At 39.5% G+C, this 60,948-nt stretch overlaps 2 protein-coding genes across 6 annotated transcripts in view; both read left to right on the forward strand.

Moving 5' to 3' along the window:
- The window catches only part of HECW1 (HECT, C2 and WW domain containing E3 ubiquitin protein ligase 1), a 263,533-nt gene extending 237,689 nt beyond the window's left edge, over nucleotides 1-25,844 (forward strand). For all 5 annotated transcript variants that reach the window (XM_015618822.2, XM_015618819.3, XM_015618820.2 and 2 more), the window contains 6 exons: nucleotides 4,952-5,050; nucleotides 6,459-6,588; nucleotides 10,249-10,395; nucleotides 11,146-11,260; nucleotides 12,522-12,720; nucleotides 20,688-25,844. In XM_015618822.2, the coding sequence (XP_015474308.1) occupies nucleotides 4,952-5,050; nucleotides 6,459-6,588; nucleotides 10,249-10,395; nucleotides 11,146-11,260; nucleotides 12,522-12,720; nucleotides 20,688-20,799 (802 nt within the window). In that variant the 3' untranslated portion in view covers nucleotides 20,800-25,844. The remainder of the gene's footprint in view (nucleotides 1-4,951; nucleotides 5,051-6,458; nucleotides 6,589-10,248; nucleotides 10,396-11,145; nucleotides 11,261-12,521; nucleotides 12,721-20,687) is intronic.
- An 8,194-nt stretch (nucleotides 25,845-34,038) lies between these two features.
- On the forward strand, nucleotides 34,039-60,471 carry STK17A (serine/threonine kinase 17a). The gene is made up of 7 exons (XM_015618340.3): nucleotides 34,039-34,365; nucleotides 41,698-41,910; nucleotides 48,999-49,143; nucleotides 54,352-54,478; nucleotides 55,202-55,250; nucleotides 55,373-55,552; nucleotides 56,370-60,471. The coding sequence occupies exons 1-7, from the start codon at nucleotides 34,181-34,183 to the stop codon at nucleotides 56,701-56,703; spliced, it is 1,233 nt and encodes a 410-aa protein (XP_015473826.1). The 5' UTR covers nucleotides 34,039-34,180; the 3' UTR covers nucleotides 56,704-60,471.
- Nucleotides 60,472-60,948: the final 477 nt, after the last annotated feature.

Raw genomic sequence — 60,948 nt, forward strand, 5'->3', positions numbered from 1 at the left:
CATTTGCCATGAGGCCAAATGACACAAGGCTAAATGACACTGTGGCAAAGAGAAGTCTGCCGAGTTTGCAGATGCAAGTCAGATAAAGAGAACACATGAGCTGTCCCAGCCTGCATGGTTCAACCTTCCTGACAAAAGAATGCTTCATGTCATCCCATTAGTCCCTTCAAATGTTCTCTCATTTGAGTGAGTAGGGGTTAAATATGCACACCAAATTAAAGAAAGGCATTTGTTAATGAAGGCAGATAGATAGAGGTGTGGATTTGACCCACTGACAAGGTTTTGTAGAGGTGGCCTGATCTTCTGCTAGATCATTTCTCTGTAGGTGTAGCTCATGTAAGACATGTTGGTCATGTCCTGCACTGAGCCAGCACAAGGATGTGTACTGCCAGCATCTAGACACAAACCTCTGGAGCATATGCCTGATGCACTGCCAGTATTGCTTAAAATTCATAATGTATGAGTCCAGGCAGAGTTGTAACCATGTTTCTGGTCAACTCTTTTTGCAAAATACACATTCTTATAACTCTCTTGCATTAAAGAAAAAGAAGTTCTTTGTTTATAAAGTGTTAGTGCTGGTGATAACACCAAAATTCAGAAATCATAGACTCAGTACATTTTCCTTGCATGCTGTGTCCCCCCTCATATCAAAAGATTGTAAATCACAAAATTTGAGGCTATAAGAATTTATTTTTTCCCCTTTAATCAGCAGTTTCTGGCCTTCAGGTTGTTCATGAGTGTCTTCATAACAATGGCAGTTTTAACAGTGTTTTAAACAAGCTGTACCATAGCCTCTTGAATCCATGATGTCCAGTTTCATACAAATCTGTTTCATGACTGAATTCTCTGCTGTCTAATAAGATTCATGTTCAAGGTGAAGTATTTCCCAAGATTGTGCCTTTATAAATATTTTCCTCTTGTTAAATTCTCTGGTATCTAATAATCATCAAAATTAGATCCAGTCTCTCCCACTGTGAAAGGACTAATGGGGTCTCCAGCTGCATCCACCTGACAAATATCATTCATCCTCAGAAGAGCTGCCAAGGACAGAAACCCACAATGTAGCCTCATTTGTTCAGCTTGTCTTTCAGGTGGCCAAAAGTTCATTTGCACAATTAAACAGTCCAGAGTTTTAAAACTGGTGCAACAGAATGTGTAAGTTTCCCTTAGAGATGAAAGCTAGTCTTATGAAAGTGACATTTTCAAATTTTATGTGAACCATGCTATATTTATCTCTCTCGAGCCCTACTTTGAATATCTTTTCACAAGTTACCGCATCAAGAAGGACACACTTAAATGCAGCTGATGTGTTTGAGTGAGATAAGTTTTGCAGGGTTTTGAATCTTTTTAATCTCATCAGCTGCTGCCTCTTTTTAGGATTGGAAGTTTCTTATACCATACCTAATTTAGCCCACAAGGCATGGTTCCCAAAGCATTCCCAATAGAATGATAAAGACTGTTCTTCCCCTGTGCACACAGATTACAATATTTTCAAGGTACATCATTATCCATCTGAATCCAAGGAAAAACTGTCATTTAAAGTAGAGCTCCATTCATTGAATCAGTTAAGAGAGGGCCCTGTACCAAAGGGTCATTGTGGGTCCTGCCTTGCTCTGGTGCTGTATGATAAGGACCAGAGTACATTAAAACTCTTGTGACTCAGCTGCAGTCAGACTAAAATTTATTGCCTAGTTGCTGCTACAGCATATGGATTTGTCTTTCCCTGAGTCCAAGGATATGCAGTAAGTATGCACAGAGTCCTGTGTCGAGGGGAGTGAGCCTGTTGTTTTGCAACAGTCTGTTGTGGCTGCTTCAGGGGCACCTGAAGCTTCCAGAAGGAAAAGGAATTAGCTGGGTACAGTGGAAATTTCTGCAAATGGGTCAAAGAGTAGTGCTGTTAAAAGCCAGAAAGCAGGTGCACACAATGTCGTTTTTGAGTGGACGAACGGTGTCAATAGGCAGTCAAACCAGAGCAGCTCCACTGCTCATTAATTCTGTCTCTCGTTACACCATTTCCTGTTCATTAACTCCTTCCTGCATTTTCCCCCTCTCTGGAGCACATTACTCAGACTCAATCATTGTCTCCAGAAGGGAAGGGTGTTGAAAGAAAAGGCCAGAACAAGACCCTGCATTCCCCACCTCTCCCAAACTAGCTTTTCTGCTAGAAAGAAACCAAACAAGCATTTTACACTTCCTTGGAAAGATAAATGTAATTCAGGCTTAAGGAAGGTATGTGCCCTCCAGCCAGGATTTAACTTTGTGCTGCTTATTCTGTCAAGAAAGCTTGTTTTGTTCTGAAAGGACTGTCTTACCAACCTTCAAAACTCACCCATGCTTTAAATCTTTCAGGGAGAAATAAACACAAGAGTCTGGCTTTGTTTTAACTGGCTTTTGTAAGGAGGGCAATTTGTTTCTTCTTGCTTTTTTATAAGTTTTGGTATATTTTAAGTGGGACTACTATGCTTTTCTGAGTGTAGTGGCAGCTTGATGAACTGAATGGAGCCACACACAGATAAATTGCTCTCTGAGAAAGGCAGCAAATGCCTCCTGTTGATAGGTATCCATTGGTTTACCACTGTCTATGTTTCTCAGAGACCTGGAGACCACAGAAGTGTCATGTCTGGTCTCAGGCCCTGTCCAGCATGGACAAGGGTACACAGACCCTTCTCCTGTGCCATTCTTCGGAAGTGAGTCAAGTACAGCAAGTCTCTGTAGAGATACCAAAGCTCTGTGCATGGGCAGAAGGGTCTGTGGAGCTGGAGAGCTCACATGCCTTGGCCACACAGCACCTTGTTTTTCTGGGGTGTTTTTCTGGGAGCTGGCAGGGAATACAGTCAGCAACATAGTTTTTTTTATCCCTTGTATTGATAGGCACCTGCAGTGGCAACATTTAGTTAATGATTTTGCCTCACTTATCCCATGTGTTCTTAGGCTGTTGTGCCAGGCCTGGACCTTTCACACAGAAATGCTGCACATGGCTTTGGGATGGCTGGATACAGTTCTGCAACAAGGCACGGATTCAAATTAAACTCTCCATTAAGGGCCCCTGTAACATGTGCCCCTAGCTGTAAACACCTCGGTGTATGTGCACAACCCTTTCATGTCAGCTTTGCAGGAATGGCCTCAAAGCCATGCAGAAGTGAAACAAGCAGCAAGGAGAAATGGGATGCTGTTCACACATTCAAGCAGTTTCTTAGGAGAAGCCACGTTCTCAAATCTTTCCAGGTAGTTCACTTTCAGCTTTATTCCAGGTGGCTCCTGCCTGCCCAGTCCCACACAGCTGAGTAGCTGTGGGGTGAGCACTGTGGTGAGGAACACCCCCAGCATTTTCATTCAGTGCTCACTTTCAAAATGTACAGGGATGGATGGGGGTGAAGAACAAATCCAAAAAAGCTGACACGCATTATTTAGGACACACAGACTTGATTATGGATCCTGAAGGTGCTGTAAAACTGACGGATTACAGGTTCAGCATTTCTGGGATTTGAGCTGCCTGCCTTCCACTGTGCTTTCATTGTATCAGCTCCCCCTCATTTCCTTGCTTTTTGCTGGAAGCACTGCACTGGAGCACAAGTGAAGTGAAGCAGGCCCTGACTAGACCCAACAGCTGCCTTTTGTTGCTGCTGTGGAAACAGCTGAAAGGGGGTAATATAATCGTTCGTCTGTGGCAGGTCAGCTGCATATCATAAGCACCTTTCTCAGATTCAGGGACCCGGAGGCAGCTCCTGTGGTGATGTAAATGCTAATTGGGCCCACAACAGGCTATTTTGTGCCCCATTTGACATACTAAGCAATTGTTCTGTCCCATGTGCATAAAGTTGACTGAACAGATATTCTTTGCCATCTTTATTACAGTCAGACTCATGTTTCATTCAAGTGCAGGAGAGGTCTTTGTACTGGTTCCTGTAAGTGGAAGGAATGGTTTCAATACTTTCTGATATGTTTCTCATCTTCTGTGCAGCAAAACTTTTCTGTGTTATCAGTCAGCTCAGACTTGGAGTGTTCGCATTTGGGGTGCTGGATTTTTTTCCTTTCCTTTCTTACATACAAGCAAGTTTTTAATGGTTGTTGGGGGTTGTTTTTACAAAAATTAAATGCACCTGGACTCACACCAGTTTTGTGTTTTTCTGTCTGAGATGATTTATTTAAAAGCAGGTTTGATAGAAAAATACAGAATAAGTCACAGAAGAAATCATAGGAAGAAAAATTCAATGGTTTATCATCACAAATCTCAGATGATAATGGGCCGGGCACTATTTGAGTGTACTTAGAATGAGACTGGGGGTTGCTGTTCCTAGAAACGAACACAGGAGTGTGTAAATACTGAAACAAGCTGAGCAGCAAAATTAAAGAAGTGGTCTGGGAAAAGTGTGTCTGAACTTTAGATGCTGATTTTAATGTGTCCTTGGTAACAACAGTTAGCTTTTTTGAACTTCAGTTTTTCCCTATCAAGTCCACTCACTACCCTTTTAAAGTACTTTAAAGCCCCACCTCAGACAGGGTTGTAGCTAGAAACTGTTGTCAGAAACTGCAGATACTGAGTCTGCAAATAGAGCTCCTTTGCAGCTCTTTTGAGAGAGCATTTGTTCTGCTGAGGTGGAGTATTCCAGTATTTCCCTGGCCAAATACTGTGTTGCATGTAGTCAGTCTGTATCAGAACACTGAATGAGAGATCACAGGAAGTGAGCGTTCATTGGTTTGGCACAGGAGAGCACATAACATGCCAGCTGCAGGTATGGGTACAGTAGGAGGTGCATCAGGGAGATCTGTTATTGATCAGACATGGAAGGACTGGCATTAAGTGTCTGCTTGGAAAAAAAAAATCAGGGAATAAATGTGAAAAACTAATTCAGAAACAAACAAACCAGAAAACCCCAGTTGCTACCTGTGTAAGTCCCTGTACTGGAAATCTTGAGTTACACTTCATTTACTCTGCATTTTTATTTCACAGGTTCAGGTTCAGCGGTCGTATTCTTGGCCTTGCTCTCATTCATCAGTACCTTCTTGATGCTTTCTTCACAAGGCCATTCTACAAAGCACTGCTAAGGCTGTGAGTATAACCGTGCAAAAACAGCGATCCCACAGTGAATCCTACACAGACACAGACCCTCAGGGAGCTGCTTTGAGTTCACTGACCTTCAATTTCTTTCTGCTGTTGGTTTGTTGCTCTGCAATAGAAAATCAACACATTTTAATTTTTCTTTGCTTTCTCCAAGAATTTCCTGTTCATAAATACTATGTTGAAAAAATAAGTAAGTATGACATTTAGAAAAACATCAGAAAGTACTGACACATAATTCCAGAGTTTACTACTGATGGAAAGTTATGAAGATTTTGCTAGGTGGAAAACTGAAAAACATCTTTGATGGAATGAAACAAAATAATAATGAAATAAGGACAGAGGTTGTATTAAGCAAAAGTACATCATTTGCCATGCTCCACTGGTGGAGTAGCTTTTCATTGTAAAGCATAACTTGGGTTAATTAAGAATGTTAATGTAGATATAACCAGTGAATGGTTTTTTTGGTCTTCTGTCTTTTATTTTAGTAAGCATAAGCTACCAATAATACATTATTTTCAGTTTGAATTTTTAAGGTTAATTTGGATTGACAATCAGTCCCTCTTTAATCAATAGACTGAAATAAGACAAGGTACATAAAATTTTTGCAGCAATAAAAAAAGCCATAAATATTAACTCAAGACTGCAATTAAATGCTAAAGAGCAGAATAAAGCGTAGCTGAAACAGGTTGTCAATTAAGATTATTCCAAATCAGCAAAGATACCTGTCTTAACAATCCTTTAAGTCCTTTATCATGTTGGTCTTTGTTGGGCTTTTTTAACTACTGTTATTGCTGGGGTACAAACACTCATATCTATATACAGTATAGATATATAGATATATATATCTATATATCTATATTGTACCTGATCTAGTCTGAAAATAGGCTGAAACCTAGGGTTATCCCTGCATCCTTATTGCCCCTTTAGGGAATTGGAAACCAGGCTGCTCATAACATCCACCTGTTCTTTCAGCAGACAAGGATGGCTCCTTTTTAGCAAAAATTTAGGCTGCCTGGTCTTCCCTGTGTCAGACCTGTGTGCTTACCTGGCAGATGATAGGTAATGGAAGCAGCCAGGCACAGCATGGCAGGGCTGAAGGGACACGTGTGCTGTGAAGTGCAGGACATCTTGAAGATCCACGTAAAATCAAGCCCCAGGGGTGTCTTTTGACAGCAAATAATACAGGCAGCCAACAGATCTGGCCTTGAGCCCAGCTATGCAAAGCAAACAGTTGCAGAACTGCTTCAAGACGGTCTGTGAAATATGCTTTGATGTTAACAAAACTAAATGAACTTCAGTTTTATTTTGGATCTTCAGTAAATTTGTTCACATACTTAGTAGGAAATCATGCTGCCAGTAGTCACAGGGCCATATCTTTTTCTTGTCTTGCAATCAGGCCATGTGATTTAAGTGACTTAGAGTACCTGGATGAAGAGTTCCATCAGAGCTTGCAGTGGATGAAGGATAACAATATCACTGATATCCTGGACCTAACCTTCACAGTGAACGAGGAGGTATTTGGACAGGTGAGCATAGCTATGCAAAACATCTGAAAAGCAAATTTGAAGCTGACAAAGTTGAGCATGATGAACATCTTTCTGTCAGAACAGATCCTTTAGCCTTTCAATAACATTTTCTTCTCCTACCTTCTGTTTCTTTCAAGCCACCTGTTCCAAGGCAGATGTTTATTCTTAGGGTGTATAATATACAATACCAGCCCCTCTGCAGGCCTGTTGAGCCACACACTGATGAGCATGAGGAATTCTCTGGAGTGCAGCTTTTCTCTCCAGGGTGTAGTTCACACAGATGTGGCATTTGGTGAATGCAAGCAATGTAACTTAAAGCTGATGTGACTGAAAGGATGGGTTAGGAGGGAGAAAAAACATTTGACAGGTGGTGTAGGACCTGGCTACCCTCACCATCATTTTGTCTAATATCTCCCTGTTAGATTCTGTCTCTTACTTACCTTGCATCTACTTAACAAATTGGTCTGTACATCCATTTATTGTGCTTTCTACAGCTCAGTTCTCTGTAACCTGGCTGACCACTATAGCCTTAGGGGGAGTGCAACACTGGCTTAAGTGCAGTCTGGCAGTCATAGTAAGTGACTCCTGTGGGATTCTTTGGGTTGCACTGAAGCCCTCATGCTCTTTGCTGTTGCAAACCGTGCCAGATTATAACTGTTCCTGGGAAGCCTTGAATGGGAATCAAAACAGTATTCAGGCCGTGATTAAGGATCTCCAAGGAGATACTGAAAACTAGAGTGGCTGAAGAACCAAGCTCACCAAGCAGTGCAGAAGCTCAGGGAATGGGTAAGGAGCAGACACACAGTGTCAAAAGGAGCAGAGAAATCAGGTGGAATATACAGAGAATGGCTCTCACCACTTGACTGTAAAGTTGCCTGGAGGGGTTTGCACAAAGCTAGGGTAGTTCTGTGAGCAATTGAAGAGTTTGACAAGTCTCTGAGGGGAGGAATTCCAGCCCTGCTCAGCTATGAGCTTGAAAATAACAGAAGGCAAACAAGGCTTCAGACAGTATATTAAATACTGAATTTAGCCTGCATATAGCAAAAGGTCACAAAGGATGAGCAGAGTTACGGGTAGATAAAAAGGATGGGGCAGAAGAATTAAAGTAGGAAGCCTCTGTAGGAACAGTAACACTGTTTTTCCACAGTCTTAAATGCAGGATTTTTTCATGGAATTGGAACTGAGAGCTTGCATGACATTGAATTGACAGTGCAGTTATGGAAGATACGGCTACGTAAGACTAATGCACAAAGGCAGACATGTACAGACATATTCCCAAAGTCAGATGAGACAAGTTTGTATTTACAAGGGAAGACTACAAAGTTGAATAAGAACTGAGTTGCCCTGATGCATCTCAAGGTAACATTTGGCACACTAGTTGCTTGTCACACTCTCCTCAAAGGAAAGAGAGCAGTTGCATAGGAGTCTGTTGTGGAAGATAAGAGATGGCTCCAAAGAGAATAGAAAAAGATCAGTGTTGTAGATACTGTGGTATGAAAGCAAAAGAACACTAAAAGCCAGATTTTGATGCTGTTGTCTAGTCCTTTATTTCCTATGGACTGGACACTGACCTTGCTAGAACTAGTGATGGTGGGTAAGGTTGGTTCTCACTGTGCATTACAACCGTCAGAATCCAAGTGTCCTAAGTGAAAGTCAGATTTTCCTCTTCAAACTTGCCAAGTGCTGACAGCAAAATAACAAAGAAATTGCAGTCACATTTTATGCTCACAGACGGATCCTAGTTGGAAATTCTTCCAAGTCAAGAGTATCTGACCACTTAAATGCCATCTGAGTAAGTACTTTACTTAGTACACGTGCAAGTGTAGATCACAGTGGGAGCTCTGCTAATATAGGGAAACTGGATTTCAAGGGCTGGGTAAGGGAAAAAATAAATATACCGACTCCTTGAGAAGCTGTATAGTAGATGCTTAAAGCCCTTTTGTCCTGCTTCCACAATCACTTTATTATGGACTAGTCACTGCTGCTTTCATATTTTCTTTCTTGTCTCATCTCTGATGTTTATTGAACTTCTAAGGCTTTCAGGGTAAATCCTCTTTCGTGGTACTTTCTTAAGTAGAATTTACTCCAGGTCAATTCCAGTCTTCTTGCATACTGGAACACGGAGCACTCCTGTAGCAGCAGTGATACAACATCAAATCAAGCATTACACATTTTTACTGGTGGGGACTGAATAACAATTTGAGAATTTCACTTATAAGACGGAGACACGTCAGTTGGTCGTGACCTAAAGTGCTTTCTCATGCTTTTACCCAGTAGAAAGTGTTCAAGTGTTCTTCCAGGCCTTACTCTGAGCTCTCTTTGTGGATACAGCGTGTCTCTGAGCCCTGGCAGTTGTTCCTATCAGGTAAAAGGAATGAGCTAGATTGGTTGAAATGTCTCCTTGCTACTCTGAAACTTGATTCTGGATTGAAGCTCACAGTTGTGGTTAATGCCCCTAAGAACAAAAACCTCAAAAGAGAGATACGTTGCTATTAATTGCTAGTCTCCAGTCATAGATAACTAATAGTATTTGAATTTATATGGATAATGAGAAGTTGAAAAAATTAATGGTTTTCTAGGTGTTTGTGGGAAGTCTTGCAGGAGACTGTGAACATCTGGACTTCTGGTCGTGCTTAAAGCTAGATAACATTTAGTCTCTGGTTTGGCAGATTTATGTTAATGGCTCACAGCCTTGAAGAATACAGCATGGTAGCAGGGACAGAGCGTTGCTTTCTGGACAGTGCAGCATTGCTTGTATAATAGTGATGCAATGATTTATGTTTGGGAATTTAACCTGAACCAGCTAAGAATTCCTAACTCCTTCCATCCAGCTTTACTTGTTCTTGCTGTTTCTCAACAAAGCTACAGATTAGATGACTCAGTCAATGTTTCTTAATTAATAATATTGCAATAGGTCCCTCAAGTAAGGTGACCTAAATACTGCCTATGCTGTGTGCTGTCTGTTGGGCTAATAAATAGATAATAGTAATGAATATGTATTCATACAGTTCATTTACTGTGAACTGTATTCATTACTGTGAACCACTGCCTGTGGTGGACGTCATTGTTATAGCAGCAGAAAACTGAAGAGGAGAGCAACATATTCTTCCTTTTAAATCCACTAAATTGAATGTGAAAATAATTGAAAGACAAATACAATTTTCTGTCACGTGGGAGGAGTGCTTACTGTGTAGGATCCAGAGTGATTCCGTAAATCACTTCTCAATCTCAAGCCAACTAAATTAACTATTAAAATGCAAAGAAATGCTGCAGCTCTTGCTTAAAATAAAGAAAGTTTATTTACAATACAAACTCTTCTCAGGTTTGAATGGCTGATACAAAACTCCAAATCCCACAGTGACTATTTATCTGTGCAAGGTCTTGTTTTAGGTAGTGTATTGGGAGTAGTCATTTTATGATACTTTCTTTAGCTGTTGGCATTTCTGAGTAAACACTTTTACTAGCACTTGGGGAAGGGTAACACTTCTTGCCTAAGAGACAAGTAGATATCCCTTCCAGTTGGCAAAGCAGTCTGCTTATTCCAATACTGTGATTGCCTCTCCATCCTGTTGTTTCCTGTGCTGTTGCATGGATGATCTCATATTTGGAACACAAGGGGATCCATACAATGCTACACCACTGTTCATCTTTGTTCTGTAGGTGACAGAGAGAGAGTTGAAATCTGGAGGGGCAAATACAGCGGTGACAGAAAAGAACAAGAAGGAGTACATCGAGAGAATGGTTAAGTGGCGAGTGGAACGAGGAGTGGTCCAGCAAACAGAGGCCCTGGTCCGTGGCTTCTACGAAGTAAGTAACAGAGTGATGCTTCCACAGTCATCCCTCCTTCATCTGAATGAGAGTAGCACCCTGGTTAAATTGTGCTTCATCGGTAACCTAGAGAATTGCTACACTGACACAAACAGCAAGGAACTGGAGTTCTTGGATCTCTACAGAGAAAGACCTTGGATACGGCATGCTTAGGATTAAAAAGGAGAAAGAAAAGAAATGTGTCTTCTGAATATGATAAAGCATTATTTATGATCAAGAGTTAAGAATGACACTGCTTTCCATTCACACAATAAGAGAAGTAGGCGCTTAAAAATTTTTTCTACCATGTTGTGATTTTAGGTTAGGGTTAGGGGTCTCTGAGAAAGATTGTGAAGAATTGTACACTTTGATGAGAAGCTGATGAAGCACACTGTGTCTTCAGGGATTCATTCCAGCAAAGTCAGTCTGTGGGTGCAATCCAAGCTGTTATCTTGCTGCTGGTATTCCTGGATACTCCATTGTTGTCCCTGGATTTTGCAGGCTATCTTTGCTGAAGACCTGGATCTGGGAACATCTTTCTGGCAGAGCTGTTTCAAGGACCACAGGTGAAAACCTGTGGCTTTGGTGACCAACCCATGTAGTCACCTGTTCTGTCCCCTCCCTAATCATACACAAAAAACATGTGAATGCAAACATTCAAACTTTGTCAGAAAAAAGAGCTGGCCCCCAGAACCATAGGTTTGCTTCATTTGCAGTCTGAACTGTGCTTACAAGTGGTTTTTGTTCCAGGTTGTAGACTCCAGGCTTGTCTCTGTTTTTGATGCCAGAGAACTGGAGCTAGTTATAGCTGGCACTGCAGAAATAGATCTCAATGACTGGCGAAACAACACAGAATATCGTGGAGGTAAACTGCCTGCTCATGTTTACTATTCTCTTGACTGTTTCAATCTAAAACATGGAAGTCTTGCTCCATGTTTTCCTTCTGTCCTTCCTGAGGGAAATGCCCTATTTTGTCCTGGAAATTACTATGAAGAATAACTCCTGAAATAAAAAAAAAGTAAGATCTCAGGTTTGGATCAACAGGTATTGTGGTGTTATACTACTGAAATTGCTTCTGCTATTTTTGTCCAGATTTTATCTATTCAATTCCTGCAGCCTTAGCAGGAGTTTCGACTGTTAAGGACTGAAAAGGATTTGCACAATTAGATCTAAAAATTACAAGTCATCTAAGATGACTGACTGAACTCTGGGCGTCACAGAAAGTAGATCCACAAGATCTCCTGGCTTCAGCAGGGAGCTGAAATCAGGAGCTGAATTTCACAGTTCCCAAATACATTTCAACAACATACAGATCTTGCATAACTGTCCCCTCAGCCTAAACTATGTCAAGTTGGATTTTTTTTCTTTTCTCTAATGTTTGGTCTGGTTTTGCTTTAACCAATGATTTATCCAGGCTGTCTTGGATGATGGAAAAATGTGAAATCCACCAGTTCTGCACCACAAGTGGAAAGTTCCAGAGGTTCACATATCCTCCCCTGAAATACAAGGTTTTAATCTCTGCTGGTCACAGCCCAGCCTTTGGGTTACCTTGAAATACGCAGCTTACCACAAGACAGCTGGTCCCCAATGTTATTTTTCTCCTACATTTTTCTATTTAACTTTTGAAACAGATTCAGCCTGGTATATGCTGGCTCTCACAGCCACAAACCAAGGCTCAGAGCCCTGAGTCAGGTGGGAAGCTTGCCAGGGAAGGGCTTGTGGCAGCAAACTCCTCTCCATATGTTGAACACTACTGCAGTCCAAAAGAGAATTTACTTGTGAACCAGAAATTATTAGGATGTTAAGACTCACACTGTGTGGCATATTGCTGTTGCTCTTAATATCTCATGCATGTAACCCCAGTTCTTGCCAAGGTATTTGTGAGAGACCAGTGAATCTCTAATACATATTTGAGTTTCAGGGTCTGAAATGAGTTAGTGATATTATTGTATCCACAGCCGGGACAAAATGGAAGCTGGGACCCACTGCTAATGAACAACAAAATATATTGTTAGGCCAGAATCTTTCCAGTAGGAGATCTACTGCCCCATGCTAATGGGAACTTTCTTCAGTGTTGCTCATCCCAGTTAGGAGGGAGTGATTTTTATTTCTCCTGCTTGCTGTAGGCTACCATGATGGACACATAGTGATACGGTGGTTCTGGGCAGCTGTGGAGAGGTTTAACAACGAGCAGAGGCTGCGATTGTTGCAGTTCGTCACAGGAACATCGAGCGTGCCGTACGAGGGTTTTGCCGCTCTCCGGGGGAGCAACGGCCTGCGGCGCTTCTGTATAGAGAAATGGGGGAAAATAACCTCCCTCCCAAGGTATGTCCCAGTCAGGACTTTGTACCAGGATTGCTGTTAGAAACATAGGCCTGGTACTTCATTGCATCTCTCTGTCAGTTTATATATACAGTAAGGACACCTAAAAAAAGACAAAACAAAACAAAAAACAATTATCAGTTTGTTGTTCTGTAATTCCATTTAGAGAAAAGTGTTCTCTTTTGCTGCCTTTTTCATTTGCAGGCTCAATTCAGACTACTTGGAATCTTTGGAAATGGTTAAGATTAAGATTTCCATAGGTTGAAACCTAGTTCTCTTATTTTGATTCTAGAACAGATTCAGATCAACAGGAGCCTGTCAAGTAATTCTGTTCCCTTTACTTCCAAAGTGCTAGAAAAAATACTTGTGAATTTACAGAGACATGAAAGCCAAAATCTGTTTCTGAGTTTTGGCTAGAGACCTGAGTGTAATCCCTTCATTTAGTTAGTCTGATGGTTCCTTTTTTTGTAACAGAGAAGCTTAGGGACAAATCTTCGGACCGTGTGTTGGTAATATCCAATTTCTTGCATCTAGTTCAGTGAGCCAGCTCGGAGCAAATGAGCTATAATGTCATACAGAATCAACAGACTTGGCAGTGATTCCCAAAGGAGGGGTTGTCTTCCTTTTCAGAACAAAGGGGCAGGAGCACAAAGGGGTGGACTTGTCTCAGGCCACCCAAGAGAGCCGTGGCACAGCCAGTGATGATTTCAGCTTTGAGTTCTGCTTTACCACTTTATGGGTGACCAGCACTCATCCCTCCTTACTGAAGTGCATCTTCACCTTTTCTTGAATATCCTGACAGTGAGGCTCTGCCACATTGGGATTACAGAGCATTTCATTGCCTCTGAGATACTTATGCTACAGTGGCCCTATTACATCCTATTTGCCCTCAAAGGATGCCGCCTTCTTGCTCTTATCATTGGCTTTCAGCTATGCTCCAAAGGAGGCCACTTTTATGGCACAGAGCAAAAATTTAATCTCATAAACTTTGCAAATATAGTCAGACAATCAATTAACAAAGGGTCTGGTCCAGTTTTCTCATTACTTGATCTCCGTGTTGTTTACCTGTGGAGGAAGCCCAGTCCTTTGACAGGCCTCCTTCCTGGAGATCTGCCCCCTAAGATAAGACAAAACTAATCAGTCATGGTGATGAAGGTGTGGACCCCTTCCTCCTTCAGGACCCCATGTTATCTCCCTGTTAACTATTGGTCATATTATCCCAGTCTCAGACCATAGGCCCTTTTCCCAGTTCTCCCTTTCCCTATAAAAACCCCAGCTTTTGCCCAGATCAGGGGTAGATTGTCACTGGCCTCCTTTGCTGAAGCCTGCAATAAAGAACTCCTGTGGAATGCCACACAGTCTCCTATCTCTTGTCTATCCGCGGCTGAAGTAACCCATTAATGGAGCTGGCTGGGCTGATCAGAGCTGATCACAAGAGCAGAAATCACTTCTAGAAGAGCTGATCACTTGAAGCCTCTGGCCACGCTCCTAAGGGTTACCCCTGTCTGTAAACTGCCTGAAACTCCCTGGACAGCTGCTCCTTCTCTGGATGTCTGTCCAGGATTGTTGCTGGCAGAGCTGGGGGTCGGACAGACCCCCCCAGACCGAGCTGCAACATTTACCCAGAAACATACCAAAGACATGGACTTGAGCAAACATCTGGAGTCCTCTGGAGAGAAAAGGCCAAATCTGGTCACTCTCTCAGTCCAAGCCTGCTCAAGCCCATGTTTATGCGGTGGGAGATGCAGTAACTGGAGCCAAGGCACTGTGTGAGAAGGCATTCAGAGCTGACATTTTATGTGGACTCCCTCTAAAGTCAGGAAATGGGAGTAAGTGTTTTCAAGTAACAGTTCATCTCACCTGAACACAGACTTCTAAAATAGCTGAGTCACAGCTGGTACATTTTGGTTTGTGTCCATCTACCATAAGCACTCTATTGAGATTATATGGAGAGCTAGATGTGGGCACTGAGATTTAAAACCAGATGAAAACATGTAAGGTCAGTGAGATGACTCATGCCCTCTGAGCTTCAGCCAGCAATGTGGTAAGAAAGCTTGAGAGCAACAGTTTCCTATTTGTAGTTCAGATCCTCCTTTTGCAGTATATATATACAGTCAGGTTCTGTGTAAGGGTTTCAGAGCTTACCGAGGACATTGCTCCTTGCACACAGACAGCAACCATCAGTCATAAACCCTGCAGCATTTTTGCTCATTTCATTACTCTCTTCTGGGGTGCAAGGGAGTGAGAGGGGAAGGTGGACCTTGGTGCATGCACAGAAAATGCCCTGGGCTGACCCGTCAAGTTCTGAAAAGGTAATTGGCCCCTTTCTGCTCTGTTTAACTTTCTTTGTGAACCTAGGCATTACTTCTGACTCAGATTCAGTTAGCCTCGAGATTTTATGTTTGTGTGCTTATCTCTGAATGGGTTGCTCTCCCTGAAAGAGGCCTCCTTTCCAGGTGAAAGTTGGTAGCACTTGTTAGAAGTCTTAGAGCTCTGCATTCATTTTAGCCAGGGGAAAAAGAAACAAAACTTGCTCATGGGGAATAAACACAGCTTGCTCACCATGAATTATTGCCTGCATTTTTATAAAATTATGGGGTGCTGCCAAGTCTACACAGTGCTAAGAAATGCATAAAACACACAGGCTAAACCTGGAGGTTCCCTAAATCCTTAGTTAAGCAACTAAATGAGTATTATTTAAAACTTGTTTTTAAATACCTGGTTATGGTTTGCCCATGTTTATTTAGATTTATTTATGTACTTTAGACTCACAGGCTAAAAAAAAGTCATATGTCATATCCTGTCAGCCTTTTAGCCCTGTGACATGAGTGTAACTAACTTCACCATAAACCACAACAAATTCCCTTTTCACTTTAACTGCTGTACAAAATGTTGAGAACTTTTCGCTCTATCAGGAGAGTCCGTGATTCTTACTCTGTTCCCTTACTTCTGCTCCAGATAGTTGAAGTAGTTAGGCAAATCTCCCATACATACTGTCCTTGCACTTTGGCAATGGAGCATGCAACTACCATTTGCTTATAGTGAGCAGAGATGTGCTAACACCTAAACTAGATAGGTTAGTACTGTTTGCACTTGCAACAGCAACATGGCAAGCCCAGGGAAAAAAGGCACGGTGTAAATTTCTAAATGCTTTTCAAAGAATAACCATAATATATGACACTTAAAGTGTTTCTTGAAGGCACTGAGGACAAGCAAGACGTTTTTAGGAAGGTTGAACATCCAGTAGCTTCATTCTAAATTGGATTTGTTCATTAGTACCAGTTCCCTGCATGAACAGGGTAATTGTGGTGTAATATGTTCATCTAAAACAAAGAAGAGTAAGATTACACCAGTATTTTATTTCTGGAGTGTGCCCATGTGCCAGACACATTATCCTTATCTATATTTACTTTTGAGATCACTTAAGTTAGAAAGTTGAGGCTCCATACAGCTCAGAGATGCTGCTCTAATCCCAGATCTCCAAACAATGACCATAAAGCAGGTTCCAAAGAGACTGCCCACTTTGCAGATCTGTCAGTGTAAATCTGCATCATGGGTTCTTCCAAACTGGTGTAACTTGTCATAGAAAATAACAGGTTCAATCACTTGTTCATCAAGGTTGAGTTTTACTCTTGTTATATAATGTGCAAAGCTTTGCCCCAAAATGAGGACATTACACATTTAACTGGTTGCCTGAGTAGAGATGGTTGGAGAATTCTTGCAGCTATAGCCTCTTCTAAAGCAGGATTCCTCTCTTCACCTCTTCTGGGTCATGTAGGTTTGTAAATGGAATCAGTTTTACTAGTAGTTCTGCAAGAATGGATTCTTGTTCCCCACCAAACACTAATGAAAAGGCACTGGTTTTCTAGCTGGAATAGCATAACTTCATTTGATACTATGAGAGAAGAATTCCTGGCCCAAAACAGACCTGTGCTAAGAGCTACTAGTGTTTTCTGCTATAGTTGAAGGAGGCAACAGTTCAGTCTTCCTAAATCCTCAGTTGGCAAAAATGTTCAGTGCCTACAAATGCCACTGTCCCACCTTGTGGCTGCACTCCTCACCTGGCAAAAACTCCTGCCAGCTCCAAGATTATGTCTGTTTGAGTACCAAGTAAGTAAGGACCTCAGTATGTATCCCAGGGATTCAAATAATCACATTTGACACAATCAGGTCACTTTTCTCAACAGTGATGAGCTGCAACTACCCTTTCATCAGAAGAGATTTTCGTTCAGCAGTGTAGTGAGTGTTGTGTATGATACAGATTACTAGTGCTAGTAAATATCTGATCTTTTGTAAGAGAATTCTGTTCCTCTCTATTGGATGATCAAGTATTTAATTGCCATGGAATCCCATATTACAATTAAAAAAAGATTGTGACTACAAACAATTTTATTCTGATAATTTCCTTCTTTGACAATGGACTAAGTGCATGGGCTTTGCTGTCTCTTACCTTTCCTTATATCCCATCCATTTCTCTTTCCTCTTTTTTTCAAATATAACAGCAGTATCAGCTACAAATCTACATTCATCTATTAAGCACTGATTCCTAGACAACATATAAGTGTTCCTTCTTACAGACAAAAGGAACAAAAGCTCCTACTAGTGGGTTCTGAGATTGATTAAAAAGGGGTTTGTGGGTTCATTTAACAAAAGCAAGGTGAAAAGGAGAACTGTCCGGTTTCTGCCTGACAGGCATGATTATGTTAGAATGTAACCCTTACTTTAGTAGATGGTTTCAAGCTATAATTAAGATAGGATGGGGTTCTGTGCCCACTTTTACTGCCTTTGGACTCTCATCTTTATGGGGAATAAAGGAAGTGACAAAGAAAAGAAGAATGCAAAAATCTAAAAAGCTTATAATTTTTAGAAAGAATTCTTAGAAGAAAAGAAATAAGCATAGCACTGTGACCAATGAGCAAGATTAAAGGTGCAAGCCCCCCAAAACTATATTAAGCAATAAAGACAGACTGCCAGGAAGAATGAAATTTTAAGTGGTCCATTTACTGCTTAACTTACTGCAGGATGAGGGCATACGAGGGTCAGAGTTGGTTCACATTACTTTATCTTGCATTTTCTTCTGGAGAAGCCAGAATCCTTCCCATAAAAGCTCTCGCCAATGTAATCCTTATTCCAGGCCTCACATTCCCTGAACACCCTCTCAAATGTCAGCAGGCTTATATGGTAGGAGGCTTAAATCAAGGGAAGAAATATTTTCTCTTTGCTGTGACTACTTCTTGCACTACTGATGTAATGTTTTCACCCCAGTATGTGTGGCAAGTGTTCCCTGGATTATGCTTACTGTAGTCACTCTCACTGGGACCAGTAGTAGGAGGCCAACATAATTCAGGAGGAATTGACCCCTTTGGAGGATGGAGCAGTTAGACAGCAGTGGGCATTATGGAAAGTGTCACTAACTCTTAATTTCCTTGTGTAGTGCAGTATCACACAATATATGATGAAAACCAGAAAGTTTTGAACATAAGTATCTTCATGTAAGATTGAGTGGGCTTCACAGGCATCACTGGAGTTGCAGTAGATCCACATTTGTTTCACAGACCAGAATATGAACCCAGATTTTGCCTTTAGCAATGTTTTATGTTTTGCACTGTAAGTAGGTGGAAGTGTAAACCTTACCTGGATAGCACTCCTGAAATGCTGCTTTCATTTCATATTTGATGACCTTCCTTTGAAGTGGAAGGATTTTTTTCTGTGAAATTCTTGAGCTGGAGAATACAAGAGTCTTGTTTAGCAAAATGTTGCAGTGTTTCTAGACACATTAACATACTTTCCTTTCTTTGCTCCCCACAATGAATTCCTTGAGACCTTCTATAGAAGAGCCCACATGTGTAAACCTCATAGTAAGAAAAGGATCTGATCTTTTTTCTGAGTTTGACTAGGTCAAGGATGACTAAAAGTCAACAGCATTGCAAGGTTGTTTCATAACCAGTGAGAAATCAGATGGATAATGATCAGTCAAGATAAATGTCTGCAAGAAAGTAAATACCAGAGTCAGTGGCTGTGGATAGGTCTGTACCACACAATAGGATGCACAACAGCAATGTCTGAGATGCTGTTGTCTCAAACAGTAAAATGTGCCACAGCTGAGTACCGTACAGAGGTCTGGTTCTGCAAAACTACATTAGAAGAATTCACACCTGAGCCACCATGGCTGTGCTACTTCCAATTCTGGAGCCCAGCAGCTGAGCTCCTCAAGACCGGTTGTCTCTGCATGGGGCTTGCCTGTGGTAAACATGTTCTGAATGGACTACAAGAATCCGTCTGTTAATTAACTCCTAGTGGCTGATACATATTGCCAATGGATTGTAGAAACAACTTACATTGCCAAAGATTGTTGAGATAAACAGTAAACAGTGCAGGGCTACTCATGGGTAATACACGTGAGCTGCCATGTTTAAGTTCAAGAGATGAATTAAATAATGGCTTTATTAATGTTCTTTTTTTCAATAACTCAAGCATTCCTGCTCATTTCCACAAATTCTGTGTTTATTGTATTCTCTTCAGATACTAACCAGCTAACAGATCTTCATTCAGAAGGAGAAAAAGGATGGTAAAAGCTCTCCTAATTGAAATTCTGTAGTGCAGTGAAGATTATATGCCTCTGGCTATTTCAGTTGCCTGATTGCTTTTAATGATTCACTGCTGGTGCTTGATAAAACTCTCCCTCTGAATCTACAAGTCTCAGGCCAGCCCATCTACTAGCATTATGTTTTTCCCACTTTGTAGGTGGCCTAAGAGATGACTAGCATGGCTTCATTTCATTTTCTCCAAGATAGCTCTGCTGTTTCAGTGTAAGAGAAATAGCATTGTGTTAAAGTTTGAGATAGAAGAGCTAGAAGTAAAACAACTCCATGGCTTCTAAAAATACTAGGGGCCAGAAGCTCAGGCACTGTTAGCCATTGAGGCTACGTTTCCTTCTGTGAAATTTTGTCAATTCACATTTATCCCAGTGAGCAAGAGGAAATAGAAATCTTGTTGTCATCATGTAAAACTCTAAGCTAACTGAAAAAAAAACTGAAACAATTTTACTGAAAATGTGCCTCACCCACGTCCATTTGTTGAATGAGCTGTGCAGTTTCTCAGTTGAAGCAGCTGAACTGTTGGGGAAGGGACTGTTTCTTTACTCCACATTTGTATAGCACCTCCCACAGTGAAGTGCTGTCTGCCTCTGGGTCTAATTGCTGCTGCCAGAAAAGCTGCAGCAAGGTGAAGGCAGCATGGAACCCATTCCATGGCTTCTTTAGAATGTGCTCCCAGTGTAAATATAATGGCAGGTAAATAGAACAGTAAAACTGGGGAAAGAGATGGTCATCAAGGTTGCAGCTTGCTCTGCACAGAATATTTTGCTTTTGTCTTGGGTACTACAAATCAATAGCATTTAAAGGCCAGACTTGAGGCAGATGGCCAACAGCAGACTTGCAGGAATATTTTCAGCAGCCTTCCTTCCTCAGTTAGCAGATTCCTGAATGGTCTTTTAGCAGTCAGGCCTGCCTCACTGCAAACACATGCTGAGCCCATTCTGTCACTATAGTCCATCACATTGTGTTTGTCCACTAGTGCAAAACTTACTGGCAGCTCATGTTGGATGTACAGATGAATGCAATTTTTTAAAAAAATACTGAAGCAACCAAAATTATAGTAATGAACTTCTCTATCAGACCCTAAACCCCAGCTCCTCAGTGATCTCCAGCATTTTTCTCCATCAAGATCCCTGCAACATCTGAAGCAGGAATATCAGATGTTATGTTCATACTTAGCTTGTGTCTTCTATATAAAGTATTGATGTGTGTGTGCACATACATTTCAGTACCTCATATTTAGGTGGAATTCAAAAGTTTTACTTGGAGTGAACTTGAATGTATTGAGTCTCAGTAGAAACTAGTTTTCTCAAGTCTTATTTTCTTGAGTTTTTTTAGATTAAGTTTAACATGTAGCATATTTTCCTTTTGCAGGGCACACACATGTTTCAACCGTTTGGATCTTCCACCTTACCCCTCATATTCTATGCTGTATGAAAAGCTGCTGACAGCTGTTGAAGAAACTAGCACCTTTGGACTTGAGTGAGGGGGTTCAGGCACTTCTGGTGTTTTTATGGCTGATGATGTCACCTTTCCTGTCCACCATCATTTGATCTTGGTTTCCCATGTTTTTATTTTTGAAAACAAAACAAAAATCAAGATTAACAAAAGCTGTGCATGAAGAACTGCCACCCTCTACAATCTAACCTTCATGCTTTCATCCTCTGTTTCCAATGGACTGCTAGTCTGTATGCAATAGAAAAACAACTGTCTCAAGGTTTCTGTATATCTCTACATACCTCCATTAATAACAATGAAAATACAAATGCAAGTTACACTACACTTGACCAAATGTTAATAAATGTTTACTTCCACCTACGTTGATTAAAAAATAAAAAAAAAACCTCATCAAGCATTCCAAGCTTTTATATGCCCATATCTTCTAAATCAGTTCATAGCCCATCTTACTTCTTAATCGTTGAATCCTGTACTAGGAGCTGGTCAAATATATCATCATCCATCCCTGTTTTTCCTGTATGTATTGACCATCTGAAAGACACCTATGAGCAAAACTGAAATTTTTGTATATGAACTCATGATCCACATCAGTTGCATCAGCTGGAACTGGCCCAGATATATGGTGCAGATAACACCTTCAAAAACTAAAAAAAAAACAAACCAACAACCTGTAATGCAATGCAAAGCATAACGGCGATTGTTATGATTGTTGCTTGCCGGTACTGGAGAGAACTTGCACTTCAGAGCTATTGGGAGGGGCATCTCCATTGTAATGTTTACCACACAAGAAGCACAAGGTTGTGCACATTCAAGAAGGATGTTTTATTATGTAGCATAAAGGACAAGGCTCCCTTACCTTAGTATTGTATATGACAAGGAAAAGGGGAAGTAAGAAGAATGTTCTACTCCTATGAATACCCTTGGGTTCTGTTTACCAGATCTTTGTTTTCTGATGTTTAAAATGTTCCTTTCCAAATGACAAGTCTAGACAATCCCATCCCCTGTGTCAGAAGCCATTTATTTTCTGTTAGGTTGGGCTACATTATGGTTGCTGGGGGCTGTTTTCAGTTCTGTTGTTTCTCTTTTCTTGTTCAGTGGAATAGTCCATATCCTCAAGAGTGGTTGGTTGTAGACAGAATGTTTTTGTCGTGTGTCTGTCAAATGAGAAGCTGCAGTGAATGAGGGTGTTTGTCAGGTATGAAGGGAACTGTATTTCTAGGGGGTTTAAGATTTTAGTGCACATCCTCTTGGAGAGAGCCCAAAGGCCCTCCAGTCATACTAGGTACCACTAAACTAAAGATCTTTCTCTTGTTACTGCAGACATAACCTTCTTCAGTTTGGTGTACTTTCCAACTCTGAATCCAGGAGTAAAAAAAGGAAAATAGCAGTAGGCTTTTCTTCGGATGGATTTTTCTGAGGTTGTTACAGTCTACATCACTGCTCTGATTACATTCTAGTTATTAATCTTTGCTGCCCTTGTTTTCCAAGACTAATTTCAGATTGAAAGTGTTTGTCTTAACTGGGAAATGGAAATGCAAAGTATCTTCTGACATTAAATATGTTAAAGGATGCAAGAAATGCAAAGTGAGAGATTTGTGAAGGTAAGTGAGAAAGTAATGTCATAGTGTCTAGCAGCTTGCATGAACTACAACACCCCCTTGGGGGCTTGTTACTTGTAGTATTGTGTTAGTTATGCTTTCGATCACTGTAAAGTCAGGAGACCAGTTCAAGATCTAACACATCAAATTTGTCTTACGTTTTCTCTCCAGAGAAAAAAATTTGACTTCTGCTTTCTCACATATTTTTATGGTGGTTGTACAGAACCTCATACCTCATCACACTTGAAAAACTGCATTCTGAGAGTTTTTAGATCTTTCTCCTGCTTTTATTCTTTGGTCAGTAGGTATTTGAAAGGTGATGGAGCCAAAAATATATTTCTAAGCAAAAAAAAAATAATATTTTTGTTGGTTTTTTTGGTTTCTTTGTTTTGGTTTTGTTTTTTTGTTAATGGTACATAAAAAAATTTGAAATATTGAAATTGCCCCGTTCATTCAATTTCTGTAGCATTTCAGCCACTTTTATACTAATTTACTGTATGGCTTTTACTGAGAATCTATGTTTTAGTATGTTGTTGTTATATTACAGTTGCAAACAGAGGCTGCAGCTACAGGCCAGCTTCATTGTACCACACACCAAAAATGATGTTTAGTGTTAGTTAATGAGCTCTCAGGCATGTATTCCATGTGACCAGCCCACTGCACAGGAGAGATGGAAAAATTAATGTTTTCTCAGAGCATCTGTCATGTACACATGAATTTCATCAGAACAAGTCACACCAGGAGACACTGAACATGAAATCTTTCAATGTATGTAATTTCTGCCTCTTCAGCTCTGGGCCCCCAAATCCAGTGATTCTTGTATGGTTCCTAATTTATTCCTGATGATGTTATAAAGTTACCTGCACTATGTCAAATGTTGGATTAATTCCAACATTAGAAAAAAGAGAAGCATCCAACTGGTTGGTCTGTGTTTGGCCAAGGAAAATCAAGAGCTGTCTCATTAACATAGTAAAAAAGCAGAAAAAAAAATAATCCAATCTTTACAACGCTGTATAGTTGATTTTTTTTAAGGTATTTTAAAACTATATTTTATTACGAAAAAGTGAAACTATTTTTTGTAGCATAATAAAAGATGTTTGTGTTTCAGAGACAGCATCAAGTTCCACTAAATGAAACACAGAAGGCTTTCTCCTCAAATTCTTCTTCACAACATTTTCTGGCACACGTCACACACTAAACTAGATTATGTTTGGCAGATGCCATCTCAAGCACCTTGTGTGTTGCTCCTCTGGGAAACACAGAGCATAGCCAGCTACCTCCCATCAAAATCTTTGATCCAAGTTGTCTTTCAAGCACACAGCCTAATACTTTTTAAAAGCTGTTTTCCAAGTTGACAAAGTCATGCAGATTTCCTTGCAAGTGTTTTGGATCTAAGGCCAGAAATACAGACAGTTGACTGTTTTCCTAAAGAGAAAGAAAATGCCATATGTGGCTTTTCTTGCATTCTGCCATTCTAGTCCTATCCCTCTCTCTTCCCAAATGCCCTACCCCAATAGGTTTTCAAAGTGAGACATCATCTTTCTGATATCTGGATCAACATAGTGTTTCTCCTTTCTTTGCGTCATGCCATGGGCAGAATCCAGTCCCAGCCTGGAGTGAAGGGGAAGCCGTGCATCTGAAGTGGCATTGCAGTGTCAGAGTGAGGCAATGAATGGTGCAAACAGGAGAGAGGAAGGAACCTACCTCCCTTGGCCTGTTATTTAACCTGCCCATTATGCAATTAATTGACCTTGTTGTTGTTGTTGTGAATGTGCAAGGCATCCCCTTCCTTGTTCTTCTGTTGATTCAAGTGCTGTTACTTCCCAGGTCTGCAGCATCTTCATTTATAAAACACTGACTGTTGATTACAGAAATTCTGGTTTCATTTCCCCACAGGAAGGACTAGAAGGTATTCCATAGGGCAGACTTACAGTGAAATAATCTTTTCAGCTCTTTCACCTCAGTTCCCTTGAAACCTGGTGGTGGCTTACATATGGTGGTGGCTAGATTAATATACAATATCAACATCAATAGGTTTTTAAAATGCAAGTAAAAAATGGAAGAGGCAATCTGACAGCTTTAATTAATTCTAGTTTTCAGTCAGAGCAATGAATACAGCAACACAACAGTTTCAGAGGGTCCATATGGTTCTCAAAATGATTGTCCTGATGGTATTAATGGTAGAGGGAGGAAAGGGGATATTTCTGGTTTTGAAATCCTGTTAGCATTAATCTGGAGATAAAAGAATGGAAATAGGTATTTTATATCATCAGTAGGTCTTCCACCTTGAAGTTGTCCCACTGACTGTTCAACCACATCAGCTGTGCAGGATTTGATCCTGTATAAACATCTGTATCTTAGTGTTAACAGTGCCAGGTAAAACCTTGCAAATGCTGTCACTTCAGTCTGCAGTAAATTACATACACGTTCAGTTTCAGTCTGTGCATATCCAAAACTTCATTTTTATGTTCCAGGGAGGTCCATGGCTATCACAGGGCAAGAAGTGAGTGGTCCAAACTACATCTAACATCTAATGGAGAAGTCATGAGTTTTGTACAGTCTGACACAGGGGACTTTTGTCAGGGGACTTGACTGGGCTTGCTCAAGTGCCCATGAACTTTTGAATGAACTGTAGCTGAGGTTTGAGTTCATAGTCTAGTCTGAGAGATGGCCTGTGGGAGGGGAGTGTTTGTTGGGATTATGTTTTGTTGTTCTAGTTTCACTGTAACAAAAAGTTGACATACCTCTAGTTGGAAACAACAGGATACTGAATTTGAAGATATAAATAAAAATAAAACGCACAGGGGACGGGTTAAACTCGTCCTTCACTATTAACCCCTTTGGCAGTCTATGGAATTTCAGAAGGACAAATTTGACTGGAGATCTGTTTAATTTCTGTCGAAATTATATTTGCCCTGTCTCCATAGTAACATTAATAGGGCTTCCCAGTCAAGATTAAACACTTTCAGTAAAATGCAGACCAACAGATCTTTCTACAACAAATGCGGTGCTTTTTTATTATTCTTGCTGTACCTCAGTGTTCATTATGAAAAGATAAAACTACTGCAATATACTAAATCTGGGATAGGTTTTCCAGTTATCACAAGGTCCAAAAGATTGGATTGTTACTTTCTCACTAGTGAGTCATGTAGTTCTTTTGTTCCAGTAGAAAAACAGATGCCTGTAGATAGTAGATACTAGGTATAGTAAATATTGTACCATGAGCCAAATTCCCTGCAGCTTACAATTTATCTAACAGAAATGTCTGTTACGGTTTTTGTTAAAGACTACATAAAGTCAGTGGCAGGAAAGGTCCTCATTATTGGACTGATTTTGCTTTTATTGACAGAAAAATGTCACATGATACTCAGGCTGTGCTTTCTATTCAACCATATCACTATGGAGGAATGTCAATAAAATCACTTTGTTATGGCATTGTGTGGACTGTCTATTACAAATAAACTATTTCATGGAGTATGTATGTAAGAGTGGGTGGAAACTGGCATTGTCAAAGCCCACTAATTTCAGAAATTGCAGTTTCAGGATCGTGTCCTTTCCCACTGTTGCATTCAGGCCCTTCCACTGCTTTTATTCAATCTTTCGGGGCACCTGTCTAAAACTTGAGGTTCTCCATGTAGGTGTGCATGACCAGAGCCCCCATGCTTTCCTATCTTGAGAGCATGTGAGCTTATTACTCGCTACAGGAAACGTCTGGTCAGAGGGACAAAAGCAGTATGTATGCTACTTACACATACCTTGCTTCTAGGTATAATTACTGCATTATAGGGATGAAATGCAACTGCAAGGATGATTTCTTAATAGCATATGCTGGGTCTGCACTGTGTTGACAGCAAATACATAGCAAGATGCTCCAGCATCTCAGTATGTCACACCCATGTCTCCTGCTCGTCACTGTAATATCTCTGGCGTGTTTCATTAACACATTCCAGGATAGATTAACACGCCTCAGATACACCGTCAGCAGACACCTTCCTGACCATACCTGTTTTCTTACATAAATGGCACCCCATAAGGGATTGTGGTACAATAGGAAGGATGGGAAAGCTTAAATTTGAGGCACTGTTTCTGTAAGGAAAAATATAACTCCATGGAAGATAGTCCAACAGAAGTGGTGAGTATATCTAGCAGAAGACAAATCAGTAACAAATGTGAAACTGTGTGACAGTGAGAACTCTTGAGAGCCCCTCTGGACCTTGCCCTGCATTTTATTCTGTATGGAGGATTGATGAGGCCCAGTGGTGGCTCTCCTTCAACAGGGGTGGTGGTGCTGGTGGCAAGAGTACCACCGACCCATGCAGACACTCAAGAAATCCAGATCTCACAGCTCAGTGTTTATTCATATCTGGGTGTATGATTGTGCATGTGTTTGAGAAAGAAGTGAGCGAGAGGGCATTTTGACACCAAGCTAAATTTCTATGCATTGTTCACATATAAAGAAAGGGAAAATCCATATTGATTAAAAAGCAGTGAGCTGAGCTGCTGATCATTAGGGTGCATCAGAGGTGTCAGTTTCTGCAGCAGTGATCTGTGTATGTAGCTAGAACTATGCCTTTTACCAAAACCCATTTGGTGGTTCCATTCAAATTATGTGAACCCGTGGGTTCCATGAGCCCATTCAAAGCCAAGTTGGATACGGTCTTAAGCAGTCTGGTTGAGTGGGAAGTGTTCCTGCCCATGGCAGAAGGGGTTGGTTTTTAAGGTCCATTCCAGCCCCTTACCATTCTATGAGTCTATGACAATTACTGAATTTCTGTTAAAATAGAGCAGCAGTCCATGTGAAGCCTCCGTGGGTACATCCGGTGTATTTATTGGCATGCTAACAAAACTGTAATAATTCTGTAGGATATTACAAATCAATAACAATCTCTTCCTCCCCTGTGGTAGCAGTGTCATAGTTTTTTTCTACAAAGGACAATAAATCCATGTGCAGCCTGATGTTCATCCTTGTAAAAGAGGCCAGACTGGACAATAGCTGTCATGTCTGGAGAATGAAGCCGCAAAGGATCTGCTGTGTCTCTTCTAATCATAAATATTCCTTGAGCTGCAAAGACACACTCTTTTACTATTTCTAAAATTTAATTCTGGTAAACTTGAAAATAATTTTTGACTGAAAATACCTTTCATGGATCTATAAAGGTGAAGAGTGTGTGGCTGTGTTTAGTTCCTACTCTCTTCAAATTAAGAATTTTAGAAGAAAAATACCCAGTATATTATTCTGCCTTAAATACAAGCCCTGATTCTTATTTGTACTAGGGTTTGATGTAAAGCAGATTTATATTGTTTTAACTGAGATGTAAATGAAGCTCATCCCAGAATGCCATGTTACAGCTCTTTGAGATGGGATAGAATAGAAGTACTAGAATGCACGAAGAGTGCAACTAATGGGTTGGGGTTTTTTCCTGAACTTCTGGCAAGTAGAATTTCATATAATTAATTCACTGCTATGGTGCAAGTAGATAATGAGGCTGCATGGGGGAGTTTTCTGTGCCAATGATAAGCAATAGTAACATTGAGGTAGCTTGCCTTTTTGTTGAAGAGTAATACACTTTAGGAACATTTTACTTTTTGATTTTTTCAGTATGAAAATAGAAGACTGGTTTGGGTTATCTTTGTTTTCCACTTACAAAATAAACCAGTTGTAAGGAAAAAGTAACTCTGTAAATACTCTTCAGTGTGACACTGAAAATACGTCCATCCCGTTTCAAAATGGACCACAGTCAAGTGAAAAAGTATTGTTGGATGTGATTTCCTAATGCTGGTTTTCCAGGATCAAAACAGCGTACAAAAATGAATTGCATATCCTCCATTTTTTCTGTTTTCAGCACTTTGTATGCTTCAGTCTGTAGACAAAGCAGTACAGGTTCCCAACCAGCATGCCACATGGAGTCATCATGTTTAGGTAACAGCTTTTCAGGAATGCAGCTGGGGCAGAGCAGGAATCTGCTTAGGAACTTTGTTACAAGCTGTGATTTGACATCAGTTCCTCTTTGGTATGTCTTGGTACTGAAGTACAATCAGTGACTTTTTAAGAATGACTGGAATTGGTAATAGAGATTGGTATATATACGATTATAATTACAGTATGTGAGGATATGTTTACTGACAGCTTTGGCATCTTTGGCAATGGAAAATAAGCTTCCCTGCTTTAGGCATGTAAGTTAAAAGCATTAGTTATATGTGCATTGATTAGCAGAACTGGGACTTTAGAGTTTAACCCCTGTTTCTGTAGAATGTAAAGCCCACAGCATGACTTTTGAACACCATCATTGTGCTTCAAAAATGTCCTCCAAATGTACAAACTGAAACAGTTTGTGCTCTGGACACAGCCATAAAATAAGTAGTGATGCATCTTGGATTTTGTAAAATACAATCTCTAACAACTTTGTAAAAGGTGAATTAGTGTTTGGGACTGCCTGGGCACTGCAGAGAAGCTGTGAAACTGATCTGAGGAGTGCCCAATGTAGTATGTGGGGACCCATATGATGTGTTTTTCAACTGGTAAGTGAATATTATAATAACATATGTAAACGTCACATTCAAATGAGAATTTCTGTAAAATGAACATTTGAGAGTATTTGAAAAGGTTACTGGTAGATTCCCTAAGCAGAAGTTTATTCATCTGTCTTAGAAATGATGAAATCAAACCCTATGAGGAAAAAGGGGAATAAATCTTATTGTAACATGAGCACCAGTTTATATTAAATCTCTCATGAATATAAAAATAATTCAGCAAGGTGGCAGTGATGATGCTTACTGCTGCCACTTAGTGGAGCTGTGCCTTCCTCCCCTAAACTAGAAAAAAGATTAATAAGACTTTTTTTGGTTGTTGTTGCAGCTGGTAAGAAACATTCATTTATACAGAAGTATTTTTCTGTAAACAGTTTTCAGTGGTGCTGGGTACACAGAGTTCTTGTCTAAGTGCTTTTTACATGATGACAACAGGCATTTGAGTACAGGAGCAAAACCCCTCAGGTGAGGAACGTGTACTCTTCCTGTTGCCTCATAGATAAAACCACCACATCAAGAAATAAGTAGCTTCAGTGCAGAATAACTAACTTCAGAATGGAACCCCAGCAGCCTCCAAAAATTTGAGCCACAGAAGATCATGGTTCTCTACCAATATAGAAGTTGAAAGGAAGAATTTAGCAATTCAGAATGAAAAACTATCTTTAAGTTATATGTGCTGAGCTACAGATGGTAAGATTTCATATTTATGTAACAAATGGACTGTGATGATGATGATGATAGTGATGATAATTTCAGGTACTTTCTCTATCATGTAAGAGCTGCATGAATACATTTGTATTGGGAAGAGAAACATCCTGTAATGATCAAGCTAGAGTCAGATTGATATAACTGAACAAAGCTTATGTCCCTATGCAACACTTTTGATCCACCTCTTCAGGGCAGAATAGAAATCACTCTCTTACTCCAGTGCATGCAGACATAAATTTAAAGGGACATTGTTTTTAACAGAATACCTGTGGTGGTGTCTTTCAATCCACCTCCTGCTTCTTAGCTTGCAGGCCAAACAGCTCATGAGAATCAATTCCTTGGATGCTACTTCCAGAAATATATATATATATATTTAAATGTACAACAGCTAATGTTTCTTGTACCAGCAGAAATTAATGTTTGCTATGCCATCTGAGTGCAATTGAACATACAGCTAATAATATTTAAGTGATTGAAGCCAAATATCCAAACAGCAGAGAAAAAGTATATACTTTTTCAGGTAACACATGAGAGCAGGTAACACATGAGAGAAACCAGCTTAGATATGTCTGTTAGCTTATCTCTAGATAAGCATTTTTCATATCTACATGTATTTCTTCCTGTGTAGGTAACGCAGATAAGCTTATGCTGCAGTATTTAAGACTGAGATCAGTGCTGTTTTAGTGCACAGGTGAAACTACAGTGAGCCATGCAGCTTATATTTATCCTTTCTAGAGGGACAACTGAAATTAATACAGCATGTATCAGCTCCACAATATTCTGGTACTACTAGGGAAAGCATCGTCTCTTCTATGGCTAGTGCACAGCCAAGTGGGAAAAGATGCCAGACAGCCAACACAGCTTCACCAAGGGCAGGTCCTGTCAGACCAACTCAGTGGCCTTCTATGATGTGGTGATTCCATCAGTGGAGAAGGGAGGAGCTACAGAAGTCTTTTCTCTGGATTTCTATAATGCCTTTAACATGGTGCCCCACAACATCCTTCTCTCCAAACTGGAGAGAGATGGATTTGATAGGTAGACTATTAGGTGGATAAGGAATTGGTTGGACAGTCACATCCAGAGGGTGGTGGTCAGTGACTCAGAGTCCCAAAGGACATTGTGATCTGTGACAAGTGATGTCACTCAGGGATCCATATTGGAACATGTGCTATTTCATGTCATTGTTAATGACACAGACAAAGGGATAGAGTGCACTCTCAGCAAATTTACAGATGACACCAAGCTGAGTGGTACAGTTGCCACACCTGAGGGATGGGATGCCATCCAGAGGGACCTGGGCAGGCTCAGCAAGTGGCTGCATGGGAACCCTGTGGGGTTCAACCCATGGCAAGGTGCTGCACCTGGGTTGGGACAACCCCCAGTACTGACACAGGCTGGAGGGTGAACAGATGGAGACCAGCCCTGGGGAGAAGGACCTGGGGGTGCTGGTGTTTGAGAGGCTGGACATGACCCAGCCATGGGCACTCCCAGCCCAGAGAGACAAACGTGTCCTGGGCTGCATCCAGAGCAGCCGGGCCAGGGAGGGGATTCTGCCCCTCTGCTCTGCTCTGCTGAGACCCCACCTGCATCAGCTCTGGGGTCCCCAAGATGGACCTGCTGGAGTGAGCCCAGAGGAGGCCACAAAGCTGCTCAGAGGGCTAGAGCACTTCTCCTTTAAAGACAGGCTGAGAGAGTGGGGCTGCTCAGTCTGGAGAAGACCTTAGAGCAGCACTCCAGTATTTGAAGGGGGCTACAGGAGAGATGGGGGAAAAACAGTTCAGCAGGGTCTGTTGTAATAGGACAAGGGCTAATGGCTTTAAACTGAATGGGGGTCATTTTAGATTAAATATAAGGAAGAAGTTTTATACAGTGAGGGTGATAAAACCCTGGCCTGTGTTGCCCAGAGAGGTAGTAGATATCCTGTCCCTGGAAACATTCACGGTCAGGTTGGACAGGTTGGTCAACTGATCCAGTTGAAAATGTCCCTGCTCATTGCAGGATAATAAGACTATTTGTATTCTGTGGATAACTCTTTTTAAGAATGCAACAAATCTATCTTCCTAAGCACAACAGAAACAATTGCTAGATTTTTAAAGGCATTTAAGAATCTAGAAGTTATTTTAAAATAGTGCCAGGGAACCTTAAATATCCCAAAGTATTCTGAGGAAGATATGTTCATATTTCAGAATTAGGAATTACTCTGATTTTCATAAACTTTTAGCAGGGTCCCCCCAGAAAAATGTGATTGTGAAAGTAAGTAAAGAAGTAGAAAATGTCACAATAATTAAGTATCTGAAACCTTCATTTAGGATTAATATACTTTCAAGATCCAATGTTTTTTTTTTTAGGTAAAAGTAAATGCCACTGATATCTACTTTCAGATGTAGCAATTTAATGTTCAGCAGGAATATCCTGCCTCTGCTACAACTTTCACAGCTTTTTGAGTGGAAAGTGCATTGATACCAAAAGCCCTTAACCCTCTCTTACTTGACATACTGGTTCTGGAATTTATTCCTAAACTATAGATGATTAGCAGGATGCACCTCCTCTCCTACGAGGAAAGGCTAAGAGAATTGGGATTGTTCAAGCTGAAAAAGAAAAGGCTCCAGGGTGACATAATTGCAACCTTCCAGTACCTGGAGGGACCCCACAAGAATGATGAAGAGGGAGTTTTCACAAGGGCATGTAGTGACAGTGACAAGACAAGGGAGATTAGTTTTAAACTGAAAAGGATGTTTACATAGGATATTATGAAGAAATTCTTTACTCTCAGGGTGGTGAGACACTGGAACAGGTTGCCCAGAGGTGTGGATGCCCTATCCCTGGCAGTATTCAATGCCAGGCTGGATGGAGCTCTGAGCAACCTGGCCTAGTGGGAGGTGTCCCTGCCCATGGCAGGTGGCTTGGAATTTGGTGATCTTTAAGGTCCCTTCCAATCCAAACCATTCTATGATTCTAGTTTTTTTCTGCAAATCAGATTTGGCAATAAGTAAGTGAGGGAATTCCAGCACAATGCCTTGTCAGCATTTGTATTCCCATCCCAGATCAATGACCCAGGTTTGGACTGAATCCTTTCCTGTATGTTGGCCTATTTCCTCAATAGTCTTTTCTCCTGCATGCTCTGGATGTTGACATGCCCTTAAAAGGGACAAATGCCACAGAAGTGCCTTGATAAATGACAGCCACGCAGAACAGGTCTCTTTAACACGTACATTAAGTAATCAAGAGAGTGAAGGGGTTGAGAAGTCAGCACATGCTTTTCTCAAGCCTTTTTCAGTTTGGCTCATGCCAAATCCATGAGGCAATTTCCAGCCTGCACAAACCAATGACTAAGAGGCAATTCCTGCACACCTCACAGAGACACATGGAGGAGAGGTGCTACACACACCCCGGCTGTGGGAAAGGCTTAATTGAGGCTTGTGCTCTGACACCACAGGGACCGAGGCTTCATCAGGTGGGCCCAGGTGCATTTGGCCCATGCAGAGCTGCTGTTGCCCCTTTTCTCCTCACCCTCTGTCCACCCTGCTTCCCAGTGTCCTGAGCCTGGATGCCCCACACAGCCAATGCCCTCCACCTCCTCCCAGGCTTCACACTCCCTCCCTGCTGCCCCTTGGGGCATACCTGAGTGCCCATAGAGCGAGGGCCTGGGCTGGGGGGTCACAGAATCACAGAATCCTTGGGGTTGGAAGGAACATCTGGAGATCACCAAGGCAGGGTCAGCTACAGCATGTTACACAGGAAGGCATCCAGGTTGGTTTTGGGTGTCTCCAGAGAAAGGGAGTCCACGATTTTCCTGGGCTGCCTGTTCTAGTTCTCTGCCACCCTCAATGTAAAGAAGTTCTTCCGCGTGTTGAGGTGGAACTTCTTCAACTTTAGTTTGTGGCAGTTTAGTTTGCTCTTCATCTTGTCACTGGGGACCACTGAAAAGAGTCCGGCACCATCCTCTTGACACCCACCTCTGTTCATATTTGTATGTACTGATTAGATCTGCTCTCTGTCTTCTCCTCTCTAGATTAAATAGGCCCAGCTCCTGAAGCCTCTCCTCCTAAGAGAGATATTCCTGACCCCTGATCATCTTTGTCACAGGACCCTCTTCAGTAGCTCGTCGTCTCTCTTGTCCTGAGGAGCCCAGAACTGGACATAGTGCTCCAGATGTGGCCGAATAGAGGGGGACGGTCCTCCAGCTGCAGTGACACGAAGATAGCCAAGTTACGAAGAGAGGCAACCCGGTCTCTCCTCAGACACAGCCTCGGCTTAGCGGGGTTTATTTAAACCTCACTGGAGCCGAGCGGCGACATTGACCCGCCGCTCCCCGCGGCCACCGCCAGGTGGCGCTGCCCCGCCGTTCCTCCCTCAGGCCCGCCCGCCAAGGTGAGGCGCGCGAGGGGCGGGGCCGCGCGGCTGCGCCCCGCCCCCCCCCGGCCGGCACGTGCTGCCCGCAGCCTCCGCGAGCCCGCGGCAGCGGCAGCGCCCGGAGGGAGCGCGGGCCGCGGCGGACACGGACACCGGGAGCGAGACGGGAAGACGAGAGGAGAAGGAAAAGGCGTCGCTCTGCCGAGGGAGAAGCCCCGCGCCATGAGCCCCGACGAGAAGCCGCCGCCCGGTCGCTCCCGCGGTGACCGGCCGCCGCCGCCGCCACCTCAGCCCGCGGCCGGGCGATCCCGGCGGCGGGGCGGGCTCCTGGCGGAGATCCGTACGCCCATCCGCACGGAGCCCTTCCAGGAGCGCTACAGCCTCAGCCCCGGCCGGGAGCTCGGCAGGTGAGCGCTGCCTCCGCTGTCCCGGGCTGCGGGGGAAGGAGCGGGGCCGGGGGGCTGCGGCGTCCCACCCTCGGGGGTCCCCGGCAGGGCAGAGCTGCGTGCGGGGGCATCCAGCGGCGTCCGGCGGGGAGCTCTGCCCGCGCTGGGTCGGCTCCGAGGGCGCGCCCCTGGCGTTGGCTCGGCTGGGAGAGGCTGCTGGGAGGCAGCTGTACCCCGCAGCTGTCTGTCCCTCCTGCTGCTAAAGAAGTCATCCTCGGCTCCCCAGCCCCGCGGATTTGGCTTGGAGGATGCTGTGGTTCCCTGGGAGCCCGTGTGGAGTAGTGGGTATTGCTCTAGATTTCCACTGGAGAAGAAAACATGCCCACTTTTTTTTTTTTTTTTTAAGTATTTTTTTTTTTAAGTATTATTTCCTCGAGTTTTGTAAGCTGAGACGCGGAAAAACAATTTTACACTCGTTTGGGGCAGTATATGCTTGAGAGTAATCTAATGGTGGAACATTTTAAGGAGTTAAAGCTGGTTAAAATCTTGGGTTTGGAAGTGATTCCACATGTAAAGTTCAGTTCTTGTAGAATTTCAACACCTGACTGATAGAAAGCAAGGTTTAGGGCAGAAAGTCTCACTGAGAGGTTTTTGCATCTTGGGAACTACATATGTGGTATTTCAGCACCATTTAACCAATATTTTTGTCTGAAATTCTGTCACTTCTTATTAAAAGAATGATAGTATTGTTAGAATTACGTGTGCTTCGTCCAAAGAGTGTTCCGATAAAAAAGATTAGATGGAATGCCACTGGATATATGGAAAGATATCCTTCTCAATGTGTGTTCTATTGCAAGTTACGCACGCTGTGTAACTCGGTTTATACAGCAGCAAAACCAAGCCCTGTGGAGCTGAGGAGGAGTTTCAAGGCAAATGTAGCTGCTCTAAGTACCTCTAACAAGTATTTAGGTTGCCTAGGTGTTAGCTTAATGCTCACTTAGTAATTCTGATGTATCAGTTGAATAATACCTGTTTAAACATAGTGGTCTAAAGCATTCACATGGTAAGCAGGTGGGAGAAACGTCCCATGAAACGAGAAAGCTCTTTGTAGATTGTTGTGACCACAATGTCCAAGGCCTGGAAACTGAAGATAACTAAATGCAAACCAGCCTAAATTCTAATAAACAGTCTGAAAGGCGTAGGAGCAGTGTAGCACAGAATGTCATGGTATCACTGCTGTTTTGGTTTGTTTTTTGTTTTTTTTTATTTGAAGTTCAGATGACTTCAGAAAATATTTTGCAATTCTTCCATGGAATAAGCATTTCCCTCAGAGCTGGGTGATAGTCGTTGGCCTAATCAGGGCATGGAATAGATGAAGGTTCCTTCTGGAACAAAAAAGTACAACTGAGATGATTTGCTTTACTCTACAAACAAGAATTAAGTATGGCTGAAAATCTTAGCCTGCAGTTTAAACAAGTAAATTGCAGCATGGATTTTTGTGTGGAATATTTTTTGAATATTTTAAAGATGACCTTCACATGAAGGCTGTGATTTTGCACCTGTTAAAATGAGTTAAGTGGCAGTTCTAAGTGTTTGCTTGGTTTTGAGCAACAGTTGCACATATTTTTGGTTCAGACCATCTCTCCTCAACTTCACAAGTGTTTTCACTATCTTCTCTTTTAGAATTTAGAAATCTCTACATTTGAATGCATGTGCTTGGTTTTTTATTCAACCGTTTTAAATTGATTTTTTTAAAAAGCAGATACTTCAGCTCAAATGCTCCCATTAGACTGTTTTTTTGCCAACTCTGCTACAAAACGTAGGTGGAAAGTCTCTCTGCAACTTATAACTGTAATTTTATTGATAACTTATAAACACAAATTGTTTCACTTTTATATGTTCATAAATTGTGTAATTCCCTCTTTATGGGTAGAGTTTATCTTTATGAAGAACAAATTAGCACCCAAATACAGCAGCTTTTTCTCTCGGATGAAAAGCAGTCCTTGTGCACACAACATAATCTATCTTAGCATTAAGATTTGGTAGAAAAAAGTTTATACGCTCTATATTTGTCTGTCCCATTTCCCAGAATTAGAGAAACAGTCTAAAAGCTGAACTTTAGGTAGATTTGAAAGTAACAGCATTCATATGTATTGTGTTTAAAACTGAGAGCGTGGAGAAAGAAGCAAGTATGTTTATCACCTTTGCTGAGATCAGGGCTTCTGCATGAGCTCAGCAGGTTTGTGTGGTCTTTGGCCCCCCATTCTGTCAGTCAACACATGTATGTTGAACTTCCCAGGGCACTTGGGGCCTCTGTTCTCTGGTCCCCTGCATTTGGAGGGGGTGGGAAGAAAGTGGAACATGGCAAAATGTTAAGGCAATGTAGTTCTGGTAATGCGGGGAAGAGAGGTACGGGTGCTCTGGCCCCAGGTGGCACGTTATGGAGCAAAAATCCTGGGGGAAGCAGTCCTGAAATGCATGGACAAACCTAGGAGGAACTTGATCACAGTGTCATCAGAGGGACTTGGGTGCAACCCCATGGGAAATCAGGCTTCATTAGTTCTGCTCACCAGAGAAAAAACTGATTTCAGAATGTAGAGCTTATGTCCTTCAGAAGGTGCTGCCTTGTTCAGAAGCTGAAACAGCATTTTCAAGTCTGTTGAAACACAGCTGTTGGGAAAGCCAGGTTCACTTGGGAAAAATGTAAAAAAATTCATTATAATGGCCACTTGGGAAAGGAAGTTATTGTAAGTTCCTTAGGATGACATGGAAATAAAAGTTTTTAAATGAAATTATTTAATATATAACATTTTGGTCCAGTGTCACAGCCTTAATAATTTTACTGTCCTCAAAATCACAATATTCTCACACACTGCACTTGCATGAAGTTTGAAATCAAACTTACCTCTGGTGATTGTTTTAAGGATGCCACTTCTCATCACCTCATTGAGATTTAAATGTTTTCAGACAGTGTTAGCTTGAGTTAGGTTAGTTTGAAGAAGTGTAACCTTTGCAGAGGACACGGCACCAATTGCTTAACTCTTCCCCTTACCATTTGTGCTTAAGCCCTAATTGTGCTGTAAAATGGGGAACAATACATTTTTTACTACCAAGAGCTTCCTTAAGGAGCCTACTATAATTATATTTAGTTTCTTGGCTCATTTCCTTGAGAAAAAACCTTCTAATTGTAAACAAAGTATTCCTATGCTATTAATTCTTCAGCTTGTTGATGAAATGTTGCACTCCTTTTTTTATGTATGTTGGGGTTAACAATGTGAAACAATCTATGCACATATTGGAAGTCATTTGGGTACAGAAAATAATACTCTTGATTCTAAAGGTGGGCTTGAGGATGGTATAAGTTGACTGGTCTGACTTCTTTTGGAATGTAGAAGTCACCTTAAATGATTGATCCACAATAAAATTACCTTCTAGCAAAATGTGTGCACACATGTAAATATGTCCAGTGCAATTCAGTTGTTTCTCCTTATTCCCAGTTTTTTGTTAAAGCATACAAGCTCATTCTCCACCCAAAGGTAAGAATAAGAAATATTGTAATCCTCCAAGGAGTGTGAAATTTTCTTTGTTCCTGACTAGGGATGTGGCTGTAGTTTCATGTGCAGATAATGCATGTTGTTTTAGGGTTTTTTTTTATTTCCCAGAAGAAAAACTGTGGCATGAAACTTTCATTTCTAAGGTAGCTTTCAGTAATGTGTGTCTTAGCAGTACATGACACTTGCACCAATTTGTGCCATGACACAGTTGTCCTCAGCTGCTCTCAGCAGTAGCACATCTGGGGTGAAATAGCTGTGGAATAAAGCAAAACTGGAAAAGAGGTGAAAATTGGAAGGGTTGCAAATAGTTGGTTTTGGCATTTGAGAATAAATTTATGTGAGTAATTTATTCCTGAGCACTAGAAATAGAATCCATGCACTTTGCTGTTTGGAAATCCAAAATTGTCAGGGGGAAAAAACCCACACTTCAGAAGAAATGTTTGATATGAGTTACTCATATCAAAAATTATTATCAAATAAACTGCATGTAGTATTGTGGATCTCAGAACTTATTTTTTTTTTCCTGAACTTTATAAAAACTAAGTATCTTCACAGGAAGAAGTTATTCCTTCATTTGTTACAGTGAATGTTTTATAAGTCACTTTAAAAATAAGGTTACTTATTTTTAAATATTTAGTTAAGCTTAGTTAGTTTTGTATATTATAAATAAATTAGTACGGTTAGTTTTCTGTTGTTCTGAACCTAGGACAACAAAAATTAATTGGTGTGACATAAATGTTCTTGCTTATCTGATTTGACATTTGATTTGTGATTTGACAATTTTCCTTTGAGCTATAATGTCTGCCTAATGAAACAATGCAAATTCTGTTGGCAATCTGAAAAGGTGACATTGAGCTTCTTTGTAATCAGATAAGATTTATCTTAAATCATAATTCTTGAATGAGACTCTTGTGAGGACTGAGAACTACTTAGAATTTCCTATTCTTGTCTCCCTCCAAAGCATTTTTATTTGTGATTGGATGCCTGGTAGTCTGTTTTCAGCTTGACAAATGTGCATTAAGATTTTCATCTCAAAATTATTCTTCCTTCCATACAATGTTCTCACTGCTAGCTCTTCTCAATACACTAAAGTAGCAATGATGTGATCTAACACTATTTTATATAATTTTTTTATAGTAAGTTCTGAAAAGCGGGATTTCAAGAAAAGCAAAGATTAAGTGTATAGAATGTATGTTTCATAAGAATACTGGTTTATATCTGTCTTATCTACTCTATTCTGTCTCAATCAAAAAGGAATTCTTTAAAATTTATCTGTTGGTCTAACTATATAGTGGATGCTATATTTGGATCTTAGCTCTGAAATTTTCTCAGATGTGAATCTAGATCACTGCACAGTGATTAGTTCTGCTGGTTGTAAACATCAGGTTTGTCAAGTTTGATCTTTTTGGGGATCATATTCAGAAAAGATGAGTTCTAACAGGCAGTAGTTATAATAGCTCTAATTATAGGCATAACCATAAGGAATCTGGGCAGGATTCTTGGTCTGAAACAATTTAGAATTAGTATTTGTCAGCCAGCTGAACTCCCGTGTAACCTGTCCTTTGAATTACGTCACCTGTCAGGCCTCTGGCCAGCTCAGCTAAACAGGACATACGTGGCCACACACAGTGGTGGCTCTTGCCGTTTCTTGCTGCTCCATGAATACTGTTTTATTTCCATAGTGACTAATGCATGGTGAATCGGCAACATCGGTACTCATTAGGCTAATTAACTTGTTTCCAGATAGATTTTGTACGTAGTTCAAAACAGCACAGTACTTGAAAGCTGTATTATTGAGATTTCAAACTTTTCTAAGCCACTTTCTCTAGGTCCTTCCTGGTGCTAGAATTAAATGCTTTTGATTGCACTAAGGCAGCATTCAAGAGGAAGTACACAGTGCATTCAGAGCCTATATAAGGAAAACAGAGAAGGCTGCACTCAGGCAGGGACCTAGATTTATTGCTGTAAGGCTTAGTATCGATCAGATATTTAAATAACTTGCTGTTAAAGGGGCTTCTCAATTTATTTTTATATGTTGTCTTTTGACAACATACCAGTTGACTTTTCTCTTGAGATTTTTTTGGTGCTAAGAACTTGAACAAGTGTCTTAACACTTTTGATTAATGCATAGCTTTCTATTGTACATAAATTTTGTGTAACAAAATTAGCTTCATGCATTTACAAACCTCAATAGTTTTGTCTTCATGTATGTATTAGTAATTAAGAATATTTTCCCAAGAACTTATATTCAAGACATTGAAAGCATATTCTTACTGTTTGTCTACCTTCACCAGACATCCAGACTGTGCTGCGATCTACTCTTAATACCTGTTGTGCTGTAGATAATGTGCTTATGCAAAATATTATTCCTAGAGGAATAACTGTGGCTGTATCAGTGGTTACAAGTCCAATTATTTTATTGAGATTGCCTAGCAAATACCCACTTTGTGGGTACTTATTTGACTTGATTAATTTAGACTGTGTGATTTTGAAACAAATGCTTATTAAAAGCAAGCCGACCACAACTTTGTTTAGCCGTTATATTTCATGGATAGCAGTCTTCTGCCAGTAGGCTGGGAGAGTGAAAACTTTGACATGAGCTGAAGTAGTTAATTCTGTGAACTTCAGCTTGGAGATGGGAGAGGCAAAACCCATAGTAATTGTATTCTAAAATAGATGAGGACTATTATTTTGGTTTCAGCAACCCTACAGAAAGTAAAGAACCAAAATAAAGATCTCAAAGCTATTCCTGCAGCTTTATAAAAAAATGTTTACATATAAATAAAAAAGGTAGTTTTGATGATTATTATACCTGTATGGTAAGAGCAAAGTAAGATTACTGTACTTCAAAGTGTGAGAATTCATCATTGCATTAGTGAGAGATATTAATTAAAATACCTTTTCAGTCTAAAAATCAGCAGTGTGTGAATGGAACTGAGTGGAGAAGGTGGTGTGGGACTCTTGCAGGGAAGTTAAGAGCAGCCACTTGTGCCAGAGTGCTGTGGGGGAAGTGGTGTGACACAAGTACTGCAGTGTGGTTTGAGCTGGCCTGGTGCATCATCCAGGTGTGTGCTCTGCCGAGGTGACGCTCATTAATGTGGGCTAAGCACAGTGCTCAGCTCTCTGCTCTCGGTGCTCCTATTCACCTTGGCATTGCTGCAAAAATTGTGTTACAGAGCTTGATGCTGGTCAAGCTGCTTCGCTGTATTTAAATTACCCGTGTTCCTTAGTCTCACCGTATAAGTAGGGGGTTTTGAGAGCTGTTAATGAAAAAACTCAGGCTGTTATCACTTGAGACGTGCCATGGTGAAAATACAAAGTGCCATCTTGAAAAATGCAGAGTATGGATATTGCATGGCAAATGGAGCAGGATTCAATGAGAGTGCTGTTGCCTTGGATATGGTGGGATACTTCAGAAAACAATAACTGGGTTACTGTGAGGTAGTCAGAGAAAGCATAAATTGTTCATTTTTACATTTTGATTTTGCCAGCTGTTTTAATTAAAGTTTTGAGGTTAATGTAATCTTGGGAACTAGCATAGCTTGTTTATTCTGTGTTTTTTAAAAACCACATTGTTTGAATTGATTTGGGTTTTTTTAATTTCCTTATGTTTCATGGAGATTATTTACATTCTGGGCTGGAGATCATCACTCAGCAAGGCATCTTTCTAAATTCAGATTGCATCTTAAATGCACCCATTAGTAATGATTTGGTTCAAGTTTCCCAAAGCATTAATTTAAAAATTCAGTGTTAAGGCTGTCACTAAGGCATGTAAAACTAAATTCTTATTTAATTTCAGGGGAAAATTTGCAGTGGTGAAGAAGTGTATCCAGAAAGACACTGAAAGAGAGTTCGCAGCAAAATTCATGAGAAAAAGAAGAAAGGGCCAAGACTGTCGGATGGAAATAATCCACGAAATTGCAGTCCTTGAGCTGGCACAATGCAACCTTTGGGTCATTAACTTGCATGAAGTTTATGAAACTGCAACAGAGATGATTTTAGTCCTGGAATAGTAAGTATTAGTAATAATTCCTGAATAACTTTCTGCAGTATTCGCTTAAAAATAATAATGTGAAAATACTGTGTATCAGCGTGAACAACGTACAAGTTTTCATTGGTTGCCTGTTACCCTTGCTTAACTTCAAGAATTACTAAGAAAATTATGATTACAAGAAGTTATGTGCAGTCTCATAACTTCTTCAGATTATAACAGATTTCTCTAATTATGTAGTATCTTTCAAAGCTGAACTATAATTTATGTAGTTAAAGCATCTTTAATGAAATACGAACTCTATACACTCCCTTCATGTAAAAGAGGAAGAGAAAAGAAGCAGTGAGTATCTGTTCAAGAACCAAAGTTTATTCCATTGACATTGGCAAAGATGGGATGAAATCTGCTGTGGTTTTTTTTACCCTTTATAAAAAACAGTATTGAAAGCTACATCATTGCTAAAAAGAAACTAGTAAAACCCTACACAATTACTTAAAGAGTATCTTTTTAGGGAAGGAAAGGGGGTGGATTGGGACTTAGAATGGTTTCTTTCAAAGGATGCTTGACTCTACATTTGTCTCTGTGGTTTTTTCGACTTGAGTTTGTCCAGATGGGTATTCCTGCAGCTGTTGTGACTGTTCATTTCATATGCCAATGGCTTTAGATAGTAAGGCATCTAGCTAGCTTCCAAGATTCAGCCAAATGCTTGTTGTTACTTAGCTCTAAATTCTTGTTAAGCTCTATGGATTTTAAATTAGGAGAGGAACAGTGAGGCTCAATAGTTCAGAAGTGACTTGTCTGTTAAGATAAATCTAGTTTGTGCAGCTCTTCTCTTACTTGATAGCAAAAATAAATGTTGAGAAATCTTGCACCCCAATCACATCTTGTTTAGAAGTCAAAAGAAACTGTATCTTCAAAGCTCAGCGAAATGGAATGAGACCATGTCTCCTAAGGCAAAATTCCTTCTAGAATACATTTTTTAAACTTCATTGTGCCCTTAATGAAGTCATAATATGTGAAATATGTGAAAAGATAGAAGTATCTTTTATAATACATAGGTGTGACAGGGCTTCTGGGGTTTTAACTGCTGCTGCTGAAGACTCATAAATACCTGCTTTAAACACTAGCAGAAATTGAAACTCAAATACAGTTTCATTTTCTAGATCCCATAGGACTTAATATGAGCAGTGGATTCTAAATGAGCAATGAGTTTTGTGATAATTTCAATGCAAAATCCCTAGTTTTCTTTTAGAACTCAGTTTTCTTACAGTTGCAAAACTTTTAATCTGAAGTATTAACTAGGTTGTTAAGTAATTAGGAAAATTATTGGGTTTATATGCATCAAACAGTCATACCTCTTTTCAGATAAATAGCTGTGTGCTGGAGTTGTAAATTTCAAAGACAGTCTTTCCCTGACTTCAGCAAGTATGTCTGGATGCTTCTTTAATGTCAACATGTTCCAAAGACATGTTGCAACAAAACAGGTATGAATGTTAGTGAATTTCTGACATTCTGTATGCGGAGGATTAAAGAACATACCTAGACTGCAAGCTTCTCTAGGGCATTTCAGTTTCTATTAAGCTTGATGGTCTTTGTGGCAGATCTTTATCTCCTGAAGAAATAAAACAAATACTTGATTTTGGCCACTAACTTCATCTGCTAAAATTTTAAAGTTTCTTGTCTTGATGTAGAATTTGTCATAAGGACTGAGGATTTTGGCTTCAGGAAATGTTTTGCTTTCAGGAAGAGAAATATTAATGTTACATGGAGGCTTGTCTTGCAAGCATTATCAGTTTTTGACAGAAAACAAACTTAAAATTGGCCGTGTTAATATTAAGTGTTGAACAGTGGGAAGCAAGGGGGCATTACAGTGTTGGCATCAGCTGTAGCACAGCAAACTGGGGCTGTCTGCATCCACCCTCAACAGTCTCTGACTTTGGTTTGTTGTCCTCAATCAGGACCTCAGTCAGGGTATTTAAGTCAGAGTTGAAGGGGTAAGTAAGTCTGAAGGGGTAACAAAAAGCCTGAAATTAATCTGTGTGTCAGTTATGTTTTGTATTTCACTGAAAATTGAATGAAAAGAACCTGGAATTTTGCTGAAGAAGATAGAGGTACAGTCTGGGAAACTTGATATATCAGGTATTAAAAATAAAAAGCAAATTTGGTAGCTTTTTGGTTCGATACAGGTATGCAACCTACCTGTTATCTTCCAGTTTCTTTTGAAAGAAAGATCAGTAGAGCATTTGATGCTTAAGAACCAGTCTTTTTCATAAATGTTCATCACCATGTTTTTACACATCTGTGAAAGGGATAGATGATACTAGTAGATAATTACTGGGTCAAATGTATAGAAAGCTGTAAGTGGAGCTTCAAAAATCTTCATCATTAATATTTTGTTATTAAGAGCCTCTGAACTGAGCCAGAGCCTTGTGTAAGTACAGTAAACTTTTGTTATGTTTGCTTTAAAAAGAAGTTGTCGTCTTTATCATCTTGAAGACACAGTATTTATTTAATACACTGGATGAAGTGTTTTTTCACCTGCAGTTATGTGGACCAGGATAATGTGATGGACTTACATGTCCATTAATATTAATGGACTTATATAGCCTTGGACATGATTTATTCTCCTACTTACTGGAGGTGTAACTGGTTAAAACAAGAGTCTGCTGGCAGGAAGTGATCCATTTGGCATGGGATTCAGCAGACAGAACTTGAAGCAGACCTTCTGTAATCACAAATAACTGCTGCTCCAATGTTTGCATCTTGTCTATTTGAGTAGCAAGCAGAGTTGTTCTAGATAGCAGTCTTAAATCAAGACTGGAGGTCTAAAAAAAATTCAGGGAAAAACTTCTTGAATGGTCTTAGTTACCTTTCTTTGTGTTTCAGTTTTTGGACTGCCTGTTTGGAAAGGTGAAGGCAAAAAAACCCATTTGTCTGAAAACTGAGAACTTCTAAGACCACTGTCTACAATTTTATGTAGTTGGATGCTTCTCTTCCCATGACCTCTTATCAGATATGGATTTACAGTTTTCTCAGGCTTTGGGGACATTGGTACATTACATTGCCTCACAGTGGAAACATTACCAGTAAGAGCACTTACTATCCAATGGTATGCCTAGCCAAGGAAAGAGGTATGGCTGTCAGCAGCACTGAGCATGAACCTTTGCTGGTAGCGATACAACCACTGTGGTGAGAGCAGGTTGTACTGTAAGTTCCATGTACAGAAGGTAGATGACTTTCCATTACCTTGCAGAGATAACCCTTTCAAGAAAGACTTTTGACAAAGTTGAGTATTCAGGAAGTAAATTTTTGCCCATTGCAGACTGTATATAACTCAGCATTGAAATCAAGTGTATTTTAGGAATTGGTCTGCATGTCTGTACTCTAGTGATTTGCATCCTTCAGAACACTAACTTAATGCCTGATCCATTAAAGCTGGGGGAATGCTTCATTTCTTCAGGTGACCTGAAATAGGTTTGTTCAATCTTTTTCTAATGACAAGTTAAATTACTGTGTTAGTGTCTCATAAGTGCACTTGAAAGAAGTTTGATGCTGAGTTTCATACATTTCATTGTTAAAGTATATTTCAAGGTAGATAAAGTAGTCTCCATTTAATCTAAAGTCAACATAATTGTAACAAATATTAGTTCTCTAGACTTTCAAATGCCTTTTAGCTCATTTATGCTGCCAAGTAGTAATAAAGTGTTAGCATGCTTTTCATTGATGAAGAGGAGTTGGATTTCACTTGAAATGAGAGAAATTAATGGCACAACAGTACTTTAATAAGTAAATTAAAATAGCTAAAGAATTATGGTTACCATAGCTTTCAAGTGTGGAAAGCCTTCTTTTGTCTCACATTTTTTTCATAAACTTAGCTAATGAAGGGTGTACTAGAGAAACAATGCATTCTAAGTAACATTGGATTTCAAAATGTTTTGCCATTCAATATGTCCTTATCGACTTTTTTTTTTTTTTCAAATTAAGATTGCTTGTTTTCCTAAAAACTCTGTTGTCCTAAGGATAATTCTTTGCTTTTGTCCCCTAAGAACATTTTCTGACTGGCCCAGTCATTTGCTAAGTTTTTTCATAATGGCAGTTAGAAAAACTACAGTTTAATTAAAAATGGGTAAATATTATTAATGCCAGAGAAACTCCTGGTCTACATATATACAGAAATCACAACAGTGACATTCCATGATACTTTCCTAGCAAGTATTTTGAGCCCTTCTATGGTTAGATTTTTTTCCCCTGAAATCTAGCTCAGGAATACAAAATAGCTGACAGTGAAAGTATTGTTGAGGCAAAACTTGGAATAGGTGCACAGGAGGGTCTTTTTGGGAGTTCATTTTGACATTGTGCTTCCAACCACTTGTGACTGGCTTGGCTCACAGCTGCCTGACTGTTTTGCTTAAGGGAATCCATTAAGCTCACTCCACAGCAACAATACACAAAGCAGTCTTGCAGTATCAAATTTCCATGTGTTCTTGCAAAGGGTTACTCGTTACTTGTTTGAATGTGGTACTTTTTGGACAGAATGAATTGTCCAGAAGGAGCTGTTCCATCAGCATCCTAAATAGCAAAGTTCAGATCAAAAACCAAACATTGCATGTGAAGTCACCTTCCCATGTGAAACTATTTTGTAAAGCCAAGTGTCTCTGGTAGCTGAGAATGGCAGTGTCTCGTAACTTATGAAGTGGGTGTGCATGTGTGAGGGCTGTATTTGCATGTCTCACTCTTAAAAATGCTGATGAGCCCTGGCATCTTCAGAAGTACAGGGAGGGACTTAAATATTTTATTTTTTTTTTTAAATAAAGTTTCTGGATCAAGGGTTTTCTACTCTCACATTGGTAGCACTTGTTTTCACTGATGGGACATTGCTTCAGCTTTTATTGCCTTTTAACACCTATAATTCAGAGTTCTTTAAGTGTCGTATTAAAATTCTAGGTAGCCTACATTTTAGCATTGGTATTTACCTCTGTTTTAATTAAGTTACACTAATAAACAGATTGTAACAGATGCCTACCAAATAGACATAAAGCAATCAGGGCTTTATAAGCCCCCCCCACCCTCAACTTCCACTATTTTTTCAGCTGGTCTATTAAACATAAATTGTGATCCCATGTTTTGGGTATAAATCCGATTTCTCTGAATTAAATAGCAGAAGTATTTTTTCCTTATTTGAAGTGGCAGAGCTTTACCAGCAAAATCCCAGAGTTATTGCTATAAAATGTATCTTGTTAGTAATTTCTGTAGTAGATCTTGTCCCTGTATATGCATTATAATTCACTACTACAAGGAATTAAATCACTCTTCAAGTAATATATTATGGCATTCTTAAGGCAGAAAGTTTAATTTATGGGTTGCAGTAGATCTTTTTCTATTCTAATCTGGAAAATCCAACTGATGTTCCTTTTTCAAGGAATTTGGTTTAGGATATTAGAATACACTAGCTGATCTTCATTTTTAAAATGTCATTAATATTTGAATCCTATTCAAAGTTGAAATATTACTATTTCCATGAATTAAATAAAAATGGATTGAAGAAAGATGTGATAGTGTCGGGCACATGACATTTTTCAAAAGGAATTATAGTATTAATATTCCTTTGCAAAACTTATTCTTGAGCTCTATTATCTTTGATATATAATGCAGAAAAATAATTATTTAATAGAGGGTTTTTCTGAAAGAAAATCTTAGATTAATAAATCAAATTGTATTGCTGTACCAGTTAGCCAGCATATAGGACAGAAGTGTAAAACTCTTTAGAATATGTTAAGCTTTAACCTTCTTTTAATTTTTTAATTTTTTTTGTAAGACCATTTGTGTGGAAATTTTAAAATAATAGCAGAGAGAATACCTTGAACCATATAAAACCTTTTTTTAAATCCATGAGGCTTTTGAAAGTACTAGAACTGTAGCAGCAAAGTTAGCATAGGCAAAGTGAAAATTTGAGTATATTTTAGTGTTCTTTTTCTGGGGGTACACAATTAAAATGCATCACTTTTGTAGAACTCTCATTTGCTGTTATATTCATGTTGAATGTACCTGGCTGTCTTCAGGATAGCCTGGGCAGTACAATTCATTGGAAAAAAGCAAGCAGAGGCAGAGTAGATGCATAGGCATCAGTAAAGATTAATTCTTGTGCAAAGTCATTTTTGCATGTCACGGTTTGGTGTAACTGGAGAGGATTCTGCCCTTGAGGGTTTCACCACCTTTCCCTAAGGGGTGATTATGGAATTGCATGCAGAACAAAGGGTGTGTGTGTGCTGATTTCATAGAAGGAGTTCAACAAGCCGTACGCAAAGTGGCCCCCCATTCTAACATTCTTATGCCCGTTCTTGTTTTAAGATGGAGCTTCTGTTCAGTTTATTTTACTTCTGATAATACAGAGTTGTAAAACAATTTTAGTTCTCTAGAGCCATTGCTGTATAGAGCTGGTACTGCATGTAGCTTCAGAGTACTTCAAAAACATTCATTCATATCTAGTTATTTTTATATTTTTGTTATTCTGTTATTTGTTTAAATATATATAAACAAAAGAGGATGCAAGCTGAGAGCTAAAATTTTTTGAGCTATTTTTAGATGAAAGAAGTTTAGAAACTTAATGCATCCCTGTATACCAGAGACTTCATAAACAATTCAATTGCGGACTTTACATTTATTCTTTTGAGTATGTGCAAAGTGTTTTGAGGAAGATGGGAGGTGGGACTGCTTTGCTCTATGTTTGCAAAGATATGCCTTGGCCAAATTTCCATGTGGTTTCATAGGACTAGCAAAAGGCACATCTTTTATGAAAATGCTGTCCTCAAACAATTGTGGCATTCATCTGAAATCAAAGTCAGTAGTGTTTCAAAAGTAATCACCAAAATTTCTGTATTATTCATATTCTCTAGCCCAAATGACTAAAATCTTTGCCTCTTTCCAAAGCTACCATACTGCAGAAAACACTTCCAAGGCTGTAAAACCTTGCCAAACCTCTAATAACTGAAAATATCACAATTGGATTATACCTCCTGCTGATATTGCCTACACAAAAAATAAGTGTGAATAGGGCCAAATGGGTGCTGTAACTTAGTCTCTGAACTAACAGTACTTCTACTGTTCCACAGTGCTGCTGGAGGTGAAATCTTTGACCAGTGTGTGGCTGAGAGAGAGGAGGCCTTCAAAGAAAAAGATGTTAAGCGACTTATGAAGCAGATATTAGAAGGAGTTTCATTCTTGCACAGGAACAATGTTGTTCATCTTGACTTAAAGGTAGGATTGCTGCTGTATTTTTCTTAATTGTTTTCTCATCTGTTGACTTTCTTGCTGGTAATATATCACGCTAATGTCAATTTGCAATTAACACGATTTTACCTAATTATACCTTGAATGATAAAATTAAACTTTTGGGATAGAGTAGCCACCAGATCTGCAAGCCTTTTGGGGGGTTTCTATGATTATATTAAATATAAACTAAATTTGATTAACTGAAATGTAATCAATTCAAAAGTCAATTTGCCTTGTACCTTAAACTGCAAATAAGTGCTTTGGGTAAGATCTGACTCATTTCTACATTGCAGTAAAAATGTCTGGGTATTATATGGCCATTGAAAACCAGGTTTGATTTTTGTATTGACTTGAGTTTTAATGAAGAAGAAGGATGGTAGTGACACTGCTGGAATAAAGTATAATGTTTCAGAATGAAATATTCAAACAGGACTAGTAAATTAATGTGTGAAGTACATTTATAGCATTTTCTTCCTCTTTTTTCTCAGTTACTGTAAAACCTAATTTAAATGTGTGTCATTTGCTGACAGAGTTGGCTGACACACTATTGGTATATAAATTATCATTATTTACTGAAAGAAGTATTTTTTCCTTATTGAAATATAGTTTTGACCCAAATCAAGTGAAAAGTACAGTTGCCATCCCATGAAATCTTATGGTCAAAAAGGGAGTTGTAGCGGGGGACCAGAGAACTATCTTTTCCTATGGGCAGCAAGCTCCAGTTAATTTTATTTAGCTTCTATCCATGCACTCATATGGAAGATGCAACTGTATCTCACTATGAGGCTGAAGTAGTTTATTACTAAGCAAGGCAATCTAAAAAGTAACTTGCAATACATTTTTTAAAATTATTTTTACATGTCCTAATCCCATATTTACTAAGTATATTGTAAGCTGCTGCATGTTTGTTCTTTTGCTGAGATCCTTACTTATGCTTAGCTGTATTTGGGCACTATTATAAGCTTACCAGTAGATTCCAGTATCAAGCTGTATGTGCTTGATATATAACTTAGCACATGATGAACCATTCATCAGCTAAAGTAAATGAGTCATATTTGCACACAAATAGGTCACCTGCCTGATTTTCCAAACATTTATTCAAATTTTATGTGGAATTCTTTAAAATTCTGATTGAGTCATACACACAGAATATTAATAATTGTACTGAAAGAATTAATAAAACATTTTTAGCAAATGATGTGAGAATAAGTATTCAGAAAGACTAAAAATGAGCAGTTAGAATTCCTCCAAGTTCCAGTGTGCTTAAACAAGATTCTCAGAGTTTCAATGGTTTGCCATTGAATTTCCTTTAAGCAAAGTGGGTAAAATTAAATGTCTTTTGTGGACAGTAAAGTTGTGGTGTTTCTTAGCATCATCAGCTGGATATCTGTAACTGGAAATGCGTTTTATATGACTACAGTACTTCTTTGCAAAAGTAGACTTGTTGATTACAGATTTAGTCTGGAAAATAAATTTATAAAAAGCTTACTTAAAATTTTCCAACTGGTCAGAAAACTTATGCTTTAACATGGAGCATATTCAGCTCTCACTGAAAAATCCAGCATTGTTTTGCTGCCTCACAGAAGTACATTAGCAGAGGAAATTGTCTTGTGATTGAGGTTAATGAACATGTTTATACATTACTGCAGTGTGCAATGTGTGTTTAATTGGAGTCCTACTTGCTGTGTGATGACCTTCATGATACATAAAACCATCTTTTGCAAAATAAGGTTTATGGAAGTCTTCAGAGTATTGGCAAATGAAAATGATGGAAATGATAGAATTAAAACCCATGGCTTGCAAAGATTAATTGATCCACATGCCTTTTAACACTTTTAAAAAAGGCCCATTTTTGACAGAACTCAAAAAGTTGGGTGCTTGTTTCAGCCATGTATTTATTAACCCACAGTCTACTGTTGTATCATGTGTCTCATGCCACTTTAACTTGCTGCTTAAAGCACCATGGAATTTACTAAGTACTTTGTTTGTGATGACATTTGGAAAACTTCTGTATGTTTACTGTTGCTATGCATTGTTTGCCAATAGCAAAGTTTACAAATTCTTGCTAAAATGGGTCTTTTTGTGCTATTAGTTTCACCTTTGTGTCTCTAAAGATTTCCATTTCATTTGTCTGTTACAAGTTTCTTTGTAAAAGTCCATCCAATTTTCTATATGCTGCATCTTCAAAAAAAAGTTAAATTATACCCCCAAAAGAATTTAAACCCAAGTGGTTGTCTATATGTAATTGTCAGCTTAATATTTATGTTACAAATCTAAAGAACCAGATCTATGACACTTACAGCCACCTTGCTTTAGTTTCTCTTTGTCCTCTGAATAGATACAAGATTTTTCCTGAGACTAAACACTGCAGAAAGAAATGGGGTATTTGGATGTGGCTTAGCAAGGTTGTCACCTGATCATTTATTTCCAAAAGCATGGTTCTACTGAAAGATGGTTGAAATGTGTCTTGTTTTTAATAGCAAAATACAATTATGTAGCCTAGTTTTGACTTGGATGAAGAGAAAATATAATGCTACCAAGTGCAAATTAATTATCACTTGACATTATTGTGTTGATGCTATTTAATTTGCAGGGTGTGCACAGATTGTAGTCAGGAGTCTTTCATCTCCTCTTAATGGTGCTTAAAAGCTGCAGAGTAAGGGAAGTCGCTATGAGTTCTTATTTGCTGTTTGACTTAATCTTGAATTGGTGTTTGGTAAAAGCTTAAGCTAGTAGGGAATGGAAGAGAATTTAAGCAGGTGTGGGGGCTGAGGAAGAAGATATGGGGCTCCTTCAGTTGTTTTAGAATCAGCCTCATTTAGTATGTTTAAGACATAATGCTGGGGTATCTCAGGTAGTCCATTTTTCCTCTTTCTGACCATTATTTCTTGGATAATTCCTGTCTTGTCTTCTAGGGATCTGAGGTTTTTTGAATATCATATAATTAGATAACCTGCAGCATTAATGAAATTAGGTAAGGTGAAGCATTGATCAGATTAAAAACAGGACCTTTATGTGTGTCCTTAGTCTTTATGTATCTTCTTGAAACCAACTGAAGATACAAGAAACAAGAGGATCTAAATGGAACCTTTAAACCTTGCTGCAGTAGAGAGAGAGGTCTCCAAACATTGCCATTTGATGGCTTCCATCACCAATTTCAATGGTGGTTGAGGGTAAAAGTGAAGGACCCTTTTTAGATTGGCCATCAGGAGAGCCTCCAGCCGGCATCTCCTGTCTTTGTGGGCTGACTGGCATTAGGCAAACCTAGATGTATTGTAGCAGAGTAAAACCAAAGGAGAAACAGTATTACAGATGTGAGGAAATGATCTTCCCTTCCTTAAAGTTTGAGTAATGTTGCGGAGCTGAAAACTATGGGGAGTTCAAAGTTACGGCTTCTTCAAGGTTTCATGCTGGTGTTTAGGTTGGCACTTGAAAAGAATCCCATAATGATTCCTTAAAATAAGAAAATTACTGGTATTTCAATAAGAATTGATTTAGCGTTATGATTCAATTCATACTGTAAGACAGGGTTTTCTCTGCATAGGTGTGTTTTGTATAATAAGATTTTAAAAACCCCAAACCAGTAAAAACTACTTCTGGTAATTGCTTTATCTGTTAAAATGTTAAAATACAGGGCTGAAGGGTTTCACAAAACTTTTCCATTAAAAAATTTTCCTCATTTAAATACAGAGAACAAATACTTTTCTCATGCTTTTAATTTGACTCTTCACAACATAACTAAATTTCTCACTGGGAATAACATCTGAGAGGCTAATGAGGGAGGCATGGTCAGCTTTTTTGGATGTTTTCTTTTCTAATACAAATAGAGAATAACAAATCTGAACTATAAAGAATGTGGGAATGTGCAGCTCCAAAAGCCTTTGTATTGCCACCAGATCCCAATTTGTAAAGAAAATAAAAAAAGAGCTATTCTTAATATGTAGGTTTACAAACAGAAAATAAATTGACAACATCATGGAGTTAGTTTCAAATAACAGTTTACTCTGCAGGAATCAAAAAACTTGGCCATATTCAGGTCTTGCAGTGAGGAGAACTGGCCCAAGTTTTTTAAAACATTCTTGCCCAGGTTTATTTCCATATTCAAAATCAAGGCTGTTAATGTGAGAACTTGTCATGAATGACTCTGGGGATGGAGGACAGAGCAGCTCTGTGACTAGGGAAGAAGTATAAATGTTGGTGTTACTGCAGCTGGATTATCAATCAGTGGTTGCTTTGCTGTTCTTACTCTTTTGTCCTCTCTTTTCAACCACCCTGATGTAAGATGATCCAGGTCCCCAATAAAGACTCCTGCACTTTTATGTAACTTGGGCTCATTAGAAGCATGAATGCAGTGTCAGTTGTCAGCAGTACCATTTGGAGAAGTTAATGATAAAACCCAGTGTAATCACTGTTCTGGGGGTAGGGAAAGTCAAACCTTTTTTTTTTTTTTTTGGCAACAATATGCTTCAGTTGCAAAAATTTTTATTAAATTGAGCTAGCATTTAAAATAGTAAGGAACTTCTTAATGACCACAAAGGTGCTTTGAAAGAAGACAGCCAAGATCTGGTGACGTCAGTGCAAACAAGTTTATCCAAAGGTGATGCTCTTAAAAACCTGTTTTTCAGGCTGCTATATTTTTTTTTAAACTGTTCTTCAGTTAGTATTCTGTAATACAGTTGTTTGTACTTTGAACAGTATTCAGGTTGGTTGCAACAGACTTTTAAACAGGTGCAGTCAAAATAGTTTTGTGTGTTCAGGGTTTTTAAAATGATTGGGTGTTTTTGGACACCCTTCAAAGGGAGGTATTTTACACCATCTATTGGAAGATTCAAGGAGGGAAGAGGAGTTAAAAAGGTGATACAAAGGACTAAAGGTACAAGTGTGAAGGAGCTTACATGCTATTGTTAAATGTCAGCTATTGGCATGTATTTCCAATGTGTTCTAAGCTAACAAAGGTTTGATTCTCAATTCTAAATGGAAAATCCTACCACTCCTTTTAGCCTACGTGTCTCTTCAAAATCCCCTTGAGGGAATTACATAAATGATCCAGGATATCATACTTATCACAAGAGACACTCTTGCTGCTCATGGTCTAAAATAATTATGCAGTATGATGTCATAGTTTTGGTCATTATTGTCATTATTGTTATTAGTTTTGGGTGATCCCAAAAGTGTCCTTCTCTTGTTTTTCAGCCCCAAAATATTCTGCTAACCAGCAAGTCTCCTCTGGGAGATGTTAAGATAGTAGATTTTGGCCTTTCCAGAATAATGAAGAGCAGTGAGGAACTAAGAGAAATCATGGGAACTCCAGAATATGTAGGTAAGTTGTTACTATAGGAATGATGACTAGTCCTGGCTTCTGGGGAGCAAAAAGTGAATGTGGAGCATGCCAGCCTGACTGTGTAGTTGCTGTGTTGCAAGATCCAGTTATTGCTTGGACATGCTACTGCTGTCAAAGGTAGGACTGGCAAGTCTTGCCAGTCTAATGAGCTATGATTGTGTGCTTATGTTGAAGATGAAGACTTGCTTTAGACAATTCTTACCAGTAGTGATAACAAGTATTACTTGGATTAAAAGTTTAAATTCACATACTCAGTCTCTGAATACAATATTTTAGCAAGTGCTAAGTTTTCTATTTTTTTTTTTTAAAGCCCAAACCACTCCAGGCCTTGAACATATACTTGAAAATATCTTTGTGTGATATATCTTCATAGTTATGGGTTACAGTGCTGGAATATGCAATGTTGGCTATTTCTGTTTTGTGTGCAAGAAATTTGTATAGATTTCTTAACTGGGAAGGAGACTGGCCTGGCTTCTGAAGATGACAATAAAAGGAAAACGTATTTTTTCACTTAAAAACAATGAAGGATAGAAACCACTTAAATAACCTGAACAGAAGTATCTTGATTTCAAAAGACTGTCATGCTTCAAATGGCTTATCTTAAATTTTACTACTTAATTTAATATGATCATTATCACATTTTTTAGCTCTAATGTAATTTCTGCATATGACAAAACTCACTTTTTTTTTTCCCATGAATAGCTCCTGAAATTCTGAGTTATGATCCAATCAGTACAGCAACTGATATGTGGTAAGTGTAACAAATAAATGGTCATCACAGCTTTACTCAAAAGGGTTGTTCTTTGGGGATTTGTTTGTTTACCTTTAAGAAAAAAAGGCTAATTAAAAAACTTTTTTTTACTTTTAATTTAGGAGCATTGGAGTACTGGCATATGTTATGCTGACAGGGATATCACCTTTCTTGGGGGATGATAAACAAGAAACATTCTTAAATATATCTCAAATGAACGTAAGTTACTCTGGAGAGGACTTTGACCTTGTATCAGAGTCTGCTGTGGATTTCATCAAAACTCTGCTGGTTAAGAAACCCGAGTAAGTAAAATACCCAATTGCATATGCTAATATGTCAGACTGACTTAATTTTAAGTGTAGCAAGTGCTAGTGTTTTAATTTTTAAAGTATAAGGGGACTTTGATTTCATTGTATTATTACTTTCTATGTATATGAGAAGATAGTTCCTCCATTTCCATCTAAGCTTGTATATTCCAAATGATGTCCAAGTGTCAATAATTAAAACTCAAATTACTTTCAGAAAACTGTTTGAACTGTAGTTTGTAGCAGTGAACAGTGCACCCATTCTTCTTGCAGGTACTTTGCTGAAGTCTTTTAAATGAACTGAGCTTTGAGTCCTTAATTTTGGATGCGTTGGTAGAGAACCTTGCCTTTTCTGGTTCATTAGTACACTTTTCTTAATGGGTAGCAAACTGGAAATTCCTGCTTCCCAAATAAAACAGGTGTTTACTGTGGAACTTGACCAGTTCTTCATGGGACATGCCAGCTATTGAAATTGCCTACTGCTTGTCTCTGGGAATAACTGAAGAATGTAAAAGTTGGATAATTTTTCTATATATAAAAAGTATAAATTTCAGCAGTTGGTTGGCAACATGGAAGCATAAACTCATATTTAGGGATCTATGAATTTCTTTATTTTAAATGCTAGGAGTTCATCTACTTGAACTGCTGTGGTCTTTTTTGGTAAAAGATAGCTGTCAGTGCTTTTTTTTAATCTACAATTCTATCTGTCTTTAAACAGTCATATCCTTGGAATAATTTTTGGGGATCTCTTCAGCAAGGTTCTGAATTTTGTATTCATTTGCATATTTATTTTAATACTTTGCTTCCTCTGCAGGGACCGGGCAACTGCTGAAGAATGTCTTCAACATCCATGGTTAGAACAAAGTGATAATCCTGCTTGCAGGGCCTTGAATAAGAGTACAGAAGGGGAGACCAGTGATGCTATCCAGAAAGATGCGGATTCTGCCTCTGAACAATCAGTAGATGCTGAGAAGACTGGAGAGGAAGAATCAATAGTGACAGAAGAACTAATTGTTGTGGCTTCATACACACTGGGACAATGTAGGCAGTCAGAAAAAGAAAAAGTAACTGAGCAGAAAGCCATTTCCAAACGATTTAAATTTGAGGAACCATTACTGCAGGAAATACCAGGAGAATTCATTTACTGAACTGTGTGGAGCTTCATAGCTATAACTGGAAGGCAGTTTTTTCTACTAAACGAAAGTATTCTAGACAAGTGAATTTCTGATATGCAATAAATATTCTAGATAAAAGAAAGTGTTTATAAATGGCATACAACAAAAATGTGCCAAGTTCTTATTTTCATGGAACTGGTAAGATTTCAAGTGGCTGACAGGAATTTAACAAAGAGGATAAGCTTATTTTTGTTTTTAATTTTTATTTCTTTTTTGTTGTTGTTGTTATTGATTGGTAACAGAGTTTTTGTTAATTATTCCAGTGTTCTTGAGAAGTTGACACTGGAAGTGTTTTGGTGACAGATGTCAATAGGAGTATTTTAGGATATGTTTTGGTATTTAATGCAAATATATAATGCTGGGTTTTCTTCAAACGCCTCCTGACTTCAGTGGAACTATCTGCTCGTTTAAAACTTGTATGAGAGGAGAATTTGATCACCTGGTTTGACATACAGATTTCAAAATCATCCTGTGTTTACATCAGGTCAAAGACCCAGATCTCTCTGGTGTGCAGCTGAATAGTGAGCTGAGCTTCTCTAGGCAGAGATGCACATGCCCCACTGGTAATGAAATCTGTATTTTGGTGTTACATCTGATTTGGGAGCACAGTAAAATCCTGCTCCTGAATGTGATGTATTTGCTTATTTCAGTCACTTGTGAGCCAGCAGAGATTGTTCCTTTCGCCTCCTGTGTTGGGTGAGATGTGCCAATAGAATCCAGCTCAGTGTGGCCACACAGTGCTGATGAGAGGAAAAAAAGACCAACAGTCTGATGTAGCTCCTCTGAAGTTACTGAAGTTCTCTCCACTGACTTTACCATGTTAGGTTAGACAGTTTGTCCAGCTAATCACCCCTTGATTCCACTTCTCCCAGGACCACCTGGGGTTTTACTGGGATCATGAAGTCATTTCTACCTTCTTTCTGTTCCTCTAACTGCTGCTTTAAGGAAAAAAAGGAACATCCTTAGGCTAAATTGCTATTGTTCAATATAGCTGTCAGATGAGGAAGAAGATACTGCTTCTTCTGAAACAGTGAAGCACAGCTCATGCCTCTTGCTTCCTGGTCACTCTCCCTTAGACACTTGGAAATACAGCATGTTATGTGGCTGGGCAGAGTGGGATTAGGGAGCAGTATGGATGGGTCATAGTTCTCAATGGATGCAGTCCCTCAGAGGACAAAGCTGCCACCAACTGGGCATCAAAACTGAGTGGTTTTTGCAATGTACAGATCTGAGGATCTTGGACTGAGTCCTAGTTTTCTAAGAAATCTTTCATACTGATGTTGTTCCAAAGTTTAATTTTTATGTAATGGAAGTTTAGTACTATTATATTGCATACTGTTAACTATTCAACTATTTATTTGGTTTCCTTATTCTGTTCCTTTGTAATAAACTCTGACAGAAGTTTTCTTCCTAGAAAACAGTGAATAGAAACTTTTGAGCTAATTTTTCCCTTTTTTTTCCATGTTGGTACACACTTTCTAATTTCAAATGTATCAAATGTTCTTACTCCATTTAGTGAACAGGGATTCAGGGCTCTGTGCTAATGTTACAACTCCTCCTTCACATGAAAGTTAAATGGCTTAATAAGAGCAGAAGTACTGGGGTGATCTGATCAGCATGGCTGGAAAGGTGGGGGAAAAGCACTAGTACAGAAGAAAGCTGAACTAAAAGCAGTGGGAAAATGGGTGTTTTTCCGTAAGACTTCATTGCCAGAGATTGGGCTGCCTTTACTTCAAGCCACATCAGGGAAATTGCACATAAATTAAACTGTATCAAGCTTCTTCCCCTATGGAATTACATATTGAGTGTTGATATAGTTAGGGCAGCTTCTCGTTCCTCAAAGGTGTTCATATAAGAAAACAGCCCATGGCGCTCAGAACTGAGTTTGGATGTGTTTTATATTCTAATGCAGAGATGCCTTTCACACTCTGGAGAAAGGAGTCAGTTGCTGGACAGCTCTGACTGGGTCTCAGCAGGAGAATCTTGGAGCCAACAGCATATCTGTGGTATCTGGATGTTTCTGGACACAGACAGGAGCTGACCCTACCTACAATGCAGATCTGTTTCAGCCTTGTTAGGCAGGACAGTATCGTCATGGGTGTCTTTCTTTTACTCTCCAGTCATTTGCCCAAGAGAAATTGCTTGGGTGAGGGGACATTGATTTCACGGAATTCTTCTGTGCGAGACTGCAATTTCTCCCATCTTCCATCATTGCCATTTTGACATTTTTTTCCCCCACATCCATAATTATTTTACTAAGTTGAGCAGAGCAGTGAGGTTGAAGCATGTTCACACCCTACCCTTACAAAACAATATGTTGCACACATAGATGTTTAACATCTGGTTGCCTATAGCAAACTATTTGAGAGATGTATACCCATTTCACTTCCTCTTTGTAACCACAGATCATGTCTCAGATTGAGACTGGTATTAATGGTGAAGAGTAGGTGCTGAGCAGTATACATTTTGTCCTTATATACACTGTTTTTAATGTATGACAGTGAAGCATAACATGTATACATGAAATGCATACTTACTTCAAGGCCAGCTTTTCTGGAATTGGCTGCTTTGAGATTTCCAGTGGGCTGCATTTCTGTTTAGCTCTTTGTGCCTTATGGTGGTTTTATACAGTGTTTTTTAACGTCATTAAGAATTTGTATAAAGTTGTGGAAGTTTAATAGTGTAAGTTATAAACGAGGCATCTTAAGATTCACCCTATAACAGGGAAAAATTTCCATATTGTTTAACTGCAGGACTATCAGCCTTGAGGGTGTTTCTGTTCCACTGTGAGTGTGGGTAAAGCTGCAAACGAGGTGGTCTTACCCTGAGCTGTAGAAAGGGGCTGTTGCAGTCAGTGTTTTTGAGCTCAGTTACGAGTGAAGTAAGTGTCACATCAATAAGACTGGGAACAAGCCATGAGCTGTGAGGAACAGCTGGTTTCTGCAGCTCTACGAATACAGGGTACTGTGTGTATGTACACAGGCCATCTGGGAAAAGCTGCTGTGTTCATGGGGGGAAGGGGCTGCTTGTGGAGAAAGAATCAGCTCCTTGGACCTTGTGGGCAATGCTCTCCCAGTCCCCACTATCCAGACTGAGCTTGTGCTGGCTGCCTTTGTATCATGGGCTGCATGGCTCAGATGCAGGATGCTGAAGGAATGGAAGGGCCGATGTTCCTACAAAGTTGTTACCTGTGATTCATGGAAAAGCCATGAACTGTATCAATAGGAGGGGTAGGTCCAAAGCCTTCTTTCAGCTGTTGGAATAAATAGCAAAGTCCCAACGAAAAGCACAATGTTGTCTCCTCTTGTTGCTGTATTCACCTCTTTAAGGGAGAGGCTTATAGATTTTATAGTTGCTAAATTAAATGTTCTACAAAATAATATTTTTCTTTTTGTCCAAAGTGGAATTTGCATTTTGATTTGTCTTGTCACATTTTCATTGCAGGTCCCTAAATACAAAAGGTTTAACTCCAGTTTGTGATCTACCCCCTGAGTCTTGAGAGCTGTTTGGTTACAAATGCAAATAAAAGTTCACTGCCCATTCTCCACTGGTGGTGCTCACAAGGGATGGGGAGGGAGGTGGGCCTTGCATCACATTACTCTGTGGCTTAAGATCTTTCTTGAATATTTCAGGAGTTGTTCCTGGAAGACAGTTCAACGTTTTCAAGAAATAGTGCCAGTTCATTGTACTTCTGATTGTTTTTACAGTACTTTACAATAAATGAAATTTTGTTTTCTGAAAGCTGATGGGTCTTTTGTTTTTTGTGCTTTGGGAAACACCCATTGGCAGGATTACTGATATTTTAGTTTTCTGAATCACACATTTGTTCAATATATGCAGCAAATATAAAACAAATCAAAAGTCTTTTCTATACTAAAGTGATATGCTTCCACTGTAGAGTTCTTCATGGTACAGATGTTGAATTAAGATGTCATTTGGATTAACAAATACAGTCAGGGGAAAAAAAAGTACACATGGATGTGATAAAAATTTTTCCTAATTAAGAAAAGGTTAGGATTCATCAAAGTGAAACAGAGCTTGTAGGGCCAGAGTTATTACTGCAAAATGAGGAGAGGAAAGGGAACTACTTGAATGGATTACCTTTTTTCCTGTAAACACAGAACTTAATTACATTGAGTCTTTGCTTGCTTGTACAAGTAGAATTGCAGCTAAGGTGGTGATGCATTAAAATCAGGTGCACCCCATCTCTTCAATTTG

The sequence above is a fragment of the Parus major genome, chromosome 2 (assembly GCF_001522545.3).
Source record: "Parus major isolate Abel chromosome 2, Parus_major1.1, whole genome shotgun sequence".
NCBI classification, from domain to species: domain Eukaryota; kingdom Metazoa; phylum Chordata; class Aves; order Passeriformes; family Paridae; genus Parus; species Parus major.

Coding starts and splice junctions, on each gene's coding strand:
- STK17A (XM_015618340.3), top strand. CDS start 34,181: ATGAGCCCCGACGAGAAGCCGCCGCCCGGTCGCTCCCGCGGTGACCGG. Junction 49,144..54,351: donor TTGTTCATCTTGACTTAAAG/GTAGGATTGCTG, acceptor CTTGTTTTTCAG/CCCCAAAATATTCTGCTAAC. Junction 55,553..56,369: donor CTGCTGGTTAAGAAACCCGA/GTAAGTAAAATA, acceptor CTTCCTCTGCAG/GGACCGGGCAACTGCTGAAG.